This window comes from Taurulus bubalis (assembly GCF_910589615.1).
Source record: "Taurulus bubalis genome assembly, chromosome: 21".
NCBI classification, from domain to species: Eukaryota; Metazoa; Chordata; class Actinopteri; order Perciformes; family Cottidae; genus Taurulus; species Taurulus bubalis.
The window spans coordinates 4,011,272-4,083,360 of record NC_136609.1 but is presented as its reverse complement, the minus strand read 5'-3'; the positions used below and the strand labels follow the sequence as shown (position 1 = coordinate 4,083,360).

General features: G+C 43.7%; 3 protein-coding genes across 3 annotated transcripts; all 3 read right to left on the bottom strand.

The window, feature by feature from the left end:
- Positions 1 to 14,556: 14,556 nt before the first annotated feature.
- On the bottom strand, positions 14,557 to 25,635 carry slx9 (SLX9 ribosome biogenesis factor). The gene is made up of 6 exons (XM_079236523.1): positions 25,363 to 25,635; positions 24,490 to 24,610; positions 17,414 to 17,482; positions 16,190 to 16,364; positions 14,993 to 15,058; positions 14,557 to 14,917 (listed from the first exon to the last, which is right to left on the bottom strand). Exons 1-6 carry the CDS (start codon positions 25,558 to 25,560, stop codon positions 14,791 to 14,793), a joined length of 756 nt encoding a protein of 251 aa, XP_079092649.1. The 5' UTR covers positions 25,561 to 25,635; the 3' UTR covers positions 14,557 to 14,790.
- Positions 25,636 to 27,938: 2,303 nt separating this feature from the next.
- plcd4a (phospholipase C, delta 4a) lies at positions 27,939 to 42,508 on the bottom strand (the record flags this gene model as incomplete). The annotated part of the gene is made up of 15 exons (XM_079236499.1): positions 27,939 to 28,030; positions 28,941 to 29,090; positions 30,023 to 30,155; positions 30,248 to 30,426; positions 32,398 to 32,514; positions 32,764 to 32,920; positions 37,157 to 37,324; positions 37,633 to 37,785; positions 38,453 to 38,597; positions 39,750 to 39,951; positions 40,038 to 40,269; positions 40,346 to 40,475; positions 41,102 to 41,330; positions 41,491 to 41,649; positions 42,484 to 42,508. 15 exons carry the CDS (start codon positions 42,506 to 42,508, stop codon positions 27,939 to 27,941), a joined length of 2,271 nt encoding a protein of 756 aa, XP_079092625.1.
- Positions 42,509 to 45,900: 3,392 nt separating this feature from the next.
- On the bottom strand, positions 45,901 to 60,086 carry LOC306752979 (histone-arginine methyltransferase CARM1-like; the record flags this gene model as incomplete). The annotated part of the gene is made up of 14 exons (XM_079236811.1): positions 45,901 to 46,054; positions 48,972 to 49,061; positions 49,256 to 49,393; positions 50,044 to 50,133; positions 50,726 to 50,811; positions 51,005 to 51,086; positions 53,934 to 54,024; positions 54,471 to 54,648; positions 56,045 to 56,155; positions 56,858 to 56,962; positions 57,047 to 57,198; positions 57,290 to 57,415; positions 57,963 to 58,071; positions 59,985 to 60,086. The coding sequence occupies 14 exons, from the start codon at positions 60,084 to 60,086 to the stop codon at positions 45,901 to 45,903; spliced, it is 1,614 nt and encodes a 537-aa protein (XP_079092937.1).
- Between the last annotated feature and the right edge of the window lie 12,003 nt (positions 60,087 to 72,089).

The window sequence follows — 72,089 nt, the reverse complement described above, 5'->3', positions numbered from 1 at the left end:
TTATGCAAAGATCAAGATCTTCGGCGTCCAAGATCTTCACTACCAACACCAGCGAAAGAAACATCGTCATCGAGTGTGTTTTGTAAGAAATTAAGTAGCACAAACTCATTTAAAGGCCGGTCGCTGCCCGAGTCCAGTTCATTCAGAGAGACTTTGTGTTGTGCTTCGGCCGGTTGAGTCCTGGCCATCACTCATCAGCTGCAGTAGCCGGATGGTCTGTGACACCTGAATACATCATCCGTATGTCTCCACAAGGATCGCTCAAAACCAGAATCAATCGTTCTTGCTTGTATCCAGAACCACACGTCCAAGCTATGAAAGTCTTTCTCAGTCTGTGACACACGTTCCAAAGCCCATCCCGGCCTCTAACTTCCAACATCTCCTCACCTGCTGCTCCAGCATTCAATCACATTGGCTCAACATATTTCCAAACCACACGGCACAGTCCGCCTCTGACGGTGTGTTTTAAGCCTGTTTACAGAAGCCATCTGCCACGCTGTCAGCATGCTCTCCTCTCTCACCAGGTTCTGCCTCTGACTTACAGCACGGATCAAACAAAGCAGGGCCCGATCACGCGGCTTTATGGTGAGGGAATAATGAGTGGGATCATAATGAGTAATGAACAAATACACAGCACTATTCCTCCCTCCTCTTGATGCACTGCATCCACTCACAGGCTAACAAGTCCACCTGCCGTGCTGAGGACGGTCACCTTCAGCACAGATCTGGTTGGCCTTTTGTCCTCCGTCAAGGCGCTCGCCTCTGAGGGATGAGAGCACTTCCTCTTTGTCCAGCCGTCGCCTCGGGAGGAAGCTGTCGTTAAGATAAAGGAGGCGTGCTCGTACATCCCTGAGAACTTTAACACTCTCAAAGTTGCATTGTTGAGGCGGGAAATGGAAATAGTTTGGACGGCACAGTGTTGGACACAAGACAGGGAACCAGAACAGAGGTGTGATCATACAGAGGTGTGATGCAGCTGATATTTTAGTACCTTTCCTGATTTATTGGTATTTCTCACAGCCTAGGGATTCAGCCGCTTACGCTTCGTGAAATTAAAAGCTGTTTAATTCCAATAAAAAAAAGGCGTTCCTTGTTTGTACAAGAAACATTACAGCAAATATCTTTATAAATGCTGCTTTTCTTTTGGCAGTGGCGAATCTGGATGTGTTGAAGTGTATCAACCCAACAAAGCACCGCAGAGTAGGACACTGGATGGTGGCATTCTGACAGCCAGTGGGTTTTCCTTTGGAGAAGACATGGCTGTAAGCAAACAGAGCAGAGGCCGTGGTTCCACTCAGCAAGTACGTTTGGGCGGCCGGGAGGGCTCTGACGGACCAAAAGGAGCCAGAACGGAAATCACAATGCAAGCTATGAGGAGCAGTTGTATTGGTCAGCTGGTTTTATACTCTGTTAAGCCTAGTTTATGGTTTTCCGTCAAGTCGACGGCGTACCTACGCCGTAGCTACGCCGTTGACGCAGACCCCTACGCCGTAGCCTGACGCGCACCTCCAAAAAATCCTAACTACGCGTCGCGTTGACGCGGACCGCAAGCGCTGTGATTAGTCCGCTCAGAACGTAATTTCCGGCAGTTGCTTTTTCCCAGCCTCGACCGGTTTAGTGGTCGTACAGACCACCTCCGCAAACGTCTTCTCTGTCGCCTGCGCTTCAACATTTGCAATATAAGCATTTGCTCTTCAATATTGATGAGCTCCAACTTTAATGCAGCCGCTCCAACTTGGTCGCCATTGTTTACTGTGACCGGAATTCGGCTATAACCCCTGAAACCACACAGCCACACAGGCACACCCCCTTGGCGGCATGGCGGTTAATTGCAGAGCAACGCAGTCCCTCGACGCAGAACTTCGAATGCTCAACGACGGCGTCACGTCGACGGCGTTGGTACGCCGTCGACGTGACGGAGAACCATAAACTAGGCTTTATCCTGCTGGTGAACAGGCCAACAAACCAAATCAAAACATAACAATGGCGGATAACAATATTTAAATGAATGAAGTTGATCAGCATGCCTCCAGCCCACTCAGAATAGACCTACAGTCCACTTTTGATCCACAACCCAACAGTTGGGAACCACTGCTTAGAAACAACCTGGTATCACATCTCCACCAGCAGATATATAATAATAATACCACTGTAAACCTTCTGAATGTGAAAGGACAAAAGAGAAGAGGACAAACTGATTGGATGATTACAGTAAAACAATCCACGATCCAGATTAGTGCGTGAGCGTGTTTCCTTTTCCGTCCACGTCCTCATGAGTCGGACTGCATGGTGGTGTGAACACAGTCCACTGAGTCATGTATGACACAGGGTTTAGCTGAAGGCACATTCATGGTCTAAAAGAGGATTTAGAAGCTACAAAACGGCCTGACCACCCAGTCTGCACCGCTAATCCCAAAGAGTGGAGTCTCGCCTCAGACCAGCCCCAGATACCAGAGAGAGACCGTCACTAAATAGTTCTGACATCACAGAGAGGACGGGCAGAGACAGATTTAAATCACCTTCAATCCCTTTTTTACCTCGAGTACGTTCACTGAGTGGAATGTGCCGAGCAGATCATCCATCAAGCCAACGTGTCAACCGTTGGTCCACCGTGAGCTTTGATTCTTTCCTCTATTTCATGTCATTCATTTCATTTCTTTGAGACGTTGGTCGGAGAAGACAGGCAACATGAATTATCAATAAATAAACAGAACACACAAAATGACACAGATTCATCAAAATGACAATAATCATTAGTTTCGTCCTTCCATGTTTTTCTAAATGTTGCTGTAAAAGAGTCAGGGTCTAATAAACAAACAAGATGCAATTCATCAGCTGATTTTGCAAATGGTGTAACAAGTGTAAATGGACATAGAGACTCTGGCCTCCTGCATGAGAGTCACACTTTGAGGGGTTCGGGTTAATCCCCCAGTAGGGACTTCATGTCTTCCACATCTACATGTTGCGTTGGCCAGAGCTGTCCCATTGAATCAAGAACAAGCACAACGGAACAGGCTCCCTTTAGGGACAGAAGAAGGTAGAATAAAGGACTCGCCAGCAGGTCCTCCCTCACCGATCTGTCCCTGACCCGAGTTCAGACTGCACCGACCCTACGCTGAGAAGTGCAAAAACATTTCCGTTTCATTATGAAATGTGGCAGGCCTTCCGAACCAAAAGGAAAAACTGCAACCTCAGTACTGTTCTGGGACCGACCACAATGTGTACGAAGCATTAAGTATCAAAACTGTCCATTCAATGTCTGAGCAGAATCCCAATCATCATTAATTATGTGTTTAAACTATAACTCAATCATAAATACCGTAAGGCAACGTTCTTGCTACTACTTGGACATCCTTTTAATGTGTGAGGACTTCTCAAAGGTACGAGCAGAGCTTGTGCTGGTAGAGGGTCGCTCACCATGTGGACCCTCGTTCTGCTGGAACCACAACAGAATGAGTCCAGTTCTGCTAAAGAAGCCCACTGATGGAGTCACACTTGTGTTAACCGACGCTGAACACACATGCATGGAAGTGAACGTGTATTTTGTCATCCGCCTTTTTAGTTCTATTTCTGTGCATGTAGGCTAAGTGGAAGACAAGAGCAGAAAGAAGCCTTGGGCGAGTTGAGCCGAGCCGTGCAGAGGCCAGAAGTAATCGCAGCACAAATGAATTTGCCAAATAGGCGTTGTGTTGCAGCCAAAGGCAGTTTTCCTCACCGGGGAATAAAACGGCATGATCTGTCTTCATACTGGAATAGTCTTTTAATGTGTTATGCATAATTAATGCATGTTTCCAAGGAAATGGATGTTTAACACACTCCTTCTATGAGTCGTGAATTTACAACTTTAACAAGCTATTCATGCTGAATAACAGGGACTTGTGCTTTTATTTATGCTTTTTGACAATAATTGCGGCGTAAATGTCAAACGAGTTCAGTCATTTGGACTCAATCGGTGCATTGAGTTGCGAGGTCAATATTCCACATCTGCATCAGGCTGAATATGAAATGATACTTCTGAGATGAACATCGTCGGATTGTTTTAACAACAACTCTGTTTCCATTAAGCTTCCCCTGTGTCATGAGGCTCTGCAGCACAGAATGCGAGCAGAAGGAAAACATGATGCATATTTATACTGATATGGATGAAAATGAACAGAGATGAAAAACGTGCAAAACATGTTTTGAGAGATGTGGGCTGTAACATTTCCACCAGAAGCAGGAAGCAGAGATGATATGGTGTGTGTGTGTGTGTGCGTGTGCGTGTGTGTGTGTGTGTGTGTGTGTGTGTGTGTGTGTGTGTGTGTGTGTGTGTGTGTGTGTGTGTGTGTGTGTGTGTGTGTGTGTGTGTGTGTGTGTGTGTGTGTGTGTGTGTGTGTGTGTGTGTGTGTGTGATTTCAGGGTTCCCCGGTGGCTGAGGGCCTTGATTCGGCTTCACAAGGGTCCTGGTTTGAGTCCAGCGTGGGACCTTTGTTTATCTATTATTATATCGTAGTTAAATGCTGACTAAAGAACCCTGTTGTTCAAATTGTGAGTGAGCAAATCTCCATTAAAAAGCTTGCATTAATGCCTCCTCGTTGTTAACAGCATCCTGTTTCCCAGAACACTTCTCATTATTCTGGGTTCAGACCACACAGAGTTTACTTCTCGGAAAATTCAACTTTTATGAATGTTTTTCCTTTTATCGAACACAAAAACAATTTGTCCTAATTGAACAAATGCAGCATTTTTCCAACAAAATTTGACTTTGACCAAACCCGATGTGGTCCAGAGCGTGTCTTTAAAATGTTCTGCTTTTCATGTCTATGTATTTCTGCTGATTAGAACATTAAGAATCAATAATCTCATAGTTTAGTGTGACACAGGACATATCAATAATACTGTATTATAATGCTGTCCTTTTCTGTGAAACAGTACTAATGTAATAAGTTGCTCATTCTAATAATATAATACAATTGATCATTCTAATAATATTGCCATAAACAGGAGTCGTGCTCGCAGAGCGTTCAGTCGCGTCAAGAGAAAGGCGTGCGAGTTAACTCCACCGAGTTAACGATTCATTTAAGGAAAACTTGATATTCGGCCAAAAATCCTATTTTGCACAAATAGCCTTCAGAGAGTGTGACTGGTCGGGACGGATCCTCCCGTTCGGCGGGCAGACAGACCACATCGCGGCGGTGGGTCCTGAGGTGAAGCCGCTCTGCCCGTCGCATCACCGGGATGCTCCGACGCGTCCCCCCGGGCTGTGCGGCGGCAACCGGGGGGACAAGTTGTGTTTTAATACGCACGAGCCTGGCTCTCCACCTGTAGTATTCATACCGAGCTTTATTATTCAATAAAATGCAGTGATCGTTTCATGAGCCGCGCGCTTAAATTGACACATTTTTCAATGGAGTTCTGAATTAGCGGAGATTTACCTCACTGACGTTATTACTGGAGCATCAACATATATGTACATATAAAAGAGACACATTAACGGGACTTACGGTGCGCGGGGTCCGGTCAGAGGAGCACTCTGGAGCAGGTGGTGCTGCAGTCCGAGCTCCGCGGCGCATAAGGACTCGCTCTGCGGGCTGAGGAGGACTCACTGCGGGCTGAGGGGGAACAACCGCACCGCGGAATCACTGGGCAACATTACCCAGAACGAGGTCTCTCCTGGCGGCTGCAAACCGCCTCTTCTCATTGGACCGCAGCGAGGAGGCGGGAGAAGAGGAACGAGGTCACACGGGCGCGTTACACAGCGCGCGCTCCTGATTGGATACAAAGATGTTTTTATGCGCCATGTGTGACGGCTGAGTGTGTGAGCCACGCACTGGATCATACACAGGCTCATATATGAGAAGGTACACGCTGCAGTGGTTACAATGATCTGCAGATGATACATATGAGGATGAAAGCGTTTCATAAACGGACCGATCACTTTCAGAAACACAGGTGAGGAGCTTCTGTTAGGAAAATGGGAAGTTATCTACGGTGAAAAGTGTCACAACATGAAGTGATAGGAGCTCCCATTTTGAATATATATTTAAATCATATTGTTTTTAGAAATAAATGTCGTATAAATCAGGCCATGAATGACACATGAACAAACCTCTTGGTACAAACCTTCAGCATATAGGAATGAGAGGACAGTTTAAGGCAAGTGCTGCTGAAGAGGACATTCCTGATCCTGGTCTCTGAAGAGATTATTCAATGACACATTCAGAAGACAGTGCAGGTGAAGTGGGTGAAACATGTAACTTAAACCAGCTGGTTACCTACATGTTATGTTCTCACGGGACATGAACATCTCCAACAAATGTTCTGGGTGAAGGTCTTGAGCACCTCTCCAGACCTCATCCCTCACTTTTATGTAATCATCAAAAGCAAACGTCGTCCACAACAAAATATATTTCCTTTCAAACTTAATTCACAACGCAGCTTTGTTGTGAAGGAACATCCTATTATTATTATTATTATTATTATTATTATTATTATTATTATTATTATATTATAAACGTAATTTGACATCCTCTGCGGCTCCAGCAGTTTGTTCTGCAGCTCTTCTGTCCCCTCATTGTGCTCCAGCCTCCTCGTGCAGAGGGCTGAAGGGTGACCTATTTCTGGAGTCCAACAGGAAGTCTGCATCACTGGTTCTCTGCACTGAAAGCACTGTGTTTTTTTCCATTGGATTTGGATTACTGTAGAAAATAAGCTCCAAAGAAGCTTGTAAAGTGTAAAAATGCTCATTCCTGGTTTTAGACTCGTTACTGAAGCTCTCTGGTGAATTTGTCAATTTCCCCTTTCCACCACGTTTGTGTTTACAGAGACGGGATTAAGACTCAAGTCTTCAGTCTGGATGTCCTGTCAGACCTGGACTTGTGAGCACCTCTGCTGTCGGTAGCACCGGTGCCGGTTCCCCTCAGGTGTCTGACACGTCTTCTAGTCTAACCTCATTACAGAGGCTCACATCTGGGCCTTCATAATTACTCTGAATTACTCAGGAAGCAGCACAATTTAATGAAATTGCTTGTGGAATTACAAACAAAAATGCAATAAGAGTTGCAATTAGCATTGTTGTACCCTGTGAAATATGTGAACCAAAACATCTGGATTTAGTAGCACTTATTAACATTCCTCTGTCTTCTGGAACCATACATTGGGACTTTGAGGAAACTCATTAGAGTTTAATAGCTGAGGCAATCCACATAAACATCATTTAGGAGCGCTGAGGGCTGTGCTTGTGTTTCAGGAAGAGCTGCACATGCCTCATGGCCTCTGATGACACACACTGACCTTTTGACCTCTTATTTTTAGCTTTTTGTTTAGAACAGCTGTGAGTTTTATTAGAATGAATATGAATGCCTCATGAATCTTCATGAGCTCCACAGACTGAACTCTGATTTTTTCAAAATGTAATTAAACTTCTGTGGTTATTATGTCTAGACGACATATTTCTTCCGTATTTCTATCCCTGTTTTTATTTGTCACCACATCGCAGCCTTCCATCGCCCATGGCTGCGTTCCTTCTCTCTTTGTGTCTGAACCTCAGGTTTCCAGAATATCATACATTTATCAAATCATTGAAAAAGTAAAGAAAGGCCCATTCATCGTTGTATGAGACGCACTGCATCCCACATAACGAGGAGTAAAGAGAGACAAACACCATGAGGGAGGAGGTCTGGGTGAACAAACATAGGACTTTCACACAGGAGACCGTTGTTAGGGTCCTGTGTAAAACCAGAAGTCAACATTGATTCTTTTTGAGTTACGTATGTTTTAGTACTAAACGTCACTCACATGATGTCGGCTGAAGCCAAGGAACAAACACAGTTATTTGAACCACAACTTTAATCCTTTACTGAACCAAACAAAGTAGTGTTGTTGCCTAAACCGTCGAGGAGCCAAGCAGCCATTTTGAGTTTGGAGTGAGAACGTGTTAAAGTTTGGGTAAAGCAAAAATAAATGAATAAATAGTAAAGTTCATGGAGGCATGTCCACGGGGGGCGTGTCCACTGGAGGCTGTTAAACCATGGCCAATCGTGAATGAGGGTTGATAAGATGTACAGTAACAGTATGTACCACATGTGGGCGACTGTGGCTAAGTGGTTAGCATGCCCGTCTTCCAATTAGAGGTTCGAGCCCTGGCCCCGCTAGTCCATGTCTTTGTGTCCTTGAGCAAGACACTTAACCCCTAATTGTTCCCCATTGCTGTATCTGCGCTGTATAGAGCAAAGATGTAAGTCGCTTTGGATAAAAGCGTCAGCTAAATGTAATGTTGGCCATCTAATGCTACTTTGGCTGAATTTGAACACGTGTGCATGCGCAGCAGAGCCCAACGCTAACTTGAATGGAGATTAAATTTCTAGACTTTCCAAAAGTTATCGGTCTGAATTGAGCATATTGTGATGGTGAAGTGTTGCGGCAAATGAAGAGATGGAGAGACAGGATTAGGGTTTCGGACAACAGGGAAACAGTTTATTGCTTGTTCAGTAACAGAATCTTCATACAACAAGTTCAAACAACTCCAAATAAACAGAATCCCTAATTCTGAATTATATACCTCCCTTCACGGCACTCTCCACCAATCAGATTCTAGTTTGTCGACCCGAAAACATCTGGACTTGTTTACTCGTGTATTGTCTACTTTCCCACATATCCCTGCGCACTTGTCGGTGGACTTCCTGGCTGGTTATTGGATTGGCATCAGTGTTCGATGGATCTGGCTCCAGTTCCCTGAGAACTGTTTCTAATGACAGTTCCCATGTTTTGTTCTTAATCCCTTATTATTATTATTATACTGGCTGTGCACACATTTCATAAGGTCACATAACGGTCATTTATCTCTCAACAGTCTAATTTGCTCGCTGTTACTTTAGGAAAATATTATATTAATTGTGCAGTTCAGAATCCATTACAAGCTAAAGTCGAATGTGCTGGAGAACGGTGGATACACTGTGACGTCACGGCAGCCTTTCTTTAGGACTTCACAGTTGTATTTCATGTAGAAAACTAAGGCCACAAGCAGAAACACAGAGGTCGAGCCACAACGTAGAGCTGAAGTCTGCGTGCACCTCTACAGGTGAAGTGATGCCGGCAGTCTTTACTCCTGAGGTCATCACCACGAGAGGGATGTGTCTGCCAACAGCAGCTTTACTTCATGTTCACAGTTACTTTAGGAAACCTTTACATGTAGGTGTTGCAGAGCAACCAAATCCCACGCTGACTTATCTCTGGCACAGCAGAGACACTTCTCACACTGTGGCTCCTGACACACAGCGTCTACTTCTGGCCGCATGGCAGCCACTGGAAAGCATCCAACAGGAAGAAGCTGACATCAGGCATCTGACTCTGGGTTAGAAAGCATCTGATCAAGTAAATATCAGTACAAACCCCTTTTCTGTTAATAAACAAGAGGACGAAGGAGGAGTACCTCTGTGAACACGGTAGCTAGCGTTAGCTAGCTAGTTCTCTCTTTGTTTTTAACCCTAGAACACTAACGTTAAAAATAGTCACACTATTACTGACGTCGGGTATATTTCACCCAAAATAATGGACCTGAGAAAATATACTTCAGCAAAATATATGAAAAGACAACAATGCAAGGCAAGTTGAAGTACTTTTCCTTCATTTTACCCTATAGAACTTCTCATAAAACGATAAACAGGTATCATGGGGTACCCTGAAAAAAGGCTAAAAATTGGGTGAAAAATAATGTAATTATGTCAGGCCGTTCCTGGGACATGTGAGTCTTGTCCTGTGAAGGACCTTCAATGTTAAAACACATCCGTAATTTTTTTAAATCCGTAATGTTAGTGTTCTAGGGTTAACGATGGCTGAAGGAAATAGGGCTTTCTGTACCTTCTCTCTGGCACCGCCGGCGTTACTTGAGGATGTTCACATTCAGCAACAGGACTAGTTTGTCCAATCGCTACACGCTGACTCAAGGACTATTTACGTGACATCAGCATGGCGCATGCAGCAGCGCTGATGGAGGAACCCAGCTGCACCAAGAGGAACTGAGGGCGGATACATCTGGGGATGCTGTGGAGTAGGAAGGTGTGATGTGGAAATAGAAAAATGACATCAACAAAATGATGATTGTTTTCATTCATCTACGATACAGAATGAGCAGAATGTCATTGTGGTTCAATACATCCATATTCTATTCACTGAGCAGCTGCTGAGATTGTTCTCCTGGGAAACTGCTGAGAAGACATATTTAAATGTTATCTATTTAACGTTTAATCATGGCTGGATTATTCCTAGTAACTGCACATTTAATCATATTTACTTCTTCTCTTTCCAAGTAAATTATTATTATTGTTATTATTTTTAGACATCTCATACATGTTGCAGAATGCTGCAATCCTTTAGGCCCTGAACACATCCCAGATTGATAATACATATAAGTAGCTGCTGTACTGTCTCAAAGAACAAGTTTCCAGTGACGTTATGAACTAGTTAAAACCATAATGGTTCACACAAGGGACTCTGGTGTAACAGAGTTTTCATCACCAACACTCAGGAGGCTCAGGAGGGGTTCTTACCATCAGTACTATTATTCACCAAACAGATAAATAGGGAGCCAACCATTGTTTGTTTAGTTCCAGGTCCGCCAGTAATAGACTGAATGAGTCATGAGTGAGAACTATGTGCCTGAGCTGGAGGCCCAGAGCTGATCTAGAGTCAGACAAGTATGGAAACTCCAGCAGGAAGAAACACACACACACACACACACACACACACACACACACACACACACACACACACACTTACACACACACACACACACACACACACACACACACACACACACACACACACACACACACACACACACACACACAAAAAGGTGATCTGTCTGCAGTCCTCTCTCCCTACACAGCTCTGGTCTTTGAAGAGAGCGAAATATGATTCATGAAATTCATGTCAATGCAAATGTACAGTGGCCCAGAGGGGCCAGCACAACTCTGATCAAACACAGCAACAACAACAAGCAATTAGAGAAACAATTACATTTGTGCTGCCAATAAAGGCCTCCCTTCAGGCCACCTTTTTGGTCCCTTTAGGCCTCCCTTCAGGCCTTCCATCAGGCCTCCCTTTAGGCCACCTTTTTGGTCCCTTCAGGCCTCCCTTCAGGTCCCCTCATGCCTTCCTTCAGGTTCCTTCAGGCCTCCCATCAGGCCTCCCTTTAGGCCACCTTTTTGGTCGCTTCAGGCCTCCCTTTAGGTCCCCTCAGGCCTCCCCTTAGGCCTCCCTTCAGGTCCCTTCAGGCCTCCTTTTTGGTCCCTTCAGGCCTCCCGTCAGGTCCCTTCAGGCCTCCCTTCAGGCCTCGCTTTAGGCCTCCCTTTTGGCCTCCCTTCAGGCCTCCCTTCAGGCCTCATTTTAGGTCCCTTCAGGTCTCTCTTTAGGCCTCGCTTTAGGCCTCCCTTCAGGCCTCCTTTTAGGTCCCTTCAGGTCCCCTCAAAGACCCTCATAATAAACGTAAAGCGTGTCTGGCGAGCTACTTATAACAGTTTTTATCATTTCATTAATGGATTGCTGTCAAGATGTAAAGACAATGTCCACAAACACACATAACATAAGCAACCCTGGCTTCAGGCTTCAGGCCTCTTGTCTTTACTTCATATCATTCTCCATGGTCGGAGGGAAACTGTGTCTATCTGGATAAAAGCGTACTTTGGAATGACATCATTATGCTCCCTTCACGTTGATTGCGGTAAAATGAAGTTAAATCCGTTTGCAAAGGGACGCTACTGTAACGTGAGGAGGAAGATGTAGGATCCTCCTCATCAGACATGAAACAACACGCGGGTCCACAGGAGGATCTCGACAGGTCTTCTCCAGGTCCTGTTTGATCTGACGAAGACCCCCACAAGGAGTGGAACACCGTTTGATGGAGTGTGTGCAGAAGTCCTGTACCGGGGAGTTTGGAGATAATATAGGGTAATATGCAAAACCACAGCTATGTTGTTTTACATAAATAGGAATAATTATTTGTGAAGAAATGAAGCTCGGCACAGAACAGTGAAGTGACATCGTATTAATAATAGCTCATATCTAGTTTTATGCAACAACGTAAAATCCATCCCAAACAACCAGCTGTCAGCATTCAAACTGCATTGGGGTAATGTAGACACATTATATATAATAATCACAATAAACTCAAGCATAGACATGTTAGAAAGCATATTCAGTCCAAAAACAGTGTTTTTCGGTACAGAAATTGAAAAATGACCTACTTTGACCTGATCCTTGCTTGACAAACTGGATATCAAAATGATCCCCTACTTCTGCATGTGCCGTCTGATGCGCTTTCAGAAGAGTCTGAGGACCAATGAGATCGCAGGATCTCGGAACGCCCCAAAAAAGAAAAGAAAAAACCTCTGGTCTCTGGTTTTAGTGTATCGTTATAACCGCTAAGGAATTTACGGAATTATTCAAATTTAACAATCTTTTTTTATTTTTTTTATGTAAAACCACACGCCTTTTCTCACAAGGCATACGGTACTTTAGCAATTCAAATGAATTAAATCGGAACTGTGAATGAGGAGAAAAAAACACAATTCCCATTTTCGGGAGAAAAGAAAAGAGGGCATCAGGCTTATGAGGCCTGTTACTGAGGGCCTCAGGTCTGTGATCCCAGAGCACAGCTGACTCACTGAGGAGTGATCTCGGATGTGAAGTGGTTCATCTGTGAAGGGTCTTGTATTCTTTCAAACCCCGATCTTCTTTCTTTGAGTTTCCACAGGAGTTCCAGTAAAGAGACTTGTTGCAGCGTGGTCCTTAATCCTCTTCCTGCCTCCGGTGCGTTCAGGTGCTTCTCTGCTGTCGCCGCCTATCAGCTGGTGGTGAAGGGTCCATTTGTGGAGCAGGAATGTCCAACAGTGAACGGATACAACAGATAGGAACAGGCCTGTACCCGCCTGAAGCCAAACACATCAGCTGCTCCATAAGGCCGTACATGAGGAGAGCTCTGATTACTTGTAATTTGACTGCATCCATTATTAATGAGTCCTAATGGCAGCACTGAACCCGATTGATCAGACTTTTCTTACCTTTAATCTAATCATAGCATAGGCTTCAGAGGGCTGAGGGAAGAGCCTCATCACAAACTACAGTACCTTTTAGAGGTGTACTTTACTACTAGTACTTTTGAGAGGTGTACTTTACTACTAGTACATTTGAGAGGTGTACTTTACTACTAATACCTTTGAGAGGTGTACTTTACTACTAGTACCTTTTAGAGGTCTACTTTACTACTAGTACATTTGAGAGGTGTACTTTACTACTAATACCTTTGAGAGGTGTACTTTACTACTAGTACCTTTTAGAGTTGTACTTTACTACTAGTACATTTTAGAGGAGTACTTTACTACTAGTACCTTTTAGAGTTGTACTTTACTACACCCAGCTGATAAACAACTGATCGAGACTATGACGGCACTGAACTGCAGGTAGAAAATCCACAGCCCGCCACTGATATTGATATATATATATATATATATATATATATATATATATATATATATATACATATATATATATCTTCACAGAATTAACCATCTGAACTTCTTATAATTAATGACATTGTATTTAATAAAATACTAAATAAGTCATAATTATGATGTTGCCTCTGAAATATGAGAAATGTATGAATAATTAAGATAGTTTCTCATAATTACAAGATTAGACACTATTATGCAATTCAAATATCTGAAACTGTTACATGAAAATGTTTTTTTTTTTATGAAATATAATCTTTAGAGTGGGAGAAACAGGTATTTAAGTTTACATGTTGACGTGCTACAGATCATCTGACAATATTTTCGTTGAGCGTCGCGCTGACAAGACGCTCATTTACATGCATCAGTGCTATTGCTATGGTGATTGCTGATGAGTCACTCTTACTCTCAGTACGATGATGAGATCCTGGAATAGAAGAGAGGACGACTGTGGAGGCGTTGATAGAAACAAGGCAGATCTGTTTGCACATGCAGCATTTCATTACCACAGATTGGGGCTTGTAGCCAAAACAAGTGGTGCCTCTTCATCGTACAGAAGAGGAGCCTCTTCATCATATAGAAGTGGAGCTTCTTCATCGTACAGGCAGGGAACATACACATTCTGACCGATGGATTCCATGACTTTAAACCAAATTTCCATGAACAAACATTTTGTGAAATCTGGGTGTAAACATGAAAAAGTGAGAAAATGTAGTATTTAAACTAACAATGAGAATACAAAGCATACAGTCAACCTTAAATGACACAAATGAATGAGAGACAATAGTTTGATTAAAAGAATAAACATTTATATAGATGCCTGTGTGTATGCCTGCTTATATTTTGAACGTCTTTCTTTTAAAAGCATATTCATTATTTCAAAATCAGCGTAAATGAACGACATGAACACATGAATATAACACATTTCCAGGACTTTTCCAAAACTTTTGGGATTTTCATTTTTTCCAAGCCTTGGAAATAACCATTAAAAAAATTCGATGACTTTTCCAGGTTTTCCATGACCGTAAGAAGAACCCTGATAGAAAACACACAGACAGCTGATGGTTGGATGTGTTGTGTTTTATTACTGGCTAGTAAAAGTGAGAGATATGCGCTGCAGTCGACACGTATGAACACCACCTTGCTGCTCCTCGTCTTGTCCATCTTGTCCGGTGGAGAGGGTGGGGCCCCGTACCCTCATAGGCCCCGCCCCCTCGGGATGCTCCCAAATCCAAGGATGTTCCGGGGTTGGGTTCCCGACTGGAATCGGTATATTAACGTCTGTGGAGGCCCCGCCCTGCTGCTGTTAGCTGGGGCCCTGCTCTTCTTCCTGCCTCATCCTCTTCCTCAGCTGCTCGCCGATGTCGGACAGAGGGTTCATTTTGGCCGAGAGGGTCTTGACCGCGTTGCTAAACCGGCTGGTCTCCGTTTCCCTGCGATAAAAGGAGAACGCGTGAATGGGATTGGAATGTGAATAATGTGGTTATGAATATGAAAAGGCTGCTTACAGGAGTTTGCGTTTCTGTGACTGTTTCATCTGACTGAAGTCTGTTGGTTCAGGTCTCTTCACCGGCCTGAGGGACAAGACATGAGGACATCGAACGCATCGTGAGGGAGCAGAGGGACAAGACATGAGGACATTGAACGCATCGTGAGGAGGCAGAGGGACAAGACAAGTTGACATGAGGACATTGAACGCATCGTGAGAGAGCAGAACAAAATTAGCTTGTATATCTATTTTGATCGTGTCAACAATGAGGTCCTTTTATAGACAATATCACTTTGACTACAGATTCTTCCCCTTTCTTTTTCATACAGAAAATGGAGAAGGCAGCGCTGCTCCATCCTCTTTGCTCCGCACTGAGCAGGAGGTGATGGAGGAGGGCTCCCCTTCATCAGAGAGCAGACATTTACGAGCCTGTTACTGACGAGCTGGACGGGAGGAGAGCGGTAATAGAAAAATATGATTTATGTTTTCTTTGGAATTGCAATCCAAAGAAAACATGAATCATATTTTTCTTGCATCATCTTCTTGAGGAACATGAAGCCTCTTGATTCGCAGATTCGCAGGATTCAGGCGGTACCTCTAGCCTCAACTGCCTCCATTGCATCGCTCACACTCCACTGACGTCAGTAGTTCTGCCTTTCAGATGACTTTCAGAGAGACGCTGGATCCTCCACCTGGACTCGCTCACTGAAATAGAACCGCCTCTCTAGAGTCCTGCTCAAGCGATAATGAGACGTTCCTGAAGAGGACACAACATTAAAACTGGGACCAGAGAAGCCAAGGACACAAGCCCGGCTCATGTCGGGACCACCGTCAGGGAGACTACAGCTGGGACTCTGAGACGAAAGTTGGGATATTTAAGTCTTAATGAGTAAAATAGAAAGTCACTCATTGAGACTCAGAGGCGGTCATTACTCGTCCTGTTTGTAATCCATGGAGGTCGACCATGAACATTTCAGTTTTATTTGCATATCCCGATGACACAAATCACTGATTTGAATTAGGATGGCAGTGCCATGTACAGCAGCATCTCTTTGGCCCAAGGTAAAACATGTCCAGCCCCAGGGCATGCTGGGACATGGTGCTCATGAGGTTAACAGACGGTCTGCTGAACGTGTTTGTGCTGCTCTTCCTCCCCCTCAAGGACAAATTAAATGTTATAACTGTGGAGGACGCTGTGCGGTCACCCGGCACTTACACTTTGTTTTTCCTGCTCTTGCGGCGCGCGGTGGGAGTGGCGGGCGCCGCGGCGACGAGCTGGCAGAGCTCTGGCAGGGCGTCGGCCAGCGGCTGCATGTCGCCCACCACCGGCGTGGCCTGACGACGGGCCTCAGCCGCCTGCTGCTCCTTAGCCTGTTTGATGGAGCTGATCTCTTGGGGGGGGGGGGGGGGGGGGGAGAGAGGGAGAGAGAGAAGAAGAGAGAGAGCGGGAGAGGAGGGAGAAGAAGGGGGAGAGAGAGAGGGGGAATGGAGAGAGATGGAGAGAGAGAGGCGAGAGAGAGGGGGAGAGAGAGAGAAAGAAAGAGAGAGAGAGGGAGGGGAGAGAGAGAAGAAGGAAGAGAGAGAGAAAGGGTGGGAGAAGTGGTGAGGAAGGGGGAGAGAGAGAGAGAGAGATGAGAGAAGAAGGGAGAGGGTGGGGGGAGAGAGAGAGAGGGAGAGTGTTAGTTCACGAAGAAGAGCAGGAGGACACAGAACTCCAATAACAGTCAAACGAGACGCGGTACACGTTCAGTCTGATGCAGCGTTTAAAGCCGTTAATCACACTTCTGTGTTACACTCATCTGAAGTATGCAGAGCACAAATACTAAATAAAAATGTTCCCTTCTGCCTTGACATCATATAAAATGTATCCATTTAGAATTAGCTCTACATGTTCACTGTTCATTGTCTTGCTTATGCTCGTTGTATTTTCTTATTATATGTTCAAAGATAAATAAATAACCTCTGAATACTTCCCAGAAGCTTCCAGCCTGAAATACTAATCTGAAAAGTGCTAATATTTCTCTCCACCTTCTTCTAATCCCAGAGACCCGCTCTTGGGTTTCACCAGGATTGAGTCGCACGGCCATTAGCCTCTAATTATACGCCTAACAGGAAGCGCCTTGTGTTACCCGGGAATTGATTGGCTCAGCAGCCGGGTACGGTTACAGCCCGCACGCAATTATGGTTTGATGATGGCGGCGCGATGATGATGATGATGGAGGCACGATGATGAAGGTGGTGTTGAGTCTGACCTTCAAAGTGTACATCACATATTCTAGGGCTATGACATCATAAAACAAGAGAGTTTAATGAATTTTTGTATTATTCTGGTTGCATAAATATAACTCATGAAGCAGTTAAAACTGCTCTTGCCTCCCTTTGATATGGATTGAAGCAGAATATGAGACGTAAACATGTTGTGGATGTGATATGAACTCACTGTTCAGCCATCTATCCCTCCTCTCCTTCATCTTCTCCTTCTTTGACTTGACTTTCTTCTCTTCTGGGCCTGTGAAGAGACACACACACACACACACAGTTACACGACAGCACACATGTATTGTAGCTGTGTCATCAGTTGCGGTTCATACATGTATACATAGATATTGGTTGTAAACAGCTGTCTGTGCAGATCCTGCTTCAGTAACAGTGTATCTTCTGGAAATGACAGGGAACATCAGCAAGTAGCAAACATGGAGGTCATCTCCTCGTTTAGGCTTCTGTAGAGCGGAGAGGTCTTCATCGGCCAGTGTGGTGCCTTCAAAAGATAGTGTGGTGCTTTCAAAGGCAGTGTGGTGCTTTCAAAGACAGTGTGGAGCTTTCAAAAGCAGGGTGGTGCTCTCAAAGACAGGGTGGGGCTTTCAAAGACAGTGTGGAGCTTTCAACGACAATGTGGTGGTGTGGTGCTTTCAAAGACGGTGTGGTGCTTTCAAAGACGGTGTGGTGCTTTCAAAAGCAATGTGGTGCTTTCAAAGACAGTGTGGTGGTGTGGTGCTTTCAAAGACAGTGTGGAGCTTTCAAAGCCCGTGGCAGGAAGAAATAGAAAAGTAGAGCCTCAGACATTTCTCGGTGCGTTGCTGCTTCGCTCGTGGCTGTTAGGACACGTCGTCATGGATACGGGGCTAAAAATAGACATGTGAATAGAACTTAGGTGTTTTTTAAGAAGCGATATTCAAACGTCATTTTGGGCCAATTCCTGCTGCAGCATTCTTCCTGAAGGCCTCTTCCTAACACTGGCATTGAACATGTATGTTTCTAAAAGGTTTACTGCTCACAACACAGGAAGGGGAGTGAACTAAAGCAGGAAGTAGAGGGGGATGGATCAAAAACTACTTCATCCAAAATAAATACATTCAATTTGTATTGTTATTGTGGAGGATTTAATCGTGAAAACGTTGTATAAACTGCTGTATTGATCCCATTTAACCCGATCCATCTGTACGCTACAGCCTTCCTCCTCTAATGTCCCCAGTTGGGTCGGCTCCTCCCGTCATAGTGAAGCTAATGCTCCTGCTTTTGTGTTGAATTCTTAAGTCAAACCCAGGACTTTCACCCAGGAGACCGGTGTTGGCACACATGTGAGCGAGCTAGCGACGCTAATGTCGCGCGTGTGAGCGAGCTAGCGACGCTAATATCGCGCGTGTGAGCGACCTAGCGACGCTAATGTCGCGCGTGTGAGCGAGCTACCGACGCTAATGTCGCGCTTGTGAGCGAGCTACCGACGCTAATGTCGCGCGTGTGAGCGAGCTACCAATGCTAATGTCGCGCGTGTGAGCGAACGGTTAGCGTGTGACGTGGCGTCGAGCCGGAACAGCGAACACTTGAAATGAAGTATAGAAAGGTAATCATTTCAGATGTAAAGATATGTTTCCAAAACCTGGACCTTTGTGTCCCAGGTTCTATTCATATTCTACATGGGACATACCGTCTGGTTTTGATGATCTGGGTTACTATTATTATTCATAAGTGTTTTTTCCGGGAAGAGAGAGAGTGACGTACTGCGTAGTGAATTCTATTCTAGCCAACCTCCGTAGTGCCAAGTCAGCGTTGTGACATCACGTCAGTGGCCTGTTGTGATTGGTCCAGCCTTCACACATGCGCCGTCTTTTGCATTTTTAGAAAAGGAAAACTTTTATATTTCTTTATCATGTATGTATATGCTGATTTTAATATTTAAAAATAAATATTGAGAAAAACATTTAAGTTGATCCTGTCATTTAGGATGAGCCAGTTGTATGTAAGTGTGTGTGTGTGTGTGTGTGTGTGTGTGTGTTTGTGTGTGTCTCTAATCAGTGGACCACTAAAGTTATAACAATTAATCAACAAAGAGTCCATGGAAATCCCTCCAATATCTGAGAGATATTTCAGCCTTTGTGGTCCAGGCTTTAGCCGACATGAAACAATAAGACTCGGAGATGAAACACGTTTTGGGGATGAGAACTGAGTTTTCCTTTAATGAGCCTGAACTTCCCTGGCCCGTTATCTCTTTGATCTGCTGACCCTGAGCACACCGGTGCGTTCAGACTCTATCTGCAGAGACCCAGCAGCGTTATCTCACCGCAGCTCCGCAACAGAGGTGTTCCTGCTGCTGTTTGCAGGAAGGAACAGGCAAAGATAGGCATCTGCTGCCGACTACACTGTGGGGAGAGCGGGAGAAACCCAAGCCCTCATGTGTTTGTGGAGGGGTATGAGGCTTTACCACCACTCTGCTCCCACTGGGAGCATCGTCTTCCTGCTGGGCCATGAAACAGATAGCTGTGATTACGGCTGGCTGGAGGTTAGCTCTCACCTACCCAGCCCGCATCCTCACGGCCTCCTCACCCTGCTTACCCTGCTACCCATGCACCATGCTGCCAGCCCACGACACACATCCACATGAACATGTATCAGCCTGACCTGCTGCTGGGCTTCACTCACATTATTGATCAAAAACCTCTGATGAGGACCAAAGAAACACAACGGTTAGTCACAAGTCATTTTGTCTCTTCACCCATACAAGACATGGAGGTACGAGACGGATGCAAAGCATAAACTTCTTAATAACACCCTGTGTGGTTTACTTCGGCCTGCCGGGTGTTTTTACTGAACACAAAGGATCTGGTGTCTTACGCTGAAACCACTTTCATCTTTCCAGCATCACTGAACATGCAGATAACCATTACTTCATATCCATTACTTCCATTGCATGCAGGGATGCTAGTAAACATGACATTCTGCACGGACTGGTGAGGAACAACAGAGACGGTGAAGAACCATCAGCACTGATAACACAGGAATGTGACAGGTGAGACAACATCATCCTGTTCTAACGAGGGAGACAACATCAACTGGAGGATAGAGGGAGAGGAGGAGGATAGAGGGAGAAGAGGATAGAGGGAGAGGAGAGGAGGATAGAAGGAGAGAGGAGGATAGAAGGAGATGAGGATAGAGGGAGGGGAGGATAGGAGAGAAGGATAGAGGGAGAGGAAGATAGAGGGAGAGGAGGATAGAAGGAGATGAGGATAGAAGGATAGAGGATAGAAGGAGAGAAGGATAGAGGGAGAGGAGGATAGAGGGAGGATAGAAGGAGAGGAGAGGAGGAAAGTGGGCAGTCTTTAGGGAGCTGACCTCATGACCTCAGAGTAAAGAGATCCGGGTCCCTCAGGGTCCCTCAGGGTCTGGTCGTGATACGATACCTCCAATTAGACTGCAGACAGAGCGCTTTGTCAAGAGGCCATGAGGCCATGAATAAATAACCTCTTCAGACATGGAGCCGTGTCCGAGGAGGAAGAAAGAAAAGTCACTTGTCTCTCCACGGGAGTGACGACGAGAAGAAGGAAAAACAGGCTTATTTTTGCTAAAACTTTAATATCGAACCATTTCTTGGTCAGCGAGGCGCTGACTGTGGGGGAAAAACAAGAAATGGTTTGATATTAAAGTTTTAATAGCATCAGAATGATATGTAGCTTCTTCTCTCAGGTCTACTCCTTCTGTATTTTTGCAAAGTGTCACATAAAGATCAGACTACACTAATATTATCAATGAGGGACAATCAATGAGATCATTGATGACCTGAGAATGGAGCTGAAAGGTTTTACAACTTCTTGTGTTGCTGCTCAAGAAATACTATTTGTTTACGTTAGGGCTGCAACAACGAATCGATAAAATCGATAAAAATCGATTATCAAAAGTGTTGGCAACGAATTTCATTATCGATTTGTTGTGTTGCGCGATTATTACGCCGGGCAATAAGTCGCGGAGAAAAAAAAAGAACGAAGCAGAGCAACTGGCCGGCCAGCGTTTCTGAGATTGGAGTGAGACACGAGAAAAGCTGAGGTTGTGATTTTCTCAAAAATAGAAGATCTTTGACGATTCGAGTCTTGGCCAATCAGCGTCTTCATGTTCCTCAAACTTGTTTTTAATGGAAGCTAGTCAGCTTGCTATCACGCTAGCTAACGTGCTTGGGTTGTGTATTGTCGTTAAAGTTCCGTTCCGTTACAGTTCAGTCTTGCTTGTAAAAAAACGTAATGTGATGAAACATGCCGTCACCCCCCGGTCTGGTTCAGTTCACGCTGTCACTTGTTAACGTTAAACCGGCAGACCGGCGGATCTGGCTGCAGGTTTTTGTTTTTTTTACTCAAAGTAGAATGAAGCAAATCATGGTCATGGTCATGGTCATAGTCATAGTCATAAGAGACCCAGAATGAAAGAGTTTAAGGAAGAGGACGCTCTATATGTAGCAGTACAGCTTCCCTCTGTCCCAGTATTTCATACATATTGATAAAGCAGCGTATTTAAATGCAGCCTCTGGAGGGATCTATTACAGTAACAATGGCTCACATTTGGCAGATGTAAAGCATACATGTGTATGTTTTTAGTGTTAGTCCATTTTATTGTTTTAATTAACAGCTCAGGGATGTTCAAGGAGCAACCTGTTTGTGCACTTTCTGAAGATGTTTTGCACTGTCACTTCTGTTTTTGAATAAAGGGTTGGAAATGAACGTTTTTTTTGATAAAAAAAATGTTTTATCCGATTCATCGATTAATCGAAAAAATAATCAACCGATTAATCGATTATTAAAATAATCGTTAGTTGCAGCCCTAGTTTACGTACAAGAATAATAAAGAAATGTGGATTCTTTAATGAGTTAATTGTGCAGGGTTTGATAAGCAGTATCAATAAGAGTACTAGTGTGGATTAGATCCTAGTGTGTTTGGGACTGGAGGAGACCTCTGAGGTCAAAACCTCAACGATGAACACTGAAGGAACCAGAACCATAACCAGACGGTACCAATACAAACTCCCATGATCCCAAGATTTTGATTGAGACGTATATATCTTATTTGACTTCATATATTATCCTATTTTAAGTCCACACACATTCAGGTGAAGTCCTCTGGGTTTCCTAACCGTCGTGAATCTGTTCATACGGATGTTAAAAATTATCAATACTAATAATCAATATTAGTGAATGCCACAAACTCTTAGTCACTCATACGAAACACTGAAGAGCAAATCTGTTCATCTGTTCTATGTCATGATGAAACACACAATGAGTCCTCCCATCAAACTGGGATCAGGCTTCTGGGAGATGTCTGGACCCTTCAGGTATCACTACTGGTCCAGTGAACCTGGACCTGTTGAGAGGGGTACAGAGAGTTCTGGAGCCGATAGATTCTTCCCACTTTAACTCGACTTTAAGGACACTTAAAGTCGAGGAATACGCTCGATTTCCTCTGAGCTCCTGATGAAGACGAGTGTCCTTAAACTGGCACAGAAGCCTCAGTGTCTTCCATCTAGAGAGAGGGAACACTGAGGCAGCTAAACCTTCATTTCATGCATGAGCTAAATCTGTACCTCGCCTGGTCTATAAATAGCAGCGGGCCGTTGTCTGGCGAGGCTTTATGCGGCACCGCGTGCTTAGCAACGAAGCCCAGGTCCAGACCCCCCCCCTCAGACCCGCCGAGACCCAGAGAGGATGCACGGACCCCACACCCTCTGGGGGTTCTTCCTCCTCAGCCCTTAGCAGTAGCTGCTCCAGAGCTGGAAGGACATGAACCAGCAGCCCACAACAATATGAGAACAACAATATGTCTCATGCACCATCTAGTGGCCAGCCAATGCAGCGCTGGAGAGTAGTCATATTCGTCCTTATTAAACTCTACGTATTAACTCACAGCACATTTTCAGAATGTAGTGTTCTAGTGTGAACAGAGGAGGAGCCGTGTCCTCCTCTGTTCACAGAGTCCTCCCAGAAGGAGATGGGCGGCCTCCAGGACCCGTTACAGAAACAGGCTTACGACAGATAAACAGGGTTCGACTCGGCCTACTTCCTGGTTCCCGTTTTGGATCTCTGCATTCTAAAGCGGTGCTTTTCCCACAAGGGAAACCATCGAGCGGCTGATGGAACTGGTTGAGCCGATCGTTGGTTCACCGTCAGGTTCAAGTGGCTCTAAAACGTGGGATATTCTTGCGTTTCACCTTCTACTGACTACTGCTGGCGTTGCCCTCATCCACGCTGCACGCGCTGGAGCCAGCACTGCCTTTTACTAGATTACACGTGAACACACCGTGGTAACTTTATGATCTACCCACGTTGCGTGACTCAGTGGAACCTCCTTACATGAGCCGGTAGCCGGTGCTGCTAACTTTACTAGCTCTCCTCCTGCCGGTTTCAACACGGATAAGTTGTTCACGTTTGGCATCGGAACGCTGCGTTCACACCAAAAGCGCCAAGCGACTTTTCACATGACGTTACTCACAAGACTATTTGTGGTTTTCATTCGCACTAGGCACCCGGAGAGGCTTATTTCCATGGAATAAGTTATCATTTCCACCATGGAAGAAATATCCACGAGTTCTGCTTTGTAGGTGTTGTGGAAGTCCCATCAGACGCCCCGTATCAACGTATCCTTCATCACTCCAAAGGACGTCAGTGATGACATAGCACCGCTGAGAGGGTTTAAAGAGACATAAAGGCATGCGCATTTTCCATGTCGCGCGGCACAAATTTGCGTTACTCGCGTCCATTGTCGTTTTTGCAATGACTTTGTATGTCTCCTCCACTCGCGCTTTGCGTTTGGGGTGAACGCTGTATAAAGGATCAGCTGCTGGAAGCCAGTAATGCATCAGGGAGACGGTAACGTGACATTCAACACAGAAAGATTGATATCACGTTAATAGTGCACATTGTATTTATAAAGTTATGGTAAAAAAAGACTAAACATTCAATAAACAAAGTGAAACTGGTTGCATTATTCTGTTTTCCGCACATTGTGCATGCATATTGAGATACAGTTACCATGAATTATTTTTGCCATGATAATCATGTAGTGAACATCGGATACAGAGACAGCCCAGTTTCATATTAGTTCAGAGCTGCACTGACTGCACACACAGAGCAGAGAGCACCCTGATGATGGGGAGAGGGTGACATGAGACCCGGAGAAGAGCTTTAAAGACATAAAGACATAACGTCATGGTGGTTATGTCATGGGAAATGTCCCATCCAGTGTTTTTGGACCATACAGCCTTACCTTTCGGGGCAGGTAGAGGGACGTCTGGAGGGTCCTCAAACTTGAGTGTTTGGACCAGGGCCTCTGGCGTGATGCTGGTGCCAGCAAAGATCCCAGAGGGGAAGGAGATCTCTCCCAGAGGCTGAGGCACAATACAGGAAGTAAGCGCACAACACAGGAAGTAAGCGCTACGCGGTACGGCACTGGTTCTCTGGGAGGCGCATGAACAGAGGACGTTAAAAATGTGTTTTTATTTGTGATTATTTAACAACATAAATATTTGTCTTCAAGCTTTTGGGGTAATATCTAATCTAGACTAATAATAATAATAATAATAATAATAATAATAATAATAATAGTAAAAAATAATGGTCCAAAATGCTGTGCAGTGGCATTGCTCTTTGAGGGAGGGGGACCTCCAGGGATCCGGTTCTCCTCTGATCCTCTGGTGCTCCAGGACACTCAGCGTGCATCTGTGTGCATCCCATAATATTATATATACTCTAACACTGTATAATATACACAGCTAACCCGGGACAGCCCCGTGTGTGAACAGGTACATAAACAAACATCCCACGTGACCCCGTTACCGTTCCTACTGGAGAGGATGCAGAACAATAGAACAATGAAACCACACACACACACACACACACACACACACACACACACACACACACACACACACACACACACACACCATCATATGCATGGTCTCCTCCTCCGGTTCTGGTCTCCCGTTGACCTGAGAGGCACTTCAGTTCAAAGACGTGTTTCGTGAATTCATCACATCACGACAGGACGGGTGTCTTTACGGTACCGTAAAGAGACCCGTCCTGTCGTGATGAATTCAACACAGACTAACGGTATCGCGCGACCATGGTTCCGTTCACCGACCTGTTTCGCTCCGGTCGATGAGTCGCTCTTCTTATTCTCCAGAAGAGGAGCGCTTGTTTTGTGTAGTTCCGGGGCCGCGGGCTGCTCCGGACCCGCAGGCAGCGCGGAGCCGGTTGTCTGCACGAGGCGGGCCGGTCTCTCGAGCCTCACCGCCTCCTGGTGGAGCTTCTGGCGGACATGTTTGATCTTCCCCACCATTGTTTCAGAAAGCTGAGGAAAACTTCAGGGTGAACGGAAGCAGCGCTGCTGCACACGACCCCTCTGTAATGGTGCTCCCCGGCGTCGACAGCGTGTGACGACATCAAGTCAGCGCCGCCACCACCGGAAGTGAATCCGTTTTACCTTTCAAAGTAAAAGTAAAATCTCGGTTGCGTTGATCTAGAGAAGAAGTCATCGCTCGTTGTTTAGTTGTTTGTTTTTTATTTTCAGTTTGGGGATTTATTCCTTAAAGCACCATACGTAGCGCCTTGATAACTGTTTGAATTATTTACTGATTCTTTACTATTGTATTACTGTTTATTAATATTACTTATTGTTTTTATATAATTTTACTATGTGTCTCTTCTGTGCACTTTACCGGTCTGCTGCTGTAATCCTGCAATTTCCTCACTGCGGGACTAATAAAGGATTATTTCATCTTAATCTGAAAGACAAATCCAGGAAGTACATGTGTATACTCCGGGCACCTTGGTGTTGTTGTCATGACAAGCGTGACAGGTGTTCCGCGTTAGTGGTTCGGTGGGAAACGGCACAGAGAGAGAGTTCCGCCTGCTATTAATCACCGTAATCACGTTTAGTATTGCTTTCAATCGTTTGATTACCTGATCAAATCGATATCAGCAGTGTATTATCTAACATTAGATAGGCTGCCGGAAAATATAATTCTGTTTTGCACCTGAATTTGCTCCAAATCCACAATTGTTTGAGTGTCTGGAGAACAACGTGATTTCTGTGTGTCCCCGTGAGTTGAGAGCATGAAGCATAAAGTCACACTTTAATGATGTTATAGCCTTCAGTCTGGTCATATAGAGTTAAATATACATTTGAGAAACTATGTTTAAAAAAAGCTATACATTTGACATACAAGAGAATGCAGTACTGCCAGGTACTTAGGAAAGGAGTGGTCATATAGGTGGTGATTGAATGCATATGAATGGTCATATGTATGTGGTGATTAAATGCATATGAATGGTCATATATGTGGTGATTCAATGTATGCCTGCAAAGAGACCCCAGGGCATGATTACCGTTTAATCCATGATAGATAGGGTGTATGCATGTATCTCAAACAACAACTCTGCTCCACAAGAATAACACTCACTTCAATATAGTATGAAGCAGGACATAGTTGCATCATGAAGTTAAAATCATATTTATTTGCAGGTAGAATGGCAAATGAATATGAGGTTTTCTACAATAAAAAAAAAACAAGTAAACACTACAATATGTTATGCTGTACAGTACATATGAAGTATACAAAAATAGACATATCAAAACACATTTACACAAACAGGTAATATGTACATACCATAAAATAACATCAGATGACACAAGACTACTGATGAATATGATTAATGCAAATGAGGAGAGCTTAACTTCAGCCACTTTAGCCTTTTCTGGAGGAGCAACATGCACTCGCCTGGTGTTAATGGGAGGAGCAGAACAGCAGCCTCAGGATGTGACTGGGAACACTGGGAGGCGCCATAATGCCCCAGAGCTTCAACTTCCAGGCGCTCCACTGCAGCAGGACTAAGGCTGGGATGGGTCCAAGGGTAAAGCCAGAAAGAGAAAGGGAGGAGGGGTCGCCCAAATGAAGCGCACCTTCCCCGACAACAGATTATGAAAAGAATCCATAATTATGGCGAGGTGTTCAGATGTTTGGAAAGCCCTCAATTTTGAATTTGGTAAACTTACATTTGTGTTTAATCAATTTTAATTTGATAAATAAAAGAGAATGAACTTGAAATTGAAAAGAAAAAAACCTAACTTACAATGTTTTATGACAAACTGTTTCTGTTCTGAAATAGTATATTTTCCTCCACTGGGTCCTGTGAAACCTTCCCTGTGAACTCATGCACTGTAGAAAGTGCAGATATCACCGTTTCTTTCTCAAAGTAGATGTGAAACACTTGACTGACACTTTCAAATCTGAGAAAACAGGTGATGTTTTGGGCCTAAATCAATGTTTTATTTTTTTTGTTTTGCTAGATGTTGACTGAGTTCTGTTCTTAGAGGGAAATACTGACAGAAAACACACTTCCTGATGGAAACACACTGGTGGCACATTCTCCTCTACACACAACATGTCATCAGAAAGCAATACTTGTGCTACAGACTCAGGACACCAAACATGAGCAGGAACAAGGTTCACACTATACGAGCAAAACAAAAACATGCAAAAACATCTCATATCCATCTGCTGCCGAAGGACTTCTAGAAGATTTGGCATAATATTTATTCACATAAAATAAGAATAAGATACTAATGTAGGAGCTATTAGTAATGTCTCTAGGAATGACTCTACTCTCATAACTATGTTCTTCCAGTACCTCTGTGTACGACATAGCCAGGAAGGATCATTCCAGGTCTGTGATCCTGATGTGCACGAATAAGGAGGAAGGAGGGATCCTGGTTCCATCTTTGGACAACAGGTCAATGTGACGATAACCTGAAAACGCACAACAGAACCACAGGGATTATGTATTAGTTTAGTACAGCGCACACAAGTCAAACGCAGAGACACTTCCTATTCCCTCGTCTGGAGGGCGTTTTAGGAATGTGTTTTTGTTGCATTGCCTAAATTAAGATTTTATTGTTTTGTTCTTAAGATATAAATTATGTCAGTTAGTACCTTTCTGGTGAATTTAGAAGCTTTCACGTGTCTACATGAGACTGAGAGTGATGCTCCACCGTGTTCACAGATAGTTGCTCATTGACACATCCAGCAGATGTATAGAGCAGCCCTGTCATTCATGGAGTTGTGTTTGTGTTCACCTGGGAAATGTAAGTCCTGTGTACTCTCTCTTTTAGCTTTCTTTTGGTCCCCACCAACTCCTGAGAAAAGTACATCTTCAGCTGCTGAATGCTCCCTGTGTTTCCCAGCTGGTCTGTGTGTGTGTGTGTGTGTGTGTGTGTGTGTGTGTGTGTGTGTGTGTGTGTGTGTGTGTGTGTGTGTGTGTGTGTGTGTGTGTGTGTGTGCTTCACATGAGACGGATCCATCCTTCTGTTGTCTCAGTTCAACAAGCCAAAGCTTCTAAGTTCAGTCTTTATCTTGGGAATAGGAGTGTTTGCTATATCACCTGATCACAGGAAGATGCGCTGACTTAAGAGCTATCATGTTGAGATCACTACAAAATGACTGTGATCTCAAGGTGCATTCAAAGGTGCATTCAAACTCCCAAATCACATGTTTGCACTGCATTCTGGATCTCGGAGGCTATTCTTTTGGGGGAAATGTATATCTCTGCCTCTTTCATAACAGATTTCTCTCTGCAAGGTTGCAACATATATATTTAAGGGAATTATAACTAAATAATTTGACAGTATCAATGTGTGCTATGTTAGAGAGGCAGCCTCACCTTGCTGCATGCAGCGCAGAGGCAGCGTATACTGCCCCACAAAGTCGTTTTTAGAGGTCTTGTCATAGTCTTCCACCACGAAGCGCACCATGGCCAGCTCCGGCGTATGGAGGCTGAAGCGCAGCGTGTCGTACCACACGGGGTTGAACCCTGAAGACCGACAAGAGACACGTCCTCAATGTGGGGAACGGCACCAAAGAGACCCATCCTGGGCATCCGCCCATCCATCCATCCATCCATCCATCCATCAATTCATTCATCCATCCATTCATCTATCCATCATCCATTCATCCATCCATCTATCCATCCATTCATCTATCCATCCGTCCATTCATTCATCCATCCATCCCTCCATTGATCCATTCAACATTCTGGTCACATTTGTGCGTGTATGCTTGAGTGAGTAAGAGTGCAGGTCTCTGTCTGTCCATGACTAATGGACAGACAGAGACCTGCACTCATTCTGCTAATAATATTTTGGGTGTCCAGTTATGACGATATGTTCAAAGACTTCTTGTGGTTGTGGTGACACTTTCCAGCCTTTTATTGCCTATTTTATGCTAAAAAAAAATCAATATTAGTTGATTTTCTGATAGAACTGAATTAAGAGTGAAACTTATTTCCACTGTTTTTGTCAAAGGAGTCTTGGGACTTTGATGAGAGATTAGATAAGACCCACCTTCAGTTCAGTATCCTGTTGGAAAGATAGCAGGATTCTAAATATAGCGTACACTTAAACATATATAGATTTATTTTTAGGTTGGTCTTTCTTTTAGGTGTCAAAAATACATTTAGCTGCTGCCCTCGTCCACAGCAGTACATTGCTTTGCTCTCCCATCTGTTTCTCCAAACTGATGGCATGCCGACCACAATGGGTATACGCTGACAATGGATAAGTACCTCAAACAACCCCATAAAAAAAAGTTGTATTTAGTGTTTGGCAAGATTGTATGCCTTATACAATGACTTACAACTTAATACAACAGTGGTCACCTGGTGGAGATCTGCACTACTGAGTGCACCTTTCTAGTTCTCCTTTACTCCTTTTTTGATTGCTATGAGGAAAGTGACCTCTACTGCACCATTGTTCTCGATGTATCGGGTCTCCTGCTTGGCCTGATCCATTGGAACCCCATGGATCTCCACTCTGACCAGAGGATCCACGATAGAATCTTCTTTGATGTTGACTTTGGGCAGCTGCTGACCACTGATCACCTGAAACACATGCATGCAGTGTCCTCAATAAAGCCATGAAACAGCTAATACACTGCAGGCACACATGTCCAGACTTTCTTCATGGGTTGTACCTGTATGGTGAGCATGACAGGGTGGTAGCCATCCCGTTGTTGGGGTATCTCCGGGTCAAATCTTTTCTCGACCTCTCTCATGAAGCTGGGCTTCAGGACATAGCCACAGCTGCCGTTCTGACCGAACAGTCCGTCGTTCAGATCCATCCCCTCCCCGGCTGTCTGGAAATTCAACGCAACTGAATAAAATGGAAAAGAAATAATTACTTTTTGACTCTTGTCGTGGAATGTAAATTGACAACACATCATATTCAGGCACTTTGAGAGAATAAAAATGTTAATAATGCCGCACAGGGCTTGGATTTGAACTTCAATAAATGACGCTGTATACCAAACGATACAGAAACAAACAGAGCAGATCTACATTACACTTCTATGACTCTTGACTAAAGCAACAGATACGAGGTCCAGAGGAGCACAACGGTCGGTCTGAGCTGAAGGGTTTGACCTTGTCTTAGTAAGGAGCAGGTCCAACAGAGTTTGGAGCTGGACCCGAGGAACTACAGGGAGCCAGCGTGGTGAAGAGCTTAGGAACACGTGGCATGGTTGAATACCAGCAGCAGCATTCTGGATGGCTGAGATGTTCATCATCAGGTTTCCCTCCATGGTGTCCTCAGTGAACTCAAGCCCAGTCCAGGTGGAGATTTAGGGCAGGTTGTGCCCTGACATCCACCCCGAGGTGTCATGACCAGAAAAAACTGTGTGTCCCAGGCAGATCAGTGGTAGATGAAGCCCTTTGGCTTGTATAGAGGGGCATTACATCTGGACCATCTTTGCTGCCACTTTAAACTCTAAACTCACATGACGGCCAAGAACGGGAGTCAAATCACATGAACAGTCTCGGAGGTTAATTTGATATTATCTGAGGGGTTCATCACAGCCTGCTCTCCTAAACCAGATGCAGTTTTCCATCAGTCAATAACGTTTTGAAGGAAACATATTTTCTCCCAGACTACATTTGTTGTTGGCGGATGACGAATTCCTTTCTAATCATGCTCTGTGCAAGTCTACAGAGGAAGTAGGTCAGAGTGGATTGGATGGGTCAGCACAGGACTTTCACACAGGAGAACGCTGTTTTGTCCCATATGAAACCAAAAGTCAACGTTGACTGATTTAAATTTACGTCCATAACTTAAAGGCCTTTGCCTGGAAAATTAAAAAAAATATGAATATATACTTTTTTATCCAGCATAGTGTCGTTTTTTTGCAGGCTCTGGTTTCAACTTGTTTTGCACTTGTCCTTCCATTTTTCAGCAGCGTCTGCCAGGTTGGGTCAAACCATCCTGATATAGGGGAGACTCTGGGTTTTTAGGATAATTAAATTAAACAGCCTACTGAATATAAAATTCACAACTGCTGGCGCTGCCTGCATGACAGGAAACAACTTGGGGATGGTGAGGAGAATTGAGTGCTGCTTCATTTTCTGTAAAGCACAATGTTTTTCAGTATTTACCTACTGATGAGGTAATTTTGTATATATGAATCTTTTTGAATTGCACTTTTTGTTTAATTTATTTTGAATTTGTGGAAAAAGGGTTTCTACTGTGACCTCCTCGACCGGGGCAATTGTGGCTCTGCTGTGTGAGCAGAAGCGCTGCCAGGTGTCTGGCAAGAAATAGAATAAAGTACAAATATATTCAGGGATTGCATTTGTTGGTTCGGTGCAAGGTTTCAATGAGTTCTTTAAAAAAATCAAATATGTTTGCACTATTGCACTGAAACTGCTGGTTGCCTTTTTTTGTTAAGTATGACGAAAATATGTTATTGATGTAAAAGTAAATAAATAAATAAACTTTCAAAAATATTGCGTTTTCTATGTGGCCCTCCGATGAGATCACAATACCAGCGGTGGCCCCAAGCCAAATTGAGTTTGAGACCCCTGATCCAGACAGTCCTAAAGCAGCATTATGCCTTGCTATTATAGTTCGGTAGTTATTGTATTGGCTAACATATACAGTCGAAACATTTTGGGAGCTGAAATGTTTTGCTGTAAATTCTATCGCCTGGTTTTGTGACAGCAAACTTGCTTCTTTCTACATTTAAGTGAAGAATAAATAATTATGCAAACCCTGTGCAGCAATAATAGCAAAAACAATATGACAGAAATGCAAATGAGTAAAGGAGGAGGTCTGCATTTCAGTTGCAATCACCGATTTGGCTCCCAGCATTCCACATTTCTTGAGGGTTGAAATTGGAAGAATCAGTTCGGAAGCCACTGGGATAAACCCTGGTCAGCTGCCGGGAGTTATGGTACACAAACTCGGTCCCTGAAATGGAGATAATATCAGAAGTATCGTGAGAGTCGACAATGACAAGCCCCTGATACATATTCATGTCAATCTTAAACACAGCACAAGAATGACTAATGTATGAATTGCTTCACAAAATGTATTACTGCTTCTGAAAACTGAAAATAGGTATCTGATGTTGATAGAACTACAATCCCAGACGTCAGACCTCAGTGTTTACATTGTCTGTCATAACCATGAGAAGCAGGACTGACGGGCTGTACTCACCTGCCTCCCTCAGGTGCTTGCGGGCCTTGGACTCGGTGAACGAGGCCACCTCGTAGAACTTGGAGTGGATGCGGGAGTGCTTGAAGTTACTGAAGTGGACGCTTTTGCAGTAAACAACACAGTCGGACAGCTCCTTGGACAGACGCTGCTTTGACTTCTAAAGAGGAAGACAAAGGATGAATAGGTAATGCACTACTCATCACGTTTACATACAAGTGAACATGTAAGACGTCAGGAGCAGCCTTCTAGAGAGCAGAGGATGGGAGGTTAACAAAGATCAGACTGTCGGAGGAGTCAACATTGTTTGACCACAATTGCCCCTAACCTACATCTAACTAGGTGGTTAGCATTGTAACCATGACAACAAAAGTCCCATAACCTTGAATAAGTAAACGAAACCAGGATCTTTACCGAAGCCGAACAAAGCCAAACCTTAACCATAACGTTGTCCCATCATGTAATGGTTTTGGGAGGCACAGACATATGATCTCATCCTCCAGATGTGGACGTCAGATCAGAAAAAGACCAACAGCATATTGCGTTGTTAAATATGGAGAACTTGTTGGTATACTTTATCCAGATTTAGCTTGTCAGCCACTTGTGTTGGTCCTATCAGAAAGCTGCCTATATATAACGTTATGGCAGAGGCCAAGAGTTTAACATTATACTTTTTGTGTGGCACACACTGCCAGAGTAGAGCACTATGTAGCAGTGGAGCATGAAGGAAATGACATTGTTATGCCAGATGAACTGCATGACTTTACAGTAGTTAGTCAAAGAAGCATGCTGTATGTGCTGTTTATTTCTAAATCTGGTCACAAAAAAGATTGATTGACTGTTTGACTGGACACATTTTGATACTACTTGGTAGCCACTGGAAGGATCGGCATATAGCCTTAAAACAAGAGTAGCAGAAAGTGGAAAGTGGAACATGAGTGACTAATACCAGGCCTCAACCAGTAGCACGGGAGGGCAGGATTATGGAGCGCGTAACAGCCAGGCAGGGATAGCTGAGTGCAGATGCAGGCATAAATAGCTGCCTGTGGCATGGCAACTGACTGGAGTAACCACACAAGTATATATAATGGGGGACTGTTGGGATGAAGAGGGGTCGGTGTGCAGGGATGAGCAGCATCAGTCTGGAAACCCTTTGAAGACAACCAGTGGACGGGTGTTGAATGAAAAGGTCTAAGACGATGCAACTTAACCTTCCTCTTGTGTTAGGGTCTGCACCGACCCGTTTAAGGTTTTTAAATGTTTTAAAGGCTTTTTGACTTTATCAGGAACCTCTATTTCAACAAAATAAAACAAAAAACATGTTTTCACTAAATTATAAAATGCTCTGGTTAAAATTATGACCTTTGTGTTGTTGAGGTTGGTTTCGGCCCAGTTATGAAAATAAGATTTGCTTGATTGGTTGTTGTTTGTTTGACCTTGCAAATCTATATTTTGTGTTATGATTTGTTCTGCTTTTCATTTTGTGTTTGTATTCAAGTTATATTGCTGAAAAAAATACTTTAGCCTTTTTCTTGAAGTAAATATACATGGGTCGAAATTGACCCGTAACACCATAGATGTTACTATAATTAATAATATTAAAATATAAATATAAAAAATAAAAAAAAAATATTTAAGAGATGTGTTCTAATACCGCTCAGTAATAGTCAGGTAACACAACAACCTTTTATTTATTATTATGATTCTCTTGAGGTTCATTTTAACATTTCTTTAATTGAAATCAAGGGTTATCCTGGCAAAGAAAAGGCCCAAAGGCCCACACCAAAAATATTTAAACATACAACAATATTTTCATGGATAAGGAAGCCTAACAAGGCAACCAAGAGATGAGAAACACATTTGTATGATAGATAATTGTTTTTAGTGTATTTTACAGCTGATTTAAGACATGGGTAAAAACTGACCCGTTAACACAAGAGATGGTAACAGAAAGCTAACACAAGAGGAAGGTTAAATATGTTTCATCACTCTGATCAACTGTAGGAAGAGGCCCAAACTCAACGACACAAAGAGGCATCTGAACATCGTTGGGTCCCATAAGGCTCATTGAGGTCGACCCATGAAGTGTCTCTCTGTAAAGTCAGCTGACCCGCCACCACGTGAGAGGGTAAACCCCGGTGATGCAAAGGAATCCTGTCATGGATGGAACCCTGAGACAACCCCCTCCTGAATTGTGTAAGTGATACTTGGCCACAATGCCAAGCAGAAGCAGGTGTGCTGCCAGAGTAGCGTCCATGACCGTGAGACCCGAGGTGTGGCGTCCCACACAGCACAATGACAGAGTAACCTGCAGAGCACCTCTGCATGCACGCCTGCCTGCTCCCACATGAAATGGGATCCGGCTGCTCCACCTTCGCCAGACTGCCAGACCGTCTCTCCACAGACACCTACACCACCAGCTAGGGCACCGCCGAGCGTACGTCACTGCCAAACCCGCCGCAGGCCTCACCTCTCATGACCGTGTTGACAGGAGTCCCAGTGTGGCGTTTCATGCTTCTCAAATGCCTATCAATAAACATGAGTCTAAGTGCCCAATGGTTCCTTTGCACACTTAGTTTGCCGGGTCATCAAGCTTTATACGCTTTAACGCCGTGTGCACTGAAGACCATCCACACAAATCCATTTCACATTTACACAACCAGGGAAATAGATAGCAGCATGTGTTCCCAGTGATGCAGCGGTGTGAACACACACAGGGGTGTTAAGCCTACATCAGAGCTGGAACAAATACTCAACTCTCCTAAAAATCAATATGCAATCCAACTGGTGGGCCAAGACAGCCCCTTGCCGGATGCTGTTGTGTTATGTTGCATAATTGTTGAGTTGGAGCCCGCTGCGTTGGCCTCCACGCCTCGCTAATGAGCTTAAGTTAGCTCATTACTTTCTTAATTTGTCTTTTAAAATGTTCAGTATCAAGTTGGTACAATGTATTTGCCCAGTGAAATGTTTCCAATAGTTGATACTTGATATCACATTCTGCCCTACTTACACCTCAGTATTTACCAACATAAGTGATTACTGACCGCAATTAGCGCTGTTCCCAGTATCAAATATCCCATTTTAGAGGAGACTGTACAACCTTCACCTGCTGAACTTAGCCTTGTTTGGCCCAGCATGGCTTGGGTTGATCTTGTTTGACAGCAACCCTGAGACCCTCTTGTCCATCCTTCTCCTCTCTCTCTGGTCTACTTGTACGTGTGACTTGTCCAGAGGTGGAATATGTGTATTTCCTTTAGTTAAGTAGGAGTTGATGTGTTTCTTAAGGGTTGGCTGTGGGTCACAAGTGGTTGACAGCACTGAGTCCTGGCTATCTGGTTCCTCCCTGTCCCGGCCTGCCTCTGTGTCTCTCTCTGCTATCACAGTGTAAACAGATCAGCATATCTAACACCCAGAGTCTGCTCCCTGCCCTTAAATCCTCTGTATTTTTCATGAGGGATGACAGGAGTTCATGCAATCCTTTTCCGCTGGATTAAAAGGCGACCAGATTTCTGGGCGTCCCTGAGTGCAAAACCCACACTGCCAACACACACCGAGGAGAGACACACGTTGGTCATTTAGTCAAGTCTCCTGCGATGTACTGTCAAACTAAGTAAGGACGTACTGTATGCTAGAACAAAACCAAAGCAATGGAAGATGCTTGTGCGATTTCCATGGAACGCCTGAGTTAAAATAACCTGACTGAGGTTTTTATACGAGAGAGAGAGACCTGAGAGAACCTGAACTACATGAGATCAGCACCGCCTCAACTGATACTTTGGTTGATTTTCTGTATACAGAGCAAAAGGAATACACTGTGAATGTTGTGTGGATAAAGGAGGGTTAGTGGTGATCCAGCCCATCAGGTCCCTCATGGTCCCTCAAAGTCAGATGCAGACTCCAAACAACAGAGTGGTAGAAGTGAACTGTGAACTAACATATACAACATGGCTCCCAGTAGAGAAGCCCATAGATGTGCATATCTTTCATAAATTATCATTTAAAAAATGTAACTAGTAATATGTAATTGGATCATTACATCAAGAATTTCAGAAGAATCACGAGTCAATTGAGCTTTGTGTAAATGATGATTCTGATGCAAGTGTCACTAATGTCCCAGTCTGAAGAGTTCCCTAGACTGCATCACAGAAGAACATTCTACTAACTGCAATCAACAAGATGCATTTAATCTGCCCTCATTGTGGGTTAGTCAGCTCAATCTGTTAAGTGTTCCATTCCTACATTGGAATCTGTCTCAGTGTTGCATCATCAGCCTAAAAAGGACAGAACTAGAGGATCCTGCTTCTATACCAGGCTGCTTCATCAGACTGTGTATAATGGGGTGTCTGAGTCTGAGGCCTAAAAGGTGTGCCACTGTGAGCTAAACAAGCTGGCCTACCTTTACCCTGCGACAGACACTCTCACGGTGGAGGTTATCTTCGTTGATTTCAGCCACTTCGTCTTCGTCGCTGACCTCTCCGGTCTGAGAGTCCTCCCCCATCCCGTTGAAACTCTCCTCCAGACCGCCAATTTTCTTTGCTTTCAGGAGAATCTTCCTCTTAAGATCCTGGCAGGAAGATCAAATAAAACCCAGGGTCACCCTCCACAACCAGTGTTCAACATTGCAAGAGGGGGAAAATATTGTGCTATTGAATAATGACATGTCTATACTGGCTTACACAGTAATGGGGATGTGTATGGCACACCTTTGTAAAGGTAGTTCTCAAGCTGTGGCCACTATATTCATGTGACTTCAGAGGGGGAGCCAAATGTGATTGGCTTGTTGAATCACATGTTTTCTGATGTAGGTTTATGGGTTAGTAGGCACTGCCGATGCCCACATGTCACCACATAGACCATGCACTGGGCTCTCACCTCAGGAGACGGCAACCCGATGGGGGCCTTGCCCTCTAGGGTGCTTTTCAGCAGCTTGTCACCGAGGATGTGGTTGAGGTGTTGGGCCATGACTCTCTGTTGCTCAACACTGCAGTGGTTCTCGATGGACAGGATGACTGGATATTCCGATACCTGGGTGGGGGAGAGGAGGAGGAGGGATGGAGGGAGTGAGTTTGTAATCTAACACTGGAGAGCATTATTGTTGGGAAAGCTAATACGCCGGCTGCCATACACCTGTGGGTTATGGCTGGCTGCTTGAAAGACCAGCAGAGGAATGGAAAAGAGCTCATGACGCCTCAATATTCACTGAGAACAGATGCTCAGACTCACCAGGCTCTGCCGTGCATGTGAACCTGGCAGCTGTGCACTCTGGCATGAGGCTGTCTCTCTTGCAGATCCCTGGCTAGCTGACTTCACAGTTGTCTTGGATATCGTTGCACTGTTGTTCTCCCTCTCATAAATGTACAATGAGATGCTGAGTGATTTGTCGATACAGTTTTACGAGACAATGAAAGCAAAAGCAATGGCAATGCCAGCGAGAGGGATTACACACCATGCTCGGTCTACTTGAAAAGCCAATGTGATGTGTGACTTAAAGTAAAGAAAACATCTTCAAAAAGAAGTATGAAGTATGAAGTATGAAAAAGAACTATGATGTTTACCACATGTTCCTCGAAAGGACATCAGAAAGCCAACATTCACAATATTGCTTTCATTGCAACGCTTGCCACTAGACCTTTTGATTGATTGGCATTCTACACAAAGCGATCAATAAAGTGACCCAACCATACGATGCTACCTTGAAGGCATAGTTTCCCACTGCGGTGACCACATCCTTGAAGAGTATCTTGGAGGTGAAGGTGTGTCCATGATAGACGATTGGCTCTCCGTTGGCACCGTCCCAGCAGTCCACTTCCACACAGCGACAGCCACGACTCAGAGCCCTTAGCAAGCAACACAAATTCAGCCTTTCATTCATTATTTTATCTTTTTACTCAGTAGAACATATACTGGTTTCCAGTTAAATTAATTAAAAATGTTTACAACTTGATGAAATAGAATGAATCACTTAGGAAGAATTTCACTTCATTCTATTGATTTATTTTGTAAAAGATGAAAGCAGTGCAACGTCACAGTGAAGCTCATCACCCTGAGAGGAACACATTAGGTCAGGGATTTGCGCTGATGGAAATCCTAAAATCTACCAAATTGGTTCGGAAGTGGATTTGGAAATGGTGAGGTAGATTCCTGGATGTGTGCCAGAGGCCAACTTTAAACTTCTTTAATGATTTCCCAGCAGATTTATAGATGTCGGTGTGCATATAGATACCAAATATATTACTGTCCATGTAAAGGGTAAGACTTACTATGGCAAATGCATTAACCCAAGAGAATCAGCAGTAAGGGCTGCACGGTGATGAAGTGGCTTGCACTGTCACCTTACAGCAAGAGGGGTTTGGGTTTGATCCCCGCTCCCAGGCGGTCCTTCTGTGTGGATTTTGCACGTTTTTAGCGTGGGTTCCCTCTGGGTTCTCCTGCTTCCTCCCACAGTCCAAAGATATGCAGCTCAGGTCAATTTACTCTAAATTGCCTGTAGGTGTGAATGTGAGCGTGAACGCATTGTCTGTCTCTATATGTGCCCTGCAATAACCTGGTGACCTGAACAACAACGTTTCTGATTAAAATCAATTAAAACGTTGATTATCAGTGGTTCGCTCCAAGAGATAAATTAAATTGTGCATTGCCTTTGTGGAGAATTCAAATTTGGCAAACTTTAGAATGTGAATGTGAATCATTGATCAATTCCAGACCATCTTGAGAGTACAGACCTTTGAGCAAACAGACAACAGGAAAAAAGCCCTGCGAGGCAAACTTGTATTTGTGATGTTGGGCTATATAAAATAAACTGAATTGAATTGAAAATCCAACTTCCTATTAGCGTGTTATTATCTTTCCAGCCAATGCGCCCCACAAGTAGTCTTCCAGCACCACTTACAGTTTTCGCTGTGCAAATGCACATTTTGCTGTTAGTGGACACTTATTGTGATCATTCCAATGTCACAAAAGCATTTTCAGAGGTAACCCAGCAGCTTTACCTGATGTATCCCTCAACACTGCTCTGCCCTCGGAGCTGATCCTCCATCAGGTAGGTGTTGTGGGAGGAGGAGATGAAGTAATGGCACAGTGGCTGGCTCATGTCCTGGAAGATGACCCGCCACTGTGGGTTGAAGATGGAGCCCTCAGCTGAACCGAGGTACATCAAGAAGCCGTCAAACGTCATGGCATTCAGCAGCTTGGCTGGAAATACGGCAGAGGGGGTGTCAGACTCTTCTCACAATAATCTTCCACCAAAGTTCACTATACATGACACACAGTCCATGTACCTGTGTCAGAGGGCTCGTAGCGCTCAATGAGCTGCTTGGCATGCTGCTGGATGTCGATCCCGTCCAGCTGCTCCTCTCTCAGGAAGTCCTCCAAGTCACTTTGGGATAACTTCTGGCCATCAACTGAGTACTCCTGGAAAACCTTCAGGACATCCTCCCGCTGGGTCAACATCTTGTAAAAGAGCACAAACTCATCGTCCTCCAGTGTACCCGTCTGGGACTTATCAGCCATCTGAGAAGAGAAAGGGTCATGCTGTTGCTCATCGGTCTTACAGCGGTCATAGAAACCAAACACTGTGTAGACTCACCGTGAAGAGACGGTGAGCGTGGTGCTCGTTCATGTCCACGTTCATCATCTTCAGTAAGTCTTGCACTTCCTTGAAGTTCATCCGGCCATCGTTGTTCTTGTCTGCCTTCCTGAACCAGTCACCAATCCATCTGGGTCAGCCACTTCAGGAAGGTGTCACATTCGATAGTGGCTGAAATACTCCACTGAGTTTCTAAGAGCTCTGGAAGAGATACTGTACATTTACATCTTTTCTCAAACTGTCAAATTTAAATGTGTACAGCAATAAAGCTCTGACTGTATCATGAATCCAAAGGGGCATTTTCCAAGAAGGTGCCCTGTGAACCATTTGTATTGTATTTCATTTTCTATGCTTTAACTAATTTGATCAAATGTTTTCAATCTCATTTCATCTCATTAATTGTTGGTCTTTCACAGGAAGTGAAAGCGCTCCACACCCCTCCACCAGCCCGACCTCCACAGCCTCCCGAAATGACACACTACCTCCTTACCTCCTACACGGGCACTGAACATCGGCAATGGGCATAAAGCATGAGGTTCAGAATCTTTCAATGTGGTCATAATTCTGATAATGCTGAGGTATCAATATCCAATGGGCAGGTGGCCATGAGGTGGGTTTTTTATTGACTAGTTGATGAGATTTAGTCTCTTTCTACTATTCTATTCTATCAAATCAAACCATGAGAGATGAGGAATGAAACGGCTGTGTGGGGAGTTTGGTTGGACTGAAAACCAGCAAACCCTGAGTGAAAGATACTGGTCCAGTTTCTCCCGTTCCCCCATGTTCTCCAGGTTCTCGATCAGCTTCCTCATGCCTCTGACCCAGGACTGCGCCTCCTCGGCGGACTCGGCCACCAGGTCCAGGTTGCCCCTGCGACCGCGGAAGACCAGTGTGAAGCACCGGTCAGCTGGGAACTCATCAGCGATGCTGAGCAGCACCTCGGACTGGTGTCCATCTCGTACTGCCTCCACATCGCTCACTGAAACTGGACACAAAGACCAACACAGGAGAGAGGACTCATTATTCAAAGAGTGCACTTTTGCTCCATTTTTATTTAATACAGGGGCACGTTGTGGTTACCATGATCGTCATGGCTCAGTGTCAAACCAGAGAGGTCCACCACATCATGAATCATGTGGTCTTACATGTGGAGTGGGCGTTGCCAGCCTTCTTGGACTTGTACCAGATGGTCATGCAGTCGTCCTGCAGTTTGAAGTAGCGCTGCTTCTTCCAGGTTCGAGACTTGATCTTCCTCATTACCGCCCCCACCAGCATGGACTGGAGGTTGTCGTCCCCCTGGATGCCTGGAAAAGAGACAGTTATATTGAGGAGTTTTATATTGATAAGCGTATGATTAGATGGTATTTCCTTTCTTATTCTTAACGGTAAACATCCCATTTGTCGTTTCATTACCAAGTTGAGGTTGCACATTGCCAATCTGAACATGACGAGTCCACTTAACCAAAAAATTTACATTTTCTATTTTGCAATTCTAATTTTCATTTGGTATTTACTATCCCATTTAAAAAATATATATTTTTAATTTGAAATTAAAATATCTTTTTCACATTTGAATTAAGATATGCACATTCCGCACCTAAATTAAAAAACGGAATTTCAATTGGATTAATTTATTATATGCTACTATTTCAACCCCAGACTTTCATACAAAAGCTTATACTCACGTGTAATATGAAAATACAATGTCTACTTTACCAGCTCTATAAATACTATAGTTACTATAATATTATATATGATGCCCAGACAAGAGTAATGCCTGCATAGAAGTGGACAGCACTGACGGGACCAGATTTAAAATGTCACCAACGGGCCAGTATCATATATTATATTATATTATTTTTATATCTATATATATATATATATATATATATATATATATATATATATATATATATATATATATATATATATATATATATTATAATATTATTATTATATATTATTATTATATATTATTATTATACATTATAATGTCATATATTGTTTCAACGCAAACACAAAAAGTTCATCAGTGGTGATTTGACACATGTTATAATAATATATACAATTACAAATATTATAATAATATTTGTAATAGTAAACCATAATTCCACCGCACGAGACAAAAACAGACTTACGGAGGCCGGCCCCTGTGGAAGCCATCTGGTGTTGTCTCACACGTCTGCCATCTGAAGAAAAGAAGTTAGTTATTCATGTACGTTTAGGACATTCACATATGATGGATAATTCATCAGCAAAACCAGTTATTATTCATAATCTCAAAAACACTTCACTTCACTCCTGATTGAGACAACCTGGTAGGTTCTTAAAGCTTCGTCTACAGAACCTTCTGCAGCAGTGAAATGGCTCCTTACATCCAGGTGCATTAGAGCAGATGTGGATCCGATACGATGCTCAGATAGTCGATGTGGACCGACATGCATCCTTGTCTCTCTGAGCTGATCTGGATGTTTTTTCGCTGCTCTGTTGTGTTTTCACTGCATTCTCTGCTGTCCTGCACTTTTTGTTCTGTCTGTGCCGCTCACTAAGCCAACTAATCTCCCCAAATCCCTGCCATGGTCTCAGCATTCCTTTCACTAACTGAGTGCTGGTCCAACTCAAAAAGCACCTCACGCCATTTATTTCATGAATACAGTTTCATGAATATGATTTGATCAGAAACTCAGCAGATAGATGACAAATAACACACAAAAACACACAACATGAACTCCAGCACAAAGTCCAGGGGGTTTTAATTGAATAGTCATTGAGTTCTACAGAGACAGCGGTGCTGTGTTTCTCTCACAGGCGGCACACCTAGTTTACATAAAGTCAGATAGAACATGAACATGTTGTCTGATGGCACACAGACAGATTATACATTAACTGGTCCACTATACACTGTCAGCTTCTCTCTGGTCCTACATGTTGCTAACAAAGTGGTTAAAAAGCCCTATGATTTCTTCTTTTAGGTCTTTTACCACACATATTAAAGGTCCAACTATGGATGCTCATGGAAGTGTCTGTCGGTCCCTTCATAAGTAAAGTAAAGGAAGCTGGAGCAACCTCTGTTGTGAGTCTGACCTGATACAGGATCATCGCTGTCCTGGTCGGTGCGACTGCAGAGCTGGAACAGATCAGATGACCGGGAGCTGCTGCTGCCGATCTGCACGCCACGCTGCAGGGATGAAGTCAGCCCACTGAGCCAGAGCCTCCTCTGTGACGCTCACCTGGCCTCCTCCCTCCTCCCTCTGGCCCTGTCACTGCATCACCTGTCTGGCCCTGCTTCGCATTTCTTAAACTACTCGGAGAGTTGTATCCTCATTACACTCCATGGATAAGGAGAGTAGGGCTGCCTATCGGCAACACAATAAACATCATGATACAGATTCAAAATATTGTGATTAAAAAAAAAAATGTAGGGAAACTGTCATACATAAAGAACACACCACCATATGTATACTTGTGTAAAGGTTTTCCCTCAGACTGAAGCTCTTTGTGTGGTTTCGCTCTATTTCCTCGTGGGGCCTTTGGCAGCGATATGATCAGTACAGTTAAACTGCATGATTAACTCTAGGTCGTGTACAGCTTGTGGCTTTTGTGTTCATCCAACATTAGCACACGATCGGTGGTTGCCTAGCAACATGGGAAAAGGACGAGGCAAACGGCACTAAAGGCTTTGTCTGACCGGACCTCACAGCCTCTGATTCAAAGACCCTCCATGGTCGTCACGTCGGCCTCGTTGAAACGGTGTCTGGCATCCCGTCTGCTGTCAAACGACACTCAGCCAGTTCCCCCAGACCTGGCCCTGGACCTCCTCGGTCCATCAGGTGGAGGACCAGCAGAGCTCCAGGGTCATCTGTCCCGTGTAATGTTACTAAGCCGCGCTCATTAAACTTTGATCGGGTCGGTTTAGCAGCAGGAGGACAGAACAGCAGGGAGGTCCAGCATCCAATGAACAAACTGACCCCAGATCACCTGCATCATCACTGACATCACATCAGAGGCCGCTGGAAGCTCACACACGTTATACGTTTGTAAGTTGTGAATATTAATATTCGCTCTGTGGTCTTCATCTGTGTTTCCTGCTCAGGTTCTGAGGCATCAATAATCCACAGCTTCAGATCAGCTTCCAGCTCAAATGACACACACTGAGACAAGACTCAAGTGGAGGGGCTCCCTCACAATAACCTCCTCTCAGGGGGACAGACTACAATACCCAGCAGCCACCTCTCCAATAAGTGGCATCACAGCGGGTAGTGGATTAGTTGACACTCCAACAGAGTAAAGCAGAAACCTGAATAAACTAGAGCGGCCCTGGGAGAGCGCAGACGAGGCTTTGATCTCACAATGAGTGAACAATAAGCTGTGGAACGGGTCCTGGTTATTTTTATTTCAGCCTTTATTTAACCAGGACAGTCCCATTGAGATTAAACAGGCAGCAGCCAGGCAGCAGCATAAACAGGCAGCAGCATAACAAACACATAGTTACAGACAGAAAACACAGAACAAGACTTCTTCTAGAATCCTGCTGACAGACCAGCAGAATGAACAGAAACATCATGGATGCTTAGCTTGTGGAGCAGCTGTACAGCGGACTGGAGTAGACCCGACATACTGGATCCAGGATGGAATCAATATGGGAACCAGACCCACAACACGTTATCTTTTTACTTCTGCGACTGCATTCTCGCTTAAAAAATCATAAAAGTGGTGTTGTTGTTTGTCGTCCAACGTATCATGTCTAATGTATGCACCTTCCGCCTAGAAAAAATCCTTGTTTGTGTAAACATTCCTGGCAAATAAACGGTTTCTGATTCTGAATCTGATTGATTTGTGTAGATGATCAACATGTGGAAGTAAGAATCCCATTGGCTTTTAGTGCAGGGAACAAGGGAGAGGCTAACTTCCTGTTGGCCAACAAAACACTTCATCCCTGCAGCACTCCATACGCTAATGAAAACATAGTTATGAGTGCCATATTCTATTTCTGCCAATACATCTATGTTGTTGCTGTGTGTGCCCACTCAGGTTCCTTCTGCTGGTTCCCTTGCATCTGTCAGACATACGAGCGCAAGTTCTGACATTGATTTTGGAATAAATAAAAGACATTTAAAAATCATCAGTCAAAATGCAAGGTCATCTGTCGGAGGGGCTATATATATATATATATATATATATATATATATATATATATATATATATATATATATATATACTGAACTGAGGTGAGGGGAAGCGTTGCCATGTAGACTTTGACCCCGGATCAGTGGACATGTCTTATCTATGACCCCTAAGCTGGTGAGGCGGAGGTACACAAACGGCCAAGTCTTGCGCACTGTGTGTACGGGTGGAGGAAGAGAGGGATGTGTGCAGCCAGGAAGGCTGACCTGTGGAGGACAGAACTCAAGGTCATCAGAAGTGCGTTTGATGAGTGGCTGACCTCAGTGCTGCCTGTTTTCTGACCAACTGGTCTCTTTATTTTCTACCCTGGGACATGACCCTCACAGCGACCGTGTCTCATCACTGACAAGCAGAGCTCTGCAGATGGAAGTCTACCTCGTCTTGGGATGGGAGGCCACACAGTCGAGGAGTGCGAGGGCGTTACAAACTCTGCTGGACCAGTGTGCAGTCAAGGTGGGGGAGTTGACTGATGGGTAGATGTTGACGATAGCAATGACAGAGCATATTTTATGTTGGAGGCTAATGCTGTGTTCGCACCAAAAGCATCACGAATTTGACGCATGAGTAGATTACATGCAAAGTCAATGCATCAACGCGTTTGACGCACAACTAGCACAACTACAACACTTCCGGTGTACCTTTTTCAAATTAAAAGTGCAGCTAATGCAAAGTATTGCTACACATTTATTTTGAAATACACACACATATAAACGTTTATTTTCCTTTGGTTATTGATGGCTCCAATTGAGACAACCCCATTAATAACACCATGTTTAGTTTTTCTCATGAAATAGTATATTGCAATACCTGAAATTTAGTTAGTATTGTGATAAATTAAATAACTTGTGGCTATGTAGATATAACATAGAGCTGCATAATTACACATGTTGTTAAATATACATTCACATTATAATGCAAAGCTGGTAATTCTATTTCAATAAGAAAAATGAATCCCATTAAAAACTGTTTGTTAGGGGGAAGTTTTATTACAGAATATTAAATACGCTCACAGAAAAAATTGTTGGTATGAACATGACTTTACCACATTGTGAGTCTGTTTATCAACGTGATACAACATCTGAAGTTCATACTAAAAGAATGTCACCTTTCATATTAGTGAGGTCTTTACATTCAGCACCAGTTTGTAATAAAGAACAACAACAAACAATCTCAGTGGTATTGTGAGGAGGTGTGACATCTGGTGATTCCGTATGAGGGTCCTGAGATGAAAGAGAGAAATATTATCAAGAATACTAACCATAATCTTATCATATTTAAGTCAGCTGAATTTGAATAACTACAGTACATAAAACAAATCTTATTAGTGCCAGGCGGTCCAATGATGAGACACTCAGCATCCTCAGTATAGAATAACACCACACACTGCCCAAAAAGATTGTCAAAATCATTTGGTTAATTAATTTCAACATCAATTTATTCATACTTCATTAAAATATATGTTTAAAAAAAATGTATATGAATAATGTAAGCTGCGCATGTTTTCCACATCATCTATATATTTAGTTTCGTGGATGTTTTACAGTATGTTATTTTCGACAGTGTTGTCCACACTTTGCTGCTCTCTAGTGGATTCTTCAGGAAGTTGTTCTCTGCGTCTGCAGAATGGAAGTTGTGCATGTTTTCATCATGTGGCTTGTGTTTACTAGGACTCAGTTCCAGGTTCACCTGAGATCTCCTGGGAGAGAGGCACCCTGCTTGCGGCCCGGTCCTGCACACAGTCTCACCGGTCATTGGAACGCCTCCTGTTTCTCCCACCTGTTTCATGGAGGCAGGTCTGAATGGACCGAACAAACTGAACCAAGTTTTCCTTCTCAGGATTATGAAATGCAGAGTTAAGGGTTAGACTCAGAGTTAGTTAAACCTGCTTTCTAGAACAGTTTATTTAACCTTTTTAGCCCCATGCGCCTATTATCGGACAAGAAAAGAGAAGAATAAGTCAAGTGACGTAACCTAAAGTATCTCCGGAACCAAAACGTTAATTAACTTCATTTATATTGCTGAAATACAGTAAAGCCTTGTGGGAAGAGTTCTATCGGTTCAGAAAAATGTCAACTTACCATTAAGTTTATGTAATTACATAATTACTGTCACTTTCCCGCGGCGGCCGTAACGTTTCACTAGATCGTTAATAAGTATACTTTACAAAGTCGAATTTCAATAAAACACACCTCTTCGTAACCCTACAAGCTTATATGAGTGTAATGAACCTGACAAATCCCAATGCGGCCGGACTGTTTTTTTTTCCTATTCCCTTCGACATTTCTTGGAACGCGTCACGTCTTAAGCGGAAGTTTATGCACAGTTGGATACCCAGCATGCACCAACCCGACCATGTTTTGGCATAAAGGTTATAACTTTTCCATTTTTGAACGGAAGGACACAGTTAGTTTTTTGACTGAAACTCCTTCGTAACACCCCAATGCTTTGTTTTATTGTGATTTTTTTTTGCAGATTCTGATTATTTAGGCCCTAATCTTTCCAAAAAGGGATGTTGTTAAGGTCCTGAACCATACAGTTTGAAAAACTCGGGGACCGCTCGAGGATTCGGAAAAAAATTATGTAAAATAACACAAGTATTAGAACTTATTAGAGTTCATACGACTACTGGAACAGACCTCACTAAGGTCTCTAGAAGGGGCCCACTTCCCTTAAGAAACTGAATTTATTCAATATACCTGATTTACTGAAATAAGCCTGGCCTTAACCCTAGAACACTAACGTCGGCTGACTTTCACCCGAGCGATTGTTGTTACGTTATTTTCATTGTGTTGCTTTTGTCTAAGTTGCATGGGTCCTTCTGTAGCTTCATGCTGCTCACTGACGTTATTGAAGGTGGGCGTGTCTTCCTGCTCCGATCACAGTTTTTTTTTTTTTTTTTTTTTCACCCGACGTTAGTGATAGTGTGACTATTTTTTTCCGAATGGGCTTTAACACTGAGGGGAGACTTTTCCTTCACAGAACAAGACTCGCATGTCTCAAGAACATGTGGACTAAATAACAAGTTCATAGCTCCTTTATTTATATTTGTAATAATTTTTTGTTGATGATTCCCTAATTTTTCACCGGATTTTTAGCCTTTTTTCAGGGTCTCCCCGTGATACCTGTTTATCGTTTTATTATGAGAAGTTCTATAGGGTAAAATAAAAGAAGAGTACTACAACTTCCCTTGTATTGTTGTATTTGAATATATTTCGATGAGAAGGATATTTTATCAGGTACATTATATCGGGTGAAATTCACTCGACGTTAGTGATAGTGTAAATATTTTTTTAATGTTAGTGTTCTAGGGTTAAAGGCAACATATTCCAAAGGAATCAAACAGGGTCAACATATCCATGGTCAATATGAAGAAGAATGACCGTTCAATGTGAATACAATACATCTGGGTCTATTGTTAAAGGTATCAGAGGGAAAGGGTAACCTGAAGTAGGGGTCCTTGAGGTCCAGAACATTTCCAGATCTGAAGCCCGATTGGTCGACTGTGGCGGTGATGTTGATGTCATAGCTCTGCCTGGGATGTGGACAGTGTTCATGATTATTCGTTATACTCACGGGTCGTAGCCTAAAATGATGGGTGTGTTCTCTATCTGCTCTGTAAAGACTCTGTTGATGATAAAGCTGGACAGACCCTCTACGGTTCTGGTCCCTCTCAAGGATTTCAGGGGAACCCTTTGCAGAGCAGGCTTGATGGAAGCACAGCTGTACCTGTTGTTGGCAGTCAGCAGGACGGTCCCAGACAGAGTCTGTCCCAGCTTGACGAAGAGCGGCGTCTGAAGCAAACACCTAACCTGAGACCAGCGGGTCAGAGGCTCCGAGGGAGCTGTGGAGAGCCACACGGTCGCCCTGCAAGAGCCCACATGGAGGGAGTTAAAGTCATGAGCGCACACCGACTTCTGGTGAATATTTTACGTGGCGGGAGACTTTATGTGAAACTGAAGAATAACAGACAATTTAAAACAAGGTGCTGCTAATATGATATAAATATTAATGTGTTGTTATTTTCTATGTTTCACAGATAGCGACTCCTCTTCTTTCAAAAAGAAGTCTGATTGTTTAGAAGTCTTGACCATAAAGCAGGCTTTAGGGTGGGGCTACCTTGTGATTGAAAGCTCTCAACCAGAGCCGTATGGCATCTCTATGTCACTCCTCCTGAGTCCAAATATGGTCACCTCCTGTTCACTGTTAAAGGTCCACACACCAGTGTGGCCTGCTTATGTATTCTATCTGTGACATAAATATGAATCTCTGTCTGTGTTCTTCACACATCCTGACCACTGCTGATCTGATCTACTCCACCTGGTGCACCTCACACACTTTAGATATGAATTCACTTTGAATAAACAGGGCTAGAAGTACACAGTAAGTACACTATTCAGTTGCCTATTTTTATTTTTTACGATAGAAAAAACTATTCTATACTGTCGTTGTATACTAAAATCCATGAATGAATCAAAGCAAAACAACATGAACTAAAAGTGTTGTGCATCTCTTACTTAGACCCTATATAGGCCACATCGAACCAGAAGGCCAGACCGTGGACCAGACCGGACTGCAGCAGGGTGAACACAAAGGGGATCTCCATCCTGCAAGAAAGAAACAGGTGTGATTTCTCATCTCAGTATGTTTTTCTGCATTTTGACTAATTAATTTCAACGTGTGCACTAAACATGTAAGCACTTAAATCATTGTTGCATCAGTAATACCTATTATTTCATATATTTCAAATCTTTGATGTCCTGACTGCACTTTAAAACATTGGATCATTTGTCAAACAGCTCTGGCTGAACAGACATTTCATTCTCTCTCAATGTTCTGCTGATTATTAACGGAGTACACCTTTTTAGTTGTTAGTGAACTTAATAAGTTCTTAGTAGTCGAGGCTTGTAAAGCCCCTTTCAGCAAACGCAAAATGTTTAAGGAAGTGTTTACCATAGAATGATATATAAAAAGTGCCCTCAAAATGCAGCGACACTGAGATGAGTCCCTTCACTCCTCCCAGTGTGACCTGATGGTGATGATTGGCTTTCTTTGACCTATTATCTGCATTAGAGTGTTCATTACATATTTATAAAGCTACTAAATACACTGGTTTAAAGACAGTTTGACCAATAACACCTGAGTAATCAATGCTGAGTATGATATTCATCATAATATTGTGATGATTATGAATCTAACCGGAGTAGATCTTCTTCTTTAGCCTCCATGAAGTTGATGCAGTGCTTGACAGACCGGGCCATCAGGACCTGCACTTCAAATGAGTCCTGAAAAAGACAATGAATAAAGAATCTGAAAATTAAATTTAAATTAGAAAATATATATATATATTAGCATTTGGAGTTTGGGCATTTTTCCTTCTGGGAAATATTTTTGCATTATTTGACACATCTATTTGGTGTGTGCTCTTTCTTAACGCACTGGTCTTGGGGGAAGGTGACTGAGCTCTGGGACACGTACCACGATCGGCTGTCGGAAGAACTCTTCCACTGCAGCGCTTTGAAGAGCACTCAGGTTCACTCCATAGAAGCTTCTCTGCTGCCTGAAGAAATATAAGACAAGTCAGCTGATCCTAAGCAGATTCCTTTCTTCAGTGATGACATCGTTGAGATATACATTTGGTGATTTAGTGATGACATCATTGAGACATACATTTATGTTTACAATGTTTACTGAGGGAATACATCAAGAGATAAGTAGTGTCATTTATATAGACTTCTATACAACCAGAGTCACGCCCTGGTAAGATACATATTTGATAAGTAGAAGTAGTATTGAATTAACAGGGGTAATGTTGCAACTGTTATTAGGCCAACAAACCAATCAATTCATGTCTTTCCCACAGTATCGCTGAAATGAGGTTAATTGCTAATGCTAACATAGTTTTGGTGAACAACAGTATATAGTTTACCTTCATTCCTCAAAGCTGACTGAGCCTGACTTTCACATGCGGAGGAGCAGTGAAGGGCACAGACCGCACACGCACGCGTGCGCACACACACGCGTGCGCACACACACACACATGCACGCACACACACGTGCACACACACACAGAGGTATGCGTGCATGCATAAACAAAGAAACTATGCAGCAGATGTTGTTTTGTTTGCACATATTTTCTAGAAAACAAAGATTTAGCAGAATAGATCTTTTCCACTTTTCTGTGGAACTAAATAAATGAGTGAATCAAAAAATGCTTCTCATCTTAATGCTGTGGTTCTCAAACTGTGGGGCACAACCCTCTAGTGGGGCGCGGAGGTATAACAGGTGGGGCGCGGGGGGTAATGCTGTTTTAAAAAAAATATAACAATTCAATTATTATAATTTGTTTTTAATAATTAACATATATACATATATATATATATATATATATATATATATATATATATATATATATATATATATATATATATATATATATATATATATATAAAATCCTTTATTAATCCCACAGTCGGGGAATTATTCTCTGCATTTTACCCATCCTTAGTAATTAAGGAGCAGTGTGCTGCTGTGAAGCACTGGGGCTTCAGTGTCTTGCTCAAGGACACTTCAACATGCAAACTATGGGGAGAACAGGGATGAACATGCTACCTTGTGATTTCAGGAGGAACACTCTCCCCATGGACATGATTGCTTTGCATAGTACAAAAGTACAAAGTACACAGACATTAAACGTCATTAATAAATACATGGCAAAATGCCTGTACTTTCGTGGAAATGTTTACGTTACGCCGTTAACAGGTTACGCTGCGCATGGGCGACTCGCCGATTCTTGGCGTTTTGCAAAAAGCCTCCATGAGATCTCCGTGAGATATTTTCTGCTGTTACGTCTCAAAACAGAATGCAGATATAAGTTCAACATTGAGCATGAATTGAGAGCGGCTGTATCAGATCTACAACCCTGTTTAAAAAATATTTGCATTGGAAAGCAGCTCACTGCAGCTACTAATACTGATACAACGTGATGGCTCACACATCTGCACTCATTTAACTCAGGTTATTTGCAGCCACAATAAGTATTTGTTTTGTCAAATAATTAGTTATTTTTTGCACAGATATAACTTTATTTCCAATGTTCTAACAAAGTGATTGCACATGTTATTAGTTTTTGGAGCAATCAGGTTTACTTGAAAGGGATTGCAATTTTTTTTATTCTATTATTTGAAAAAGCACAGATGGAGGAGTCAGAAAAAGTTGGACAATTTTGTTACAATTTTGTTGGGGCCCGAAAATGTTTCTTCCTCCAAAGTGGGGCGTGACAGAAAAAGTTTGAGAACCACTGTCCTTATGTGTGTATCACTACGGGTTCCTTGTCTATTCCATTTGGTAAACCTGGTGATGGTCATTGCATCACTGTATCCAGGTGGAGCAGCTGCTAAGGCCAAAATACTGATTCACCTTTACACAGACTTTTGTATTGTCAGCCTGAATGAGGCTCCTAACTAGAGTAGACACGGTCCTCTCTGCAAAATACAGCAAAATCCTGTTTTGATAGAATATAGTAACGCTATATATAACTGGAGATGTATAAATAAAACACATATGTTTTATTTGTATGGGAATCTTTCTGCACATGTTTATCTGACCTTAACTTCTCAGGCCTTGTGCAGTTGCTCCCATGTTGCATCCTGTATCTTGATGCTTCCAATTTGAGGATTGTGGTTTGTAGTAAGTTCTCAACTGTTTTTTTTTCCTGTGCCCAAAGGTGAACTGAACACTGTACCATTCACCACACATAATTCAGAAGGACTGCCACAGCTGTTGATATTGACTTGATACATAACTTCAATCTGATAGACAGAATAAGAGAGAGCTGCGTGTGTCCTGCCTTACCTGCTCGTGATGGTAGTACCTTCATGTCACTATCACATACTGTACATTGCAATGTGAGCACAACTGGTTCAATTCAGAAAGCACATGTGATAAGCAGTTTATGAATGTTACACACCCAGTCCCAAAGCATACTGGTACATGTAGGCAATGTGGAACAGGATGATTCTGTCATGTCCAGGACACCAGAGTTGTTCGTTTTAATAGACAATACAAGCCACCTGTCCTAACTATCATACTAATAGCACAAAATATCAGCTTTGACCCAAACCTATCGGCCCACAAAAGCTCTTACTAGCCAATCTCTTGGTTCCCAGTATGAGTCAGGACTGAACTGAACTAGAGCATTTAACAGCCAACAGGAAGCAGACTGACTGAGCAACATGTGGCTGAGGCAGGGGGAGAAAGGGAGCCAGTGTGTTTGTGTCCTCATGCATGGATGTATGCCTCTACATGCTCATGTGTGTGTGTGTGTGTGTGTGTGTATGTGTGTGTGTGTGTGTGTGTGTGTGTGTGTGTGTGTGTGTGTGTGTGTGTGTGTGCGCGAGAGAGAGACCAGAAAGTAGCTCGTGCATAGTGTTCGAAGTAAAGCTGCTCATCACTGAAGGGAGCCAGATGAATATCACCAAAGGAGGGAAACATCAGACCTGGAGAGAAAGAGAGAGAGAGAGAGAGAGAGAGAGAGAGAGAGAGAGAGAGAGAGAGAGAGAGATAAAGGGCAAATCAGACAGAGAGCTTAACTCAGAGTGAAAGACACACAGAAACAAAGTCAGAGTCAAAGCAAACACTGAGACTGACTGACAGCTGTAGCAACCTCTTGAAGTCAAAACCCAAGTCGATACCTAAAAGTGTAGAGTCAACATGGGAAAGTCCCAAACCAGTCCCAAGTCAACACAAACCAGTCCCAAGTCATGCTGTACCTCAAACTAGAGTTGACTATAGCCCCCCTAAACAAGACAGTGCTCAAGATTAAGACCTTATACCTTTCATCAGTACTACAATTAAAATGTCAGAGTGTGAGAGTATTAGTTTATTCATTGCTTTATCAACACTCTGGGTCCACAGTGTCACCCTGATGTTTCTCTACGCCTACCATTGGGTTTGAGCCATTTTCTGGCACGCAAGAAGCTCTCCATGAGTTTCTGATTAAGCAGCATGTATCCCATTGGCTCAGAGATGATGATGTCCACCATGTCGGGACAGCTGACCTCTTCCAACTTCCCTTCTAGAACCCTGACCCGCTCAGACAGGCAGTTGTTCTGGACCAGGATCTGCACAGGAGAAAGGAAGTCATTTCAGGTTTCCAGTTGCTGTTATGTGTGCCACATAACACCAATCTTACCACTAAAACCAGCCAGTAATCCCATTTGTTTTAAGCATTACACATGATCAGCTATGGTGCCTTCAATTACAGTAATTATCTGAATAAGAGCCCATTAAGAATATCATTTCTCAAAGAGAAAATTCACATCCGAGTATTCAGTGTGAAATATGTCTACAGTTGTTGCTAATGTTCTCTGGGTCTCTGAAACGCAGCTGCAAAATCAGTTGTTCTTTCTGGATACCAGCGGCATGACAGTGACGTACTTGGCAGACGAAAGAAGAAGCTTTGGGAGCTGTAGGCTCCTGAAAAATCTCCTAATTCCTTGTTCCAACAATGCAAATGTTATCCCAAAATATGAGTGGAGAGGATCTTCTGGACAAGGATAAGTTACAGCGTAGATTTTAAAGGGTAACTTTGTTGATTTAAAGTGTAGATTTTACAACGTTTCGGCTGACTCTGATATTCAGCTGGATCCAGCCAGGGAGAGAGGAGGACATGTGCGGCGGGGACCCTCCAGAATCGGAGCTGCCCAGAGCAAATAGCCTTTGCACTCATTGCCCTCGGACGCTGACACAGAATCATTCTGCTGTAAAGAACTCTTCGCTCTTCCACCGGAGAAAGAGTGAGAGCTGCCAACGAGCCACTACAGTAGGGCAGGTGTCGCTTTAAGAATATTTTAATAATGTATTTCTTCAGTGGATGACATGTACTATCAGCACTGGCTAAACATGCACATACAACTTGGTGTGTTTTCCCTTTAGAGGGGGAGGTTCTATGGGGATAGAAGTTGGGTTGTACGAGGGTTATCCCTTATTAGTGTGTTATCGGCACTTCCCCAGTTTGGAGAAACAGACAGTACCAGTACTGGAGCAGACGTGGGCAGCAGCAAAACGTTTTTTTTTAAATACGTTCCCCCAGAACTAATACGCATGCTGTTGACCAGGTAAATCTGACTCTTGATAATGTTTAATATTCATGGGAATGTCGGTATAATCTCCAAATATCGGTCTCAGCCTGTATTGTGTGCAGCAGCATCTCTCTGCTGCAGCCCCTATCCTTCTGAACATCGGGCCAGATGTTGCTGCAACCCATTAACTCCCCAGTATGCCACGCTCTGCATGTGATGTATGTACTCTGTGTGTGAGCCATCTAGTGCGCTGCTGCGGTTTCTTTTTAGGCTCTAACTAGGCCAACACACACATTACGTTGCTCCCCAAAATCTGCATGGGACATTCAGTCAAAATGTATTTTCTGCAGATAAAAAGACCAGTTTTACAGCATGTGTGCATTGGAGTTTACGCCATCTTAAAGCGGACATTATACTGACAAAAAAGGAGGGTAACCTCTGTATACTTGGCCATAGGGTTGGACTCAACAGCATACACTCTGCTGGCTCCTGCCTGGACAGCAAAGAAAGACAGAATACCAGAACCACAACACACATCCAGAACAACCTACAGAGACGGGGAGAGAAAGGGAGAGCTGCTTCTGATGGCAATACCAAACTAAATACATATGCACTCCCAAAACATTCTCTCAGATATCACAGCTGACTTTTCTCTTTCTTTGTTTGACTTATTTTGTCTTTTTACAGGAACTATGATGTAAAAGAGATGGGACGACATGCTACACAGGTCCCTGAGAGATTGGAGGTGTGGAGGTTGCTGTTAGCTGGTATGAGTAGGGGAGGAGCGAGGCCGAAAGAACAAACATAAATGCTAAGTTAGCAGCTAACGTTAGCAAGCTTGATTATGAAGGTGCATCTGTAGTTCATGTTAAATGTGATATCAATTGGATGCTAATTTTGGCTAGCTAAAAAAAATAGGCTTGTTTGTAATGTACTTACCGGAAAGAATAAGCAGCCGTGTCTCTTAGTACAACCAGACACTGAGCAAGACGTGGTAGTGACCTCCCACTCACAGTGGCCACGCCCTTAATTATGCATAACTTTACGCCTCTATATAATCTTAATGTGGAAGTGAAAATTCCCCGCTGTACAGTTGTCATGAATGTAGAAAACATATATAGAGACCAATAGGTGTTTTGGTTCCAGTTGAAACATGTGGATTTCTGTTTTTTAACATGGGGTTCTGGGGAGTGACTCTCTTTACCGATAATGAAGTAAAAGGATGGAGTGTGGACACACAGGCACTCACCTTGTCTCTGAAGTCACTCTCATTGAGTAAGATAGCTCTCTGGTAAGTGGCGATCCTCAGGTAGTCCTGAAGCAGGCTCTGATGCTGGGATAGGCAGCTGTGGAACTAAACCCACACAGCAATGAACAACGTTATCATGGTATCTATTAACCCTTGCACCTGATAAATCAGACCCAATGAGTGGACTACCTGGTAGCCCTGTGTAGGGCCATCTTCAGTCCTTGGAAGTCTTGTTTGGCCTCTCTTTACATCCTTGTTTCCTCTCTCATCGCATTCTGTGCGACCTTTCTTAGTCTCTTCATCATCCCCTCTCTTCAATGACCGTTGGAAGTTCTTCATATCTGGAGAGTGAAAGAGGACAGGATGTTTCACACGTTGGAACAAAACCCCTCGAACCATAAGCCGTATTAACTCAAGCATGAGCGTACACACCAGTTGGAGTTTGGAACTGCAGCAGGAAACTTTGTTTGCCGACGGTGACCAGGAAGGACTGTCCTCCGACCTGGCAGCAGTCCATCTCCTTGGAAACAGAGAACTGGAAGACTGATGCTCTGTTGGCTGAAAACATTTTGGTTTAAACCACACAGTAAGAGACATCTGAGACACCTTTAGAAATAAAGCACTAGCTGGACAATTACTGAAGATGGAGATTAATGACCCTTGTATACAACATGAGACACTATAATGTAGGAGTTCAAATTAGCTCTATGTTGAGTAGCTAAACCCTAATAATCCAACGGTATGATGTATAATGATATAACACTGCATGATTCGTTTTGTTTTTAATACTCAAGTTATATGTTTGTACATTTGAATGCCAAACTTTGACTTGTAATAGAGTATTTTAACATTGTGGTACTTTTAACAGTACTGACTAATATAATACATCTTCCACCACTGACCAGCTTTAACGTGACATGTTATTAATGATCAGCTGTTATCATGACTCCAACATTCCCTCTCTGGTTGGGTCCTCAGCTTTATCCAAACACTGCACTTTGGGCACACGCTTTTCCCACTACTACAGCCATTTTCTAAATAAATAAACATGGCGCGTGTGTGTGTGTGTGCCTTTGTGTGTGTGTGTGTGTGTGTGCACGCTCACCATCCTGCACAGTGAACTGCTGGTCCTCCGGTCCCAGGCTGAGGACCAGAGTGAGCTCCTGCTCTGCTCCCTGTCTGCACACACGGACCTCCTCCTGGACCTGCGCCTCCTTCAGAGAACACACTGGATTATGCCATCATTAGTATTAAGGGGCTTCAGTGTCTTACTCAAGGACACTTTGACATGCAAACTGTAGGGAGACCAGGGATCAAACCGGCTACCTTATGGTTTCAGGATGACCACGTGAGCTACAGCTGCCCAATTTAACACAACTTTTCCAAATCCTCACCAAAACAAACCTAACGGGAATGGATGCATGGGCCTCTACAGTTTGCCTCCCACAGGGGGGGTTAGTTTAGGTTTAGGTTAAATTAGGTTTTGTTAGTTTTGGGTTAGGTTTGGTTTAGGGCCGTTTAGGTTTAATTAGATTTGGTTTAATTAAACAACGTTTCTGCATTCTACGGTTTGTATGATATCTCACAATAGTTTTGTGTTACTTTTTGTGCATTTCCTACGAATGTCCAGCAACATGAGAGATCAGCGTGGCGTTACTCAAATATGGAAGTCACGTGACCAATAAGTCAACGTTGACATCTGGTTTTAGGACACAAGCAGCGGTCTCCTGGGTGTAAGCCTGGTGGTTTTAGATGTAGACCTTCTCCCTCCTCCCTCAGCCGACTGAATAGATCTGTACACCGAGTCACGTGTCCTGGCCCACAAAGGTTTATATGTAAATGACATGATCTTCCTTGGTTTACTCAACAGTGCAGGAGAACAGCGAACATTACTCCACATCCAGACCAATCATGTCCTCCTGTCTCAACTATTACAAAGTAAACAGAACAACTTTACAGACTATAGCGCAATTACTTATAATTCTATCAGGATTATGCACTTGGCCAGATGATGTTTCATTATACTGGAAAGTAAAGCAGAACATGTTCCCATATGCTAGAACATTCCTTAAGGTCAGGGGTGTCAAACTCATTTTAGTTAAGGGGCCACATGCTGCCCATTTTGATCTCAAGTGGGCCGGACTAGTAAAATCACAGCATAATAACGCATACACAATGACAATATTTCTCTATGTTTAAATCATTGGTGAAGGTTTTTAGATGATAAACCCTATTTTAAAGTATTTCTACAATAAACTAGAAACATAAAGACCAAACATTCAGTCATTAGCCCACTGTTTACGTGATTCCCTTGCAGTTGGGCAATTTTTTTATTAAAGTTAGAGCTGCAGTCAATTGTGACTGTGGATCAATGGTATGTTATGCCCGTCTTACAATCAGAGGATCAGTGGTTTGAGTGCCAACTTGGGTAGTTTTTTTTTTTTTAATTAATTAATTTTTTTAACAATTATCCCGCGGGCCGGACTGGACCCCCTGGCGGCCGGATCCGGCCTGCAGGCCATATGTTTGACACCCCTGCTCTACTTTTTGGATTTGGGAGAGAGGTGTTTATGTTTACTGATAATTTTTAGACTGTCTTCGACCATTAGAGTAACATGTATGAATTTTGAAAAATGCATGTAGTTCCCCTTTAAATCAACATATTTATTCAGTCAACACAACAAACCTTTAGCACTTAAACGTTACATATCAAACCTTGTTCCAAACAATGTGCATATTCACGTCAACATGATGTCAGACGATGTGAAAAGAAAATGGCAATTTAGTCAAAAATAACTGATTCGGTTAAGAAAAGGCAGACAGTTTCTGTTAATTACTTAATTACATAAAGTATTGTATTTTTTGAAACAAGATATCTTTATCAGAATACTTTAGTGCGTATAAACAGTACCATGCTGCCTTTGGCTGAGCATGGTTCTGTTTTCTCATTTCTTGTTGATTCTGTGATTTTTAACCAGATCAAACGGAATGAAACAAGAAGAGATTTGTTTTAGAGCCGGTGAGATTAGAAGTGCACAAGTTGTAAGTAATGAGAGAAGAGCTTGATTAGTTACACCTTGATCCCTAAACCAGGTTAATTTAATGCATCAGTATTCATAACTGTTACCTCCTCCGGTGTCTCCATGTGCTCCTCCTCAGCCCGCACCTCCTCCTGCAGAGAGAAGACCCTCACAGAGAAAGCCAGTGACTCTTCACTCTTCTCCTCCATTCTCCAATGTGAAACTAAGCTGCTCCTCGAGAAGAAAGAAGAGTAGAGAGCAGAGGGGGTGGAGGAGGAGGAAAAGGGGAGGAGAGATGGGGGAAGGATTAGAGGGAGAAAAGAGGGGAACAGAAGTTAACATGGGAAGAACTTCTGGGTAGAAGTTCTGTTGGCATAGGGGACTGAGACGGTCCCAGCAGACATAGAGGGCGACCCATTCACTCTGATGGGCAAACTGGAATCACCAATCAACCCAACGTGCAGCGTTTGGAGTGTGGAAGAAGAACCATGCAGGCTTAGGGAAAACATGCAAACTCCACAGCCAGCAGCTTCTTCCTGTGAAGTGACAGTGTTAACCACAGGTTACTGACTTATTAAGCATGCATTCGTGGTTTATAAAGATGTATAACTATGAGTAAATAGATTCGACGGTATTAGCATTCATCCTCTGTGGACCATGCATATATGTGAGCCAAATATCAAACAATCAATCCAGTAGATATTTGTAAATATCAACCTGCAAGTGGTGCAAGAGGAAAAGTCATTAAAAAACATAAAAACAACTGTGTAGATTATGTTGTAATTTTGTCCTTTCTCCCCGAAGGTCATTGAGACTTGGTGGAGGTTGGGATAATTGTCTGATTTGATACACCTTGTGAAATATTTTTTCAACCATGAACCCCCTAACCAGCACGAGGCATTTATGGTTAAAAAAAGATACACAGCGCTGAGCCATCAGTGTCTGATTTAATATAGAATATATACAATTCAGTTTATGAATTTACTATATTTGATTGAATACTTACTAAATAACTCTTTTAAAGGATTATTGAATGGATGTTCATTTTAAATATATGTTTTACAAATCTCACATACACCCTGGAGTGCCTTCACACGTACCCCCATTTGAGAACCACTAGTTTATACAATGCTTTAAATCACCAATACATTTGTAAGGCAACTCATGTTATAGACATAATATAATGTAACTATGTCTCACACATCATGGTGGAAGGTCAGTGCATTTACAATAGCAACACTCCCTCTGCAGCATCACTGCAAGAACCAATGCAACTTGAACCCATCTCATTTGATAAGAAAATTAATGATTTGTTCTTTGTGGTTGTGTGGCAGGAGTTGACTCCTCTGGTTGTATATAATGATATGCTTCATGTGTTGAAGCCACATTCTCTCTGACCACCAGGGGGTGACTCCTCTGGTTGTGTAGAAGTCTATGCTTCATGTGTTAAAGCTGCATTCTCTCTCCTGACCACCAGGAGGTGACTATTCTGGTTATATAGAAGTATATGCTTCGTGGACCATATTGAACATCATGTTGTATTGAATAATCAGAATCAGAGCCATTTATTACCACATATGCTTTCACATACAAGGGTGGTGAATAACATTAAACAATAAACACAGTGCAAGAAATAGGATCATGTTAAATTCACATTTACAATAGATTTAAATAAAGTGCACAGACAAACATATAACAGTACTTTAAACAAGTGAAATGTAAGTGTAATATGACAATGGCAAGTGTATTTAAATATAACAGGTATGAAGGGATGTGCAGGGGAATGACCAGTAGGACATTGTCCTTGGGATGTCAGAGTCAGTCAGTGGGGGACCCGGGCTCTGTTGATGAGTCCGACTGCCGACGGGAAGAAACTGTTTGTGTGGCGTGAGGTCCTGATGGAGCGCAGCCTCCTGCCAGAGGGAAGGGACTCAAACCGTTTGTGTTCAGGGTGAGAGGGGCTGGTGGGGCTGCATTATTCATGAACCTCTAGGTTGGGGCCTTAGACTCTAATTCGGGTCGTGAAACTCTAGGTTTGGGACGTGACCCCTCTAAGTTGGGGACGTGATCTTCTAAATTGGGGACATGAGCCACTAAGTTCTGGACATGGTCCTCTATGTTTGGAACAGAGATGCATGGAAGTGGTCGGATGGAAGTAACTCCTCATTTAGGAACTAAAAACCTTTGGAACCTCTTTGTCTCATTGAGAATTGTGCTTCAGCAGAATTTAGTGCCAATGCACAATGGGAGACCCTGAACTGTAACATCAAGTCAGCCTTTATCTGCTACTGTGGAAAGATATCATTCACTTAGTCTTTAAATGTGGATTTAGGTTTGCTCCGTTTGCAGATACAGTAAAAAAGAAGAAGAGTGAAAACAACCAAAAACATCCAAAATAGAGCAAAATATAATCTAAAGATGTCAAGTTATGGATATAAACAACATTGAATATGTAGATCAACTGCAGATGATGGAGAGTGCTGGCCTCAGTAATGCACCATTGCTAAGGCTAAGTCCATGCCAAACTAAGCTAAGCTAAGGTGTTCTTGCACCAGAGATATTTAAAGATTGCGCTGATAGAAAAATGCCATTCTTTTCTCTTTTATGATTCAAAGTCTTAAACATTTTAGGATGTTGATTATTATCAGCCAGATATGTTGTAACTGATGAAGGTGGTTTGTGTTTTAGTTTCTGTTGCAAAGCAAGTGATGAAAATGAGGCTGCAGAAAAGAAGCTCCTCTCTGGATCAGAATGACCCTGCGGTGATGGAGGGCCTCTTGAAGCAGGTACATCTTCCTCACATTAACAACAGAACCAGCAGGTGATATATTTGAGGTAGTTGACTACTAAGAACAACGTAAAGGTGCTATGTGCAGTGCAGACATGGACTTGTCATTACTGAAGGTAGACTTGTGTCCAGGCAACATAAAACAACAAAGCTGCTCTAGTGGAAACCAGAGTTCTTCTCCAGCAGAGATTTCTCATGAGGACAGTGTGAGACATGATGCAGGATGTAAAGGAACAACCGCTTTAGTGAAGACTTCTTCTCTGTCAGCCACATTCAGGGAAGTCAATGTTTTTGTCTTTCAGCTCAAACAGAGGCTGAAGGACCAGGTGCTGAACGACAACATCAAGCTGAGCTGGAAGAAGCAGTTGGATAGAAAAGTCTTCCACAAGGAAGAGAATAAGACCAGGAAGAAGAGAAAAGATGAACTCTAATGTTCTTTCAATCCACTCTGGTCAGAGGCTTCCTTTCTCCTCCTCTTCCTCCTTCCTCTTCCTCAAATCAATGGTAGAAAGTACCAAAGTACCCACATACAGACCCTTTGCTGTGAAGTACCCTGTTTCCATTTCATAGTGCTTTAGACTTTTAATCCACTACATTGATCTGTCAGCTATAGTTTCTACACTCTTAGAAACAAGGGTTCCAAACAGGTTCTTCCTGAAGGGCTGAGGTTCTACACAGAACCATTTGCTTTTGAAGAACCCTTTCCTTCTTCAAGGATTTTTAAAAGCACAGACGGCAAGAAGCCAGAAATGTGGGTTGTGCAGCCCTGGTTCTTTATGAACCTCATGAGGAACCCATAGTGTGTTCTACATAGAACCCTTGGTTTATGGTGGATCTTGTTTGCCCCTTGGCCCTTGTTGTCCCTTAGAAGTTGGAAAGGTTCTGCATTGAAACTCCACAGAAGATTGTTGGTGAAAGCGTTCCACCACATGAGGGTTCTCTGTGGAAACTTTGGGTGAAACTTTCTCATGTGGTTCTGAGTAAAACTAGTTATGCTTGGTTCTAGGTAGAACCCTCTGAAAGGGAACCTTGAGGAAAGGTTCTACCAGGAACCAAAGTGGGTTCTCCTATGAGGACAAACCAAAGCCCCTCCAGCATATTTATTTCTAAAAGTGTAGTTACTTTGCACACTAAGATGTTAAAAATAACACATGTGATGAGCTTAACCCTTAGGAGTCAGCGAGCGCGGATCCATGCTATACGATACTGACTTTTTGAAAATATTAATTTCATTGCGATAATTCTGCACAAAAAAAACAAAACAAAATCTCAAAGATACTGTTGAATTTCCGCTTCCACTGCCTTCTTCCCGCGAGATCCTACGAGATTTACAGCAAGATCTGAGCATCTAAACGTGTCGGATGACGCATCCAGAACTTCACTGGGAGAGAAGAGGCACAGCGAAGAGTTCACCCTGAGTAAAGCTATGTTGGAGTGGATGGCGGAGCTTCAGTGTCCTGTAGATAAACCTCTAACCCTAGAGGACAACGCCAATGAAAGGGATCCATTTGGGATGGGTAAGTGTATTTACTGAACTTTGCAATAGCATATTTATGTTAGTAACGTGACTAGTCTTGCCCATAGATGCAGGCTCTTGGTACTTGAGCAAGTCTAAGAAATGAACACCAAAATAGTTTTGTATTATTATATTTTCTAGCAAAGGTTTTGATGTCTTTGAATTATGTATCTCTCTTACCTTCAGCAGCCTGGGTTAAAGCCACCAGTTCAGCGACATCACCTGGCCATGATGAGGGATCACACCTGGTGCTAACCTGCGATTCCCGGACAAAGAAACAATTTAAATTTATTCTGCTAATCTGCTCTTCATGTTTCATAACAATTTAGTAATCAAATGAACACTCACTTGCTCCTTCTCCCTAATAAACTTCCTGAACCGCTTCATCTGCACGCTGGTGATGTGGGTCACTGGTGTGTGCAGCCACCTCCTCACAGAACTCTAGGCCTTCTGAGTGAGCTCCCTCTGCTCAGCACTGACCAGGTCTGGCCTGTCCTTCTGAGTGAGGTACTGTCTGTAGAGCTCCCACAACTCCTGAAAGGTGTGATGCTCAACACCTCTCTGGCCATAGATACACTTGTCGATGTTGACCTCGAGGAGACTTGTGGGAAGCTCTCTGCATACTCAGTGAGGTAGTCCTTCACCCACTGGTTCCCCACCTTTCCCTTTCCCTGGGTGTTTGTGCACTCCAGGCTGTGCTTGTCCAGTATGCTGGAATCAATACATCAACTTAGTATTTATATTATTAATATTACTGCAATTGAGATGATGTGTAAAGATGAATAATAAACACTGATGATGCAAACACATAGATTTTTTTAAGCAGGCTATAACAAGTGTATTTGAAATGCATAGCCTACACTTGTATTGATATAATGATAATATAACATGCTTACTACTTCATGTAGCCCACATAATTTGCCACAAGCCAGTGAAATGGGGCATTTTCATTCTGGCCGAATGGAACCACCAGCTTTCCCAGACAAATTTGACGCGATGGAGAGGTAGCACCCTCTGCACGAAGGAGCACATCAGCATGGGCCAGGGCCGAGGTCTGGTTCAGCAGCTCCTGTGGCGGGTTGGGGAACGGTCTCGTCTTCTTAAAGTCATGGGCTTCTTTGGTGGCTGTTACGATGGCTTGTTGGCGATTTCCAGGGGCCTCTGGGTTAAAGATGCAGATTTTGGGGGTCGCCATTTCCGTAACTGAAATACACTGTCAAGTAACACCACAACAACAAAATAGTGTTATTATTATTACATTAGGTATTGTTTTGTTATAATAGTACATGACTAATATAACAATGAACGTCAGAGTACAACAGACCTTTGATATCATCCCAAGGAGGAAGAGGAGGAGGACGAGGGCAGGGTGACAACGGCAGCTCCTCAGAATAGAGATCTCTGGGTTGAGTTTCTATAATGTTATAACTCATATATCATATCTCATAAGTCCTGGGCCTACAAGAATGACTGATTTCTCTGATATGTTATGAACTTTTCAGCTTGTTTTATGTTACGTTTTGTGTGTTTGCTCATAACTCCAAGTGTGCATGTCATTGCCAGTAAGATATTCCATATTCTGTATAACCCCGTCATAACCACAGCCTGGGAAGCAGCCAGCGGGAAAACAATTCTGCTTAATTCATAAACCATTCACATTCACATTGATATTCTTAAACCAGCTTAATTATGATTAAAGAGATTCTATTTAGAGGCGCTAGATAACGTTAACCTTACCTTACCGGACACGTACTCAAGCATCAGGACTTAACGGGTTAACACGAGATGCAAGAGATATTGACAGTAGTCAGTATAACCAATACAATATATACTTTAGAAGATATTGTAATAAGAGATGGTAACCGTGAACTAGTAGCGAGGCAAAGTCACATTAGCTAGCCGCTACATTTTTAGGCACGTCTGAACGCTAGCGAACGAGCTAGCTAACGTTAACACTAGGTCCGACATCACAAGACAATTGGGCAGTATGAACAGTGATTGTATGAATAGTTATGAAGAAGAAATTAGTTCAGTCTCACCGAAAACACTGTAAATTCACCACGGCAGGTACATTTGTAATGTTGAATTTGGATTTCTCGCTCATGAATATTCATGAGCTTGCAATTGGCCTTGTGATTGGTTGTCTACAGTCAGTTCCGACGAATTCATTGGAAGTCTACAGTCTAACTGACTAATCACGAGGCTTTATTTTCTACAGTCACTGTATAATTTGCACGACCGTAGACTTGAGCTCTGCGAATTCCCCAAATGTGGGAATCTCGACTGCACAATTTCTGGTAGTGGGGGACTGCGTTCGCGCTCTCCCCTGATCATTATGTTGAATATAAACCAAGTGATTCATAGGTGGAGATGGACATGCTGCTTTTCAGCGTGCCACCTCCCTGACATATTTGACACCGGGGAAACATAAGTGCTCAAACCTGGGTAAACATTTATGCCAAGTGACCCATGGAGAACCAGACCCACCTCTGGAGCTAACCCCCCAACCAGGCTCACCATCCGACCCCGTGGACCCACACTTAAGCACACCCCTGAGTTAAAGACCCTATTTGGCCAATTTAGAGTCTCGTGCCCCTGGTACTCTAGAATAAGAGAAACTCGGGACGATAACTGACATTTGGGTTAAGACATTAGAATGACATTGCAACTGCATTAGTATGGGCAATACAGGTAGTCCCATTGTACACACCCCAATGGCATTTATTGTGGGGCTGTGTTTGCTTTCTCAGAAGGAGAAACTGCTTGCCAAGGGAAGCTAATGTGGTAAAGGCTCTGAACTCTGGGATTATGCCATCTGTGAACCGTGAACTGGAGGGCTGTGTCTGGGAATTGCCACCCTGTCTCTGTCTCTTCCAACGCATACTTACCTGGCAGGGGAGATACCATGATCATCAAGGTGGTTCACCCAGGGCGAGGCTCGGCCATTGCACTGCGGTTGTGCTGACCCCTGCGAATTCCCCAAATGTGGGAATCTCGACTGCACAATTTCTGGTAGTGGGGGACTGCGTTCGTGCTCTCCCCTGATCATTATGTTGAATATAAACCAAGTGATTCATAGGTGAAGATGGACATGCTGCTGTTCAGCATACTGTTCCCTGACACAGTGTCAGATTGTGGCTGAGGTCATTCTGTAGCCTTTGGTTTCTTCTGCAGTTTGTCCAGAAAAGTGGAAGTTATGCAGTGAACCGGTGTGCTGAGTCATGCCAATTGCCCGTGATCACAGTGGCCATGAAAAGTGGGTGTGGTCTTTTGAATAGGCCAAATCGGATTCTCCTCGCTGACATTTTTCCCTACTTTGTGGAAGAAAGGTGCTCCGAAGATTCTTCCGTGATCAGCGTGTTTAGATTGCAGGCTTTCGTTTGGTCGTGGGGCTGTGTTTAATTCTCAGAAGGAGAAACTGCTTGCCAAGGGAAGCTAATGTGGTAAAGGCTCTGAACTCTGGGATTATGCCATCTGTGAACCGTGAACTGGAGGGCTGTGTCTGGGAATTGCCACCCTGTCTCTGTCTCTTCCAACACATACTTACCTGGCAGGGGAGATACCATGATCATCAAGGTGGTTCACCCAGGGCGAGGCTCGGCCATTGCACTGCGGTTGTGCTGACCCCTGCGAATTCCCCAAATGTGGGAATCTCGACTGCACAATTTCTGGTAGTGGGGGACTGCGTTCGCGCTCTCCCCTGATCATTATGTTGAATATAAACCAAGTGATTCATAGGTGAAGATGGACATGCTGCTGTTCAGCATACTGTTCCCTGACACAGTGTCAGATTGTGGCTGAGGTCATTCTGTAGCCTTTGGTTTCTTCTGCAGTTTGTCCAGAAAAGTGGAAGTTATGCAGTGAACCGGTGTGCTGAGTCATGCCAATTGCCCGTGATCACAGTGGCCATGAAAAGTGGGTGTGGTCTTTTGAATGGGCCAAATCGGATTCTCCTCGCTGACATTTTTCCCTACTTTGTGGAAGAAAGGTGCTCCGAAGATTCTTCCGTGATCAGCGTGTTTAGATTGCAGGCTTTCGTTTGGTCGTGGGGCTGTGTTTAATTCTCAGAAGGAGAAACTGCTTGCCAAGGGAAGCTAATGTGGTAAAGGCTCTCTGGGATTATGCCATCTGTGAACCGTGAACTGGAGGGCTGTGTCTGGGAATTGCCACCCTGTCTCTGTCTCTTCCAACGCATACTTACCTGGCAGGGGAGATACCATGATCATCAAGGTGGTTCACCCAGGGCGAGGCTCGGCCATTGCACTGCAGTTGTGCTGACCCCTGCGAATTCCCCAAATGTGGGAATCTCGACTGCACAATTTCTGGTAGTGGGGGACTGCGTTCGCGCTCTCCCCTGATCATTATGTTGAATATAAACCAAGTGATTCATAGGTGGAGATGGACATGCTGCTGTTCAGCATACTGTTCCCTGACACAGTGTCAGATTGTGGCTGAGGTCATTTTGTAGCCTTTGGTTTCTTCTGCAGTTTGTCCAGAAAAGTGGAAGTTATGCAGTGAACCGGTGTGCTGAGTCATGCCAATTGCCCGTGATCACAGTGGCCATGAAAAGTGGGTGTGGTCTTTTGAATGGGCCAAATCGGATTCTCCTCGCTGACATTTTTCCCTACTTTGTGGAAGAAAGGTGCTCCGAAGATTCTTCCGTGATCAGCGTGTTTAGATTGCAGGCTTTCGTTTGGTCGTGGGGCTGTGTTTGCTTTCTCAGAAGGAGAAACTGCTTGCCAAGGGAAGCTAATGTGGTAAAGGCTCTGAACTCTGGGATTATGCCATCTGTGAACCGTGAACTGGAGGGCTGTGTCTGGGAATTGCCACCCTGTCTCTGTCTCTTCCAACACATACTTACCTGGCAGGGGAGATACCATGATCATCAAGGTGGTTCACCCAGGGCGAGGCTCGGCCATTGCACTGCGGTTGTGCTGACCCCTGCGAATTCCCCAAATGTGGGAATCTCGACTGCACAATTTCTGGTAGTGGGGGACTGCGTTCGCGCTCTCCCCTGATCATTATGTTGAATATAAACCAAGTGATTCATAGGTGGAGATGGACATGCTGCTGTTCAGCATACTGTTCCCTGACACAGTGTCAGATTGTGGCTGAGGTCATTTTGTAGCCTTTGGTTTCTTCTGCAGTTTGTCCAGAAAAGTGGAAGTTATGCAGTGAACCGGTGTGCTGAGTCATGCCAATTGCCCGTGATCACAGTGGCCATGAAAAGTGGGTGTGGTCTTTTGAATGGGCCAAATCGGATTCTCCTCGCTGACATTTTTCCCTACTTTGTGGAAGAAAGGTGCTCCGAAGATTCTTCCGTGATCAGCGTGTTTAGATTGCAGGCTTTCGTTTGGTCGTGGGGCTGTGTTTAATTCTCAGAAGGAGAAACTGCTTGCCAAGGGAAGCTAATGTGCTAAAGGCTCTGAACTCTGGGATTATGCCATCTGTGAACCGTGAACTGGACGGCTGTGTCTGGGAATTGCCACCCTGTCTCTGTCTCTTCCAACGCATACTTACCTGGCAGGGGAGATACCATGATCATCAAGGTGGTTCACCCAGGGTGAGGCTCGGCCATTGCACTGCGGTTGTGCTGACCCCTGCGAATTCCCCAAATGTGGGAATCTCGACTGCACAATTTCTGGTAGTGGGGGACTGCGTTCGCGCTCTCCCCTGATCATTATGTTGAATATAAACCAAGTGATTCATAGGTGGAGATGGACATGCTGCTTTTCAGCGTGCCACCTCACTGACATATTTGACACCGGGGAAACATAAGTGCTCAAACCTGGGTAAACATTTATGCCAAGTGACCCATGGAGAACCAGACCCACCTCTGGAGCTAACCCCCCAACCAGGCTCACCATCCGACCCCGTGGACCCACACTTAAGCACACCCCTGAGTTAAAGACCCTATTTGGCCAATTTAGAGTCTCGTGCCCCTGGTACTCTAGAATAAGAGAAACTCGGGACGATAACTGACATTTGGGTTAAGACATTAGAATGACATTGCAACTGCATTAGTATGGGCAATACAGGTAGTCCCATTGTACACACCCCAATGGCATTTATTGTGGGGCTGTGTTTGCTTTCTCAGAAGGAGAAACTGCTTGCCAAGGGAAGCTAATGTGGTAAAGGCTCTGAACTCTGGGATTATGCCATCTGTGAACCGTGAACTGGAGGGCTGTGTCTGGGAATTGCCACCCTGTCTCTGTCTCTTCCAACGCATACTTACCTGGCAGGGGAGATACCATGATCATCAAGGTGGTTCACCCAGGGCGAGGCTCGGCCATTGCACTGCGGTTGTGCTGACCCCTGCGAATTCCCCAAATGTGGGAATCTCGACTGCACAATTTCTGGTAGTGGGGGACTGCGTTCGCGCTCTCCCCTGATCATTATGTTGAATATAAACCAAGTGATTCATAGGTGAAGATGGACATGCTGCTGTTCAGCATACTGTTCCCTGACAGTGTCAGATTGTGGCTGAGGTCATTCTGTAGCCTTTGGTTTCTTCTGCAGTTTGTCCAGAAAAGTGGAAGTTATGCAGTGAACCGGTGTGCTGAGTCATGCCAATTGCCCGTGATCACAGTGGCCATGAAAAGTGGGTGTGGTCTTTTGAATGGGCCAAATCGGATTCTCCTCGCTGACATTTTTCCCTACTTTGTGGAAGAAAGGTGCTCCGAAGATTCTTCCGTGATCAGCGTGTTTAGATTGCAGGCTTTCGTTTGGTCGTGGGGCTGTGTTTAATTCTCAGAAGGAGAAACTGCTTGCCAAGGGAAGCTAATGTGGTAAAGGCTCTGAACTCTGGGATTATGCCATCTGTGAACCGTGAACTGGAGGGCTGTGTCTGGGAATTGCCACCCTGTCTCTGTCTCTTCCAACACATACTTACCTGGCAGGGGAGATACCATGATCATCAAGGTGGTTCACCCAGGGCGAGGCTCGGCCATTGCACTGCGGTTGTGCTGACCCCTGCGAATTCCCCAAATGTGGGAATCTCGACTGCACAATTTCTGGTAGTGGGGGACTGCGTTCGCGCTCTCCCCTGATCATTATGTTGAATATAAACCAAGTGATTCATAGGTGAAGATGGACATGCTGCTGTTCAGCATACTGTTCCCTGACACAGTGTCAGATTGTGGCTGAGGTCATTCTGTAGCCTTTGGTTTCTTCTGCAGTTTGTCCAGAAAAGTGGAAGTTATGCAGTGAACCGGTGTGCTGAGTCATGCCAATTGCCCGTGATCACAGTGGCCATGAAAAGTGGGTGTGGTCTTTTGAATGGGCCAAATCGGATTCTCCTCGCTGACATTTTTCCCTACTTTGTGGAAGAAAGGTGCTCCGAAGATTCTTCCGTGATCAGCGTGTTTAGATTGCAGGCTTTCGTTTGGTCGTGGGGCTGTGTTTAATTCTCAGAAGGAGAAACTGCTTGCCAAGGGAAGCTAATGTGGTAAAGGCTCTGAACTCTGGGATTATGCCATCTGTGAACCGTGAACTGGAGGGCTGTGTCTGGGAATTGCCACCCTGTCTCTGTCTCTTCCAACGCATACTTACCTGGCAGGGGAGATACCATGATCATCAAGGTGGTTCACCCAGGGCGAGGCTCGGCCATTGCACTGCGGTTGTGCTGACCCCTGCGAATTCCCCAAATGTGGGAATCTCGACTGCACAATTTCTGGTAGTGGGGGACTGCGTTCGCGCTCTCCCCTGATCACTATGTTGAATATAAACCAAGTGATTCATAGGTGGAGATGGACATGCTGCTGTTCAGCATACTGTTCCCTGACACAGTGTCAGATTGTGGCTGAGGTCATTCTGTAGCCTTTGGTTTCTTCTGCAGTTTGTCCAGAAAAGTGGAAGTTATGCAGTGAACCGGTGTGCTGAGTCATGCCAATTGCCCGTGATCACAGT

Excerpts from the sequence above, each read along its gene's own strand:
- slx9 (XM_079236523.1), bottom strand. The coding sequence starts at position 25,560 with ATGGTGGGGAAGATCAAACATGTCCGCCAGAAGCTCCACCAGGAGGCG. Across the intron at positions 15,059-16,189 it reads AAGAGCAGGAAAAACAAAGT|GCCGGTGAAGAGACCTGAAC; the intron begins GTAAGTGCCGGG and ends CTTGTCCCTCAG. Across the intron at positions 14,918-14,992 it reads TCACAGAAACGCAAACTCCT|GGAAACGGAGACCAGCCGGT; the intron begins GTAAGCAGCCTT and ends CTTTTATCGCAG.